General features: G+C 36.2%; 6 protein-coding genes and 1 non-coding gene across 12 annotated transcripts; 5 read left to right on the forward strand and 2 right to left on the reverse strand.

Moving 5' to 3' along the window:
• The first annotated feature begins 3,719 nt into the window (after positions 1–3,719).
• LOC145800238 (uncharacterized) lies at positions 3,720–6,370 on the forward strand. The gene is made up of 3 exons (XM_082889896.1): positions 3,720–3,933; positions 4,780–5,715; positions 5,814–6,370. Exons 1-3 carry the CDS (start codon positions 3,720–3,722, stop codon positions 6,368–6,370), a joined length of 1,707 nt encoding a protein of 568 aa, XP_082746022.1.
• A 17,859-nt stretch (positions 6,371–24,229) lies between these two features.
• LOC114294855 (mannan endo-1,4-beta-mannosidase 6) lies at positions 24,230–30,609 on the forward strand. Of its 5 annotated transcripts, none has more exons than XM_028239019.2 (7): positions 24,269–24,420; positions 24,773–24,853; positions 26,041–26,320; positions 27,321–27,515; positions 28,319–28,441; positions 29,145–29,356; positions 30,073–30,609. In XM_028239019.2, exons 1-7 carry the CDS (start codon positions 24,395–24,397, stop codon positions 30,509–30,511), a joined length of 1,356 nt encoding a protein of 451 aa, XP_028094820.2. In that variant the 5' UTR covers positions 24,269–24,394; the 3' UTR covers positions 30,512–30,609. The 5 variants fall into 5 exon arrangements, with proteins under 5 accessions (XP_028094821.2, XP_028094820.2, XP_082747278.1 ...); XM_082891152.1 differs by lacking the exon at positions 24,269–24,420 and adding an exon at positions 24,472–24,612; XM_028239020.2 differs by lacking the exon at positions 24,773–24,853 and having other exon boundaries at positions 24,230–24,420.
• A 1,273-nt stretch (positions 30,610–31,882) lies between these two features.
• Positions 31,883–31,956, reverse strand: TRNAI-AAU (transfer RNA isoleucine (anticodon AAU)). The gene has a single exon. It is a non-coding gene; the product is annotated as a tRNA-Ile (tRNA).
• Positions 31,957–36,620: 4,664 nt separating this feature from the next.
• Positions 36,621–38,577, forward strand: LOC114294873 (myelin transcription factor). Its single transcript, XM_028239051.2, has 3 exons — positions 36,621–37,124; positions 37,330–37,398; positions 38,268–38,577. The coding sequence occupies exons 1-3, from the start codon at positions 36,687–36,689 to the stop codon at positions 38,355–38,357; spliced, it is 597 nt and encodes a 198-aa protein (XP_028094852.2). The 5' UTR covers positions 36,621–36,686; the 3' UTR covers positions 38,358–38,577.
• A 2,040-nt stretch (positions 38,578–40,617) lies between these two features.
• TFIIS (transcript elongation factor IIS) lies at positions 40,618–47,247 on the reverse strand. Of its 2 annotated transcripts, none has more exons than XM_028239068.2 (3): positions 47,021–47,247; positions 46,695–46,875; positions 40,618–42,007 (listed from the first exon to the last, which is right to left on the reverse strand). In XM_028239068.2, exons 1-3 carry the CDS (start codon positions 47,230–47,232, stop codon positions 41,003–41,005), a joined length of 1,398 nt encoding a protein of 465 aa, XP_028094869.1. In that variant the 5' UTR covers positions 47,233–47,247; the 3' UTR covers positions 40,618–41,002. The 2 variants fall into 2 exon arrangements, with proteins under 2 accessions (XP_028094869.1, XP_028094870.1); XM_028239069.2 differs by having other exon boundaries at positions 46,955–47,233.
• A 1,850-nt stretch (positions 47,248–49,097) lies between these two features.
• On the forward strand, positions 49,098–49,487 carry LOC114294872 (uncharacterized protein At4g02000). Its single transcript, XM_028239050.2, has one exon. It carries the CDS (start codon positions 49,098–49,100, stop codon positions 49,485–49,487), a length of 390 nt encoding a protein of 129 aa, XP_028094851.2.
• A 5,790-nt stretch (positions 49,488–55,277) lies between these two features.
• Positions 55,278–55,715, forward strand: LOC114294871 (uncharacterized). The gene has a single exon (XM_028239049.1). It carries the CDS (start codon positions 55,278–55,280, stop codon positions 55,713–55,715), a length of 438 nt encoding a protein of 145 aa, XP_028094850.1.
• The last annotated feature ends 15,874 nt before the right edge of the window (positions 55,716–71,589 follow it).

Below are 71,589 nucleotides of genomic sequence, written 5' to 3' on the forward strand. Positions count from 1 at the left end.
CTTGCACCATAAAATCAATGAAACTATAGAAATATTATGATATACAGGAATTACTCAATTCCATAGATATATGCTTCAATTCAATCAAAAGAATGAAGGCAACAAAAGAAATCATAAGACTTATTGCAAACTCACATAAAAAAGAAATATAAAAACATTAACTATGAAACAAACCATTAGTCAAGCTGCAATGACTATGTGTAGTTTTCTTCACATTTTTATTTAACCCTCGATAGTGGCCCAAGGCATTGCCCCCAATCAAATTAAAACATGATTGATGCTAAAGTAGTATAATTATCTTTTCTCCATCTTATTTATGTTATATTCTGTCCTTTGATTAAAGGATTTATGTCTAGGTACTTATTGAAGCAGTTGAAAACCATATGCCATAAGTTATTGTAATTGATGAAATTGGCACAAAACTTGAAGTAGTGGCTGCAAGCACAATTGCACAACGTGGCATTCAGCTAGTCGCCCCTGCTCATGGGGTAACAATCAAGAATTTAATAATGAATCCTTCATTGGAGATGCTTGTTGGAGGAATACAAGTGAGAGAACATGTGCTTTTTGATGTGTAATCAAGTGTCACTTTAATATGTAGAATCTAATAGAAACTGAGACTTCAACGTGTTTAGTGTTTACTGTGAGTATATTAATGTAGTTTATTCCAGTACTATTTCATTGTTTTCTATTCTTTTCTAGTGCTAATGTTACCATTGTTCACATTGCTTATTATGAAGTATGGAAGTTGCTATATATATTTCATTTGTGTCATACTCTCACATAATATGAATATCATACAGAGATTATGTTCAAACACTCATTCTGACTGTATTTTTATGACTATTTTATTTCAATTACGAAAATTTTCTAGGAAGGAGTGGCTTATTGGTATGCAGACTAGTCACATTAATATATCCATTTCTCAGAGTGTGACACTAGGGAATGAAGAAGCAAGTCGGAGGCGTGTTCAGAAAACAGTGCTAGAAAGGAAAGGACCTTCAATATTTAGTTGTGGTGTAGAGATAATTTCCAAGAATGAGATGGGAGTTCATTCTAATTTAGAAGCAATAGTGGATGCTATTCTTTCAGGTGGATTGTAAAGTGGGTGTGCGAAATTTGAAGTGGGTGAGTTGGATAATCAAGATTTGTGGAATGGGTATTCAAAATATGTTAACTTGGGTGTTCAAATTTTAAGGTGTAAACATAAGGCAAAACAAAGTCAGGGTATTGAACTATATTCAACTGAATACCCTGAAAAACATGTGGCATTGCCTCTGGGTAGAAATAGGCCCAAGTAAAATGTTGGGTGCTAAGATAGTTTTCCATTTTGTAAATAGTCTCTCCCTCCCTAATACAGAACGGCTAAATTAATGAAGTGATTGAATTGAATCCAAGCCCAGCAACACATAATTAGCGTACTGCACCAAACTGAAAATCTCCTTCAGTTTGTTACATGCAAATCCTTCAGTTAGCAAGTGTCAATAGCATGTAGCCATGCGGTGAGAAAGATGAAATAGAGAAGAAGGCAAAAAGAAAACTCATTTTCACTTCCAAGGCTTCAATCTTCTGAGGCGCATTTATCTTGTCATCCGATTCAAAATCCTTAAAATCATCTTCATGATCAGCTATTAATGCCCGTATGGCTTTCGTCAACTGCATCAATGAGCTTGTCAACAAAAAACATATTATGTAATGTAAATTGAAGAAGAGGAGGATGGAAAAGAAAATTTTCAATAAGAACTCATTAACAAGGGATATGTAAGTCTAAGTAAAATTTATGGGAAGTTACCTTCATAACATAAATTGGTATGCCATGGGATCTAGCGGCAGCTTGAATTCGAGGATTCTTATTGAGCTTGGACTGCAAGGCAAGTAGTGCATGTGCTTCGCTAATGTTATCAGTAAGTTAATCTTATCATTAATCTCTAATTGTTGAATCCCTTGTATCACACTTGTCTCCAGGATCTATAATACCTGCTCACCATATCAGTTCCACATGCAATAATTTCTAACTTTTAATACATTAGTTACTGCAAGTTCTGGAAAATAGAATTACTCATCTTGATAAGCTAAGAAATGGGATCAAGGTTCAGAATAAAAACAATATTTCGGGGAAAAATGAAAGGAAGTTGAACACTGTTAATCTCAACTCCTAGTGGTCTTCCTTCAAACCATGTCGAAACAAGATCGGTTAATAATTAATAAAAAGTTAAAAACATGGAATACAATGAGAATCAAGGTGAAAGGGACCCAATAAATTTAATTTCTTGTTAAAATTAGCAGTTCACATGAACTAGTGACAACCTAATATGCTAAGCCCAATAATACAGTATTAAATTGTGCAAGTCATTGCAAGAAACTTCATCCATTCATCTCTAAGGAAGGAGAAATTTTTTTTGTTTAAAATTGCAATTGCTTAGGAAATCATAGAAAAATACAAAATTAGAAATTCTGAGACAAGCATTTCATCCTAGCTTCAGAAATAGAAAACAAAGTACATAGTATATATGGTTAAAATATTGAAAAATGACGATACCTTACCCCATAAACAAACAAGAAAATAGGTGCTTCGTCATCAAGAGAACTTTCTCCCATGCTTTGAGGTATTTCACAAATGATTTCATTATGGCTAGGACTCTCATCATTCATCTGTAGAATATCTTAAACTACACAAATCTGTAGGTACCCAATACTTCAAAAGTATAAATGATCTCAGCCATGTATCGTTTTAACCACTAAAAGTTGATTGGGTCTTGAAAGCCTCTGTATTGAAAGGAGAGGAGGAAAAAAAAAAACCCTAAATGTAGATCAAAACTCATAACCCATTTACTCGGTTCCCATTTATCAAACCCATACAACATCAAAACACAAAAACAAACAAATCCTACAGCTAGAGTCAAATAGGGAAATAGAGGAAGCAAGAGAGACAAAGAGAGATAGAGAGAGAAACAGAAAAACCCGATTCAAAATCAATGGGTCTGGGACGGTGTACCGATTGTGGCGATGAGACGGTGAGCGACGGTGGCCGATGGTTAGTCGATGAGAGGAGACCGATGGGCAGTCGACGATAGTGAGAGCAAGAGACTGGTGTTGATTGGTATTTCCTTGGGTGTAATTATCATTCGATACATACAGAGAAATAATAATAAAAAACAAATTAATAACATTAAACGTAAAATAAAATTAGGCAGTAAATATTCCCTCAAAAAACTTTTGATCACACTTATTTAGAAATTATGATTAAAAAAATTATATATAATCACACTTATTTAGAAGGTGAGATTAAAAATATATATATATATATATATATAATCACACTTAATAGAAACGTGACATAAAAAATAAATATTATCACACTTAATCAAATTTAGTGTGATTAAAATATTAATCTAATTTTTTTTATCACACTTCTAATAAAAGTGAGATATTTTCATTTGTCAAAGTGTGATTTTTAACTGTTTTTTGTAGTAGTGAGGCTTAAGCACGTGTCATTTACTACACTTTAATTTAAAACATTTGATAACCTAAGACCATACTGAGAGTGTAACAATGTTGTATTCTCCCTTTAGGACGTCAAGCCCATCTCATAATGAGGACTGGCTCTCGGATCTCGAACTTGAAGAAGAACCCTTATTAACCGACCCAGAGGTAGAGGCGAAAACTTCAGAGTCAGTCCATGAGGAAGAGGACCCGGATGAGGATCCGAAGAGGAGACGATGGATGAAGAGGATGAAGAGGAGCCCGAGCCTGAAGAGGAAGATCCGGAGGAATATCCAGAAGGAGAACCGCTAGACGAAGAAGACGCAGAGGTAGACGCGGAAGTGGAAGTCGTGGAACCCTTGGCCGCCATTCTGCCAAAAGAGTTTGGTTGGGCAGGAAGTGACATTGAGTCCGACCCCATCTCCTCAATTGAATATGCCTTCGAAGAAGGTAAAGCGGACTCGGGGTGCGTAGTGCAGATGGGGGCATTCCCGATAGGGCTAGAGGCATATGTTAAACTAGAACCACTAATACCTTACGAGTGAAAACACCGAAGGGGGGACGACAAATATCTGGGGCCTGTGCGAGTTATCCGGGAGTTGGCAAGGGCCATGTATGAAGTGGGACCGCTGCCACCAACCCTGGAAAACAACTACACCAATTTCTTCCACCAAAGAGACATCTTCTTGGCAGCCCCATGAACGGGACAGTCGATTTCTCCAACCCACTCACCTACGAAGAAGTCCCTGTAAGGATCTTGGGCCAACATGCGGGAATGGGAGGGCTCAAGCTGTTAGTCCGTTAGAAATGCTATGGGCTGTATGATGAGAGGTGGGAGCATGCCTGGCAAATGCATCAGCACTACCCATGGCTTTTTGTTTGAGGGAAGGAGAGACTAAAGAGGGTAGACTAGGCGGATAAACAATTTTGTTGGAATTTCATTGTAAAAGCCTAGTCTAATAGTGGTTATGAAATGGGGTGAAATAATCCCCTCGGTCTGGTAATAAATGTAATTTTTGGTCATGTAACCGATCCTTTGTTGCAATGAAAAGTTTCAGTTCTAGTTAAACTTAGTGAATTCTTGTTCGCATAAAATAAATAATTAAATAAGTACTTACATCGTGCCGATAGTAAACAATTAATATCCTTCGTGCAACGACAATAACACCCACAGTGACATCATGAATTTCGTTCGGGCAATTACTAATGAACTAAGAAACCAACCCAGGCGTGAAAACAACAAGGCAAAATTAATAGCGAAATTTCAAAAACTTAAGCCCTAGAAATTTTTCGGAGAACCCAATCCTTACTCGGCGGAGGCATGGATAAGGCAAGTGAAGAAAATATTGGAGACGCTAGAAATTCAGAATGAGCAAGACCAAGTGTCCCTCGCCTCATTTCTCTTCGAATGGGAGGCCGATTTTTGGTGGACAATGATCAAGGAAAGTCGTCAAGTGGCAGAACTATCTTGGAGACAGTTCGAGGAATTGTTTATGGAAAAGTACTTCCCAAACTCAGTGAGGCAAGAGATGATCCAAGAATTTCTCCAATTGAAACAAAGGGGTATGACTGTGACACAGTATGCTAATCAGTTTGAGGCCCTTTCTCGCCATGCCACAGCTATAGTGGCAAATGAAACAAATAAGGTAAGGCGCTTTGAATGGGGACTCAACTCGGGACTCCGAGACAAGCTGGTTGCAGTGCAGTTACCTACTTATGCACAGGTAGTAGATAGGGCTCTTGTTCTAGAAAGAGAAAAGATGGACACTGCAAGGACTCAAGAGCAGCAGTCTAGAGCCAACCAGCAAAGAAGCGGAGGACCCTCAAGGAACAATAGGACCCCTGCTACTTCGATACCTTATGCTAGGAGACCACAACAACAACAAGGGTATAATTCTGAACAGCGTAGTAGGGAAGGGGCTAGGAGGTGTTATGAATGTGGCCAAGAAAGGCACCTTAGGAACAACTGTCCTCAAAGGTCAGGCTACTACATTAATCAAGGAGGAGCCACTCAACGGAACAAATGCACGCTAACTCAAGGAGCGCGAGCTGTGCAAAATTCCCAATCCAATAGAGGTCAGCCGCCAGCTAATCGAAATATGGGACAACCGAGGGCTCAACAACCAGGAGATGCCAATACAAGGAAACCTTGGGGGCCAAATCAAGGTGCCACTGGAAGAGTCTTTGCACTCCAAGAAGGAGAAGATACTGGAAATCCTTCAATGATTCAAGGTATATTATCCTTATGAACTCTTATGTACAAGTTTTGTTTGATTCTGGAGCATCACACTCTTTTATATCTGCTTCATGTGTTACAACTTTGGGATTAGAGCCTGAACGATTAGAAATACCTATGAGTGTAGCCTCACCACTAGGAGGTCAAACTCGAGTAGATCTCGCATGCAAATCATGTGAACTAGGAGTCTCCAGTTTGCGTTTAACTTGCGACCTACGAGTCATGAAAATGTCAGACTTTGACGTTATCCTAGGAATGGACTGGTTATCAGCCCATAGAGCCACCATTGATTGCTATCGAAAGATGGTGACTGCTTATTCTCAGGACGGAATGCGATTCCAATTTAAGGGGGATAGACAAGATTCCCTATCACCGACGCTTCGAAAATCAAAGTGGCACGATCACCTAGCTGGATGGTTAGCCAGCTTAGTTCTGGAAGAAAGAGACAGTATGGAACTAGGGCTACCTCGTGTGGTGCACGAGTATACTGATGTATTTCCAGAGGAATTACCAGGACTACCCCCAAAGCGAGAAGTAGACTTTACCATCGAACTACAACCTGGCACATCACCGATCTCAATGGCACCACATCGTTTGGCACCAGCCGAACTGAGAGAGCTAAAGACAGTTGCAAGAATTGTTGGACAATGAATTTATAAGGCCAAGCACGTCCCCATGGGGAGCACCAGCCTTATTTGCTAAGAAGAAAGATGGGACACTTAGGTTGTGCATTGATTACCGCTAACTCAATAGAGTCACCATTAAGAATCGGTATCCACTACCTAGGATTGATGACCTCTTCGATTAGCTTAGAGGGGCAAAGTGTTTCTCAAAGATAGACCTCAGATCTGGATATCACCAGTTGCGTATTCGGGAAAAAGATATTCCTAAGACTGCATTTCGAACCCGTTACGACCACTATGAATTCGTAGTGATGCCATTCGGCCTAACCAATGCACCATGTGTGTTCATGAGTTTAATGAACAAAATATTCACGCCTTACTTAGATCAATTTGTGGTAGTTTTCATTGATGATATTTTGGTGTATTCCAAGTCTGAAGAAGACCATGAACAACATTTGAGAATAGTACTTCAAACCTTGAGGGAGAACTAACTGTATGCTAAAGCTAATAAATGTGAATTCTGGATGAATGAAGTAAAATTTTTGGGTCACGTGGTGTCTGAAAAGGGAGTATCGGTGAACCCAATTAAAGTAGAGGCAGTGATAGAATGAAAGCCAGAATGGAAGTAACCTAAGAACACATTCGAGATTCGTAGGTTGCGTTTGGTAGAGTTTTGTAAATATGATTTGAGAGTATGAGTTGTATTTTGAGTTTGTGAGATGTGGAATTATGATTTGAGTGTAGAAAATTTGTTTGGTTATGGTTTTTGAATAGAGTATTGAATTGAGTGTGGAATTGGGTTTTGAAAGTTTGATTTGACATGTGAAGTAAGAAAATTTGTTTGGTTATGAGTTTTGAAAAGAGTTTTCAAAACTTAATTCAAATTGTTATAACTCATAACAAAACACACTACTTTCACACTATTGAAAATTCTGATCAACACTCATAGCCAAACTCTTTTTAAAATTCAATTAAAAAAATTTATTATTAACAGAAAATAACATTAATCAATTTTTTAATTGAAAATACTAGAAAGGAAATAATTTTTTTTTTCAAAATAAATATTCAAAAAATTTAAATCATAAATATTTAAATAATTTAAATAATCTAAAAAATTCAACAAGTAAAAAATTAAAATAAATATTCAAAAAATTTAAATCGTAAAAATTTAAATAATTTAAAATGTTAATATTTTAAATTTAAAAACAACTCTACACTAAAATCGTAACCAAACATATAAAACAAAACTCAATTAACAAATTATTTTTAAAACTCATAACCAAACACATAACTCGAAATCACATACTACTTTTACAACTCTACACTCAAATTGTAACCAAATATATATAATAAAAAAATTAAAATATTTGAAAATATTTTTATAAAATGGAGTTTGAATTTATTTTTATAAAATATTTTAAAATTTAAAAAATTAAAATCGTAAAATTTTGAAATTAAAATATTTAAAAATATTCAAAAAATTAAAAAATTAAAAAAATCGTAACATATTTAAATATTAAAATATTTAAAATCTTAACAAAATTAAAATATTGATTTGAATTGAATTTTGAAAAGAGTTTTAAATTATGTGTTTGGTTATGAGTTTTGAAAAGTAATGATTATGTTTTGAATTGAGTTTTGAGAAATGGGTGTAGAATTATGATTTGAAAGCTCAGAACAAACAATACACTCAAATCAATTGGTGGAACTATAATTTGAAACCCTAACCAAACGGAGTAGTTTCTTAGAGTTGGCCGGTTACTATCAAAGATTCATTCAGGATTTCTCAAGGTTGGCCAAACCAATGACACGCTTGACTCAAAAAGGAGTTAAGTTTGAATGGAACAAGTCTTGTGAAAATTCATTCCAAGAACTTAAGAAAAGATTGACGAGTGCCCCTATTCTCATAGTACCAGAGTGTGACGTTGGGTACAATGTGTATTGTGATGCTTCCAAAGAAGGTCTGGGTGCGTGTTGATACAAAATGGCAAGTTGGTGGCATATGGATCAAGGCAATTAAAGAACCATGAGAAGAATTATCCCACTCATGACTTGGAGTTAGCAGCCATAGTTCATGCACTCAAAATTTGGAGACACTACCTATATGGTGAAAAATTTGAGATATTCACTGACCACAAAAGCTTGAAGTATCTGTTCACCCAAAAGGATCTGAACATGCGTCAGAGACGTTAGATGGAGTACCTCGAGGATTACCAATTTACCCTTTCTTATCATCCCAGCAAGGCTAACGTTGTAGCAGATGCATTAAGCTGCAAAAATAGAGGGATTGTTGCTAGCTTAGCCCTTAGAGAATGGAATATGATTGGAACGCTCAATGAATTTGGGGTATAGATGGAGGTTCAAGATGAAAAGGCTTACCTTGGTGGCCAAATTGCTACGTCTAAAATTTTGAGCGAGATATTAGATTCACAACAGTACGATCAGGAGGTGGCATTCATCAAGGCACGAATGGAATCTAGTGAAACCATGCCTGGTTGGGAAATTCACATAGATGAGAGTTTGAAATATCAAGGTCGAGTGTTCATGCCGAGTGACGACTCACTAAGAGAAAAGGTACTTAAGGAAATTCACCATTCAGTATTCGTAGTACATCCAGGAGGTACTAAGATGTACCAAGACTTAAAACGCCAATATTGGTGGGGCGGAAAGAAAAAGGATGTAGCCAAGTTTGTGTCTCAGTGCCTGACATGTCAACAAGTAAAGGCTGAACACCAAAGACTGGCAGGAACACTTCAACCTTTACCAATCTCGGAGTGGAAATAGGAACACATAACCATGAATTTTATGACGGATTTGCCTCGATCACCACAGAGACATGACGGCGTATGGGTAGTGGTAGATCGACTAACTAAGATAGCCCGATTCTTACCTATTGGGTCATCAGATACGTTAGACTCACTCAGTAGATTATTCATCAAAGAAGCGATCAGATTACACGGAGTACCAGTTAGCATCGTGTCTGATCGTGATCCTCGATTCACTTTCCAATTTTGGCAAAGCTTGCAGAAGGCAATGGGAACGAACTTATGTTTTAGCACGACATTTCACCCACAAACAGATGGACAGTCTGAAAGGACGATACAAACCTTGGAGGATGTGCTTCGAGTTTGCGTTATGGATTTTAATGGAAGTTGGGAGAAACACTTACCTCTCGTTGAGTTCGCTTACAACAATAGTTTCTAGGCCAGTACTAGAATGGCACCGTATGAAGCACTTTATGGATGACCTTGTCGATCACCAGTCTGTTGGATAGAAGTAAGGGAAGCAACCTTGCTAGGACCAAACCTGGTTCAGGAGACCACTAAGAAGATAAAACTGATCAGACAACGACTAATCACAGCCCAAAGTCGACAAAAGAGTTATGCAGATCAAAGGAGACGGCCCTTAACTCTTGAGGTAGGCGATCATGTTTTACTCAAAGTTTGACCTCGTCGAGGTACTACGCGATTCAGAAAGAAAAGAAAACTTGTACCTCGTTATATGGGACTCTTTGAAATTCTGAGCAAGGTAGAAGATGTAGCATATCGTCTAGCACTACCACCACAGCTCGCAGCAGTGCACAATGTCTTTCACATCTCAATGTTACGAAAATATGAGCCACACCCTTCACATGTTATCAATTGGGGGGAGATTGATCTCAATAAAGATGCAAGCTTTGAGGAAAGGCCTATAAAGATTATGGACCGATGAGAAAAGAACTTAAGAGGCAAAGTCATCCACTGGTGCGAGTGTTGTGGCAGTATCGAGGAGTGGAAGAGTCTACTTGGGAAAGAGATGATGCAATACGAGCCAACTACCCTAACTTGTTGAAGATAAAGGCACGCGTCAAAATTTTGAGGACGAAATTATTTAAGGGGGATAGGTTGTAAGAACCTGAATTTTTTGGACAACTAATTAGTTTATTAATAATAATATTAAGTCAATAAATTGTGATTATTAAATTATTATATTAATAGCATCATGATTAACACCAATATTAAATTTCTTTAAATAATTTTTTTTATCCTTTTGTGATTAAATTTTTTGTATCTAAACACAGTTATGGAAAACTAAATGAGTTAAATAAATAATAACCAAGTTAGTTAGAGGATAGTAGGGAGAAAAACATCTAGCGACTAGGACATATATATATATATATATACATTGATTTTCATTTTAAACATACAAAAAAAAAAATCAAAATTTTTGGGCAGAGGAATCCAGCTGTTTTCTTCCCAAGTAGCTGCTGCCAAAGCATGTCAAAGCATGCTTAGAAACATCCTACAAGTCTATCCTTGTAGATCATAATTCCCAAGCCAAGAAGAATAAAATAAACAAATAAATAAATAAATAAAAGGGCCCCAAACGCCTACATAAGGAACCCACATTCAGCCCAGCCATTCTACTATTCACGCAGCTGAGCAAAGAAGGAAAAAGAGGAGAAAAAGAGAGTAGAAAAGAGAAGAGAAAGAGACGAAAAAGAGAGAGTACTTGGTGAATACCAATTTCAAACTTAGTTTCGAAAAGTGTTTGCAAAAGCTCTTGAGGTAAGAATACATTACCTCTATCCTCCCGTAGATACCTCTAACTGAATTTATATAATTTATATATGCAAGACTAAGCATGGTTAAGTCATATATAGCAAAATAGTACTATACGTGTTTAAAATTTTAATAGGATGAGGGTTTCATTATGTTATAATTTCATATTCCTTCTTGCAAACATAGATATATGGCTTAGCTACTGTTTTTATGTGTTCAATATTCTCCATTGTTGAAATAATCTTGCAAGAGAGTAAAATGAGATGAGAATGGCTTCCTTTTACCTGAAACTTAGATTCTTCCTCACTGTTTCAGACTTTATCGGATGAAAAGAGGGCTCTAATAAATTGAAAGTAATTGTTGTTAAAAATATGTGTATACTAGAAGTATATATAGGTGTTATACACTATGTAAAATTTTTATAAAATCATTGGACACCATTTTCTTACCGAAACAAATATTTTCCCTAAGCGTCGCTTACAGCACCGCAAAAGCAGTGGCTTCAAACAGGTCCCATTTTCTCTACAATTGGTATTTTTCTGCACGACCACTTGGAATAGTTAGATATAAGAGCTATCTTTCATTTTCCACCAATTTCACAAAAAATGGATAAGTCTAAAAGGAGAAGTTGAAGTTTTACTAAAATGTGACAGAATCTGTCCAGTTTTCTTAGAAAAATTATTTGACCATCTTCCGTTGATTTTCAGTCTTTGAATCCTTCTGGAAATATGTTCTAAACTCAAGTATCTAACAAGCCGTTCTAACCATACCTCCTTTTGACACCGTTTGAGGTTGCTTTTTATTTTTCGAACACAGAACACCTGTGCTGGAGGTTAAAGTAACTCACTGTCTAGAAAACCAGTTTTCTTCCAAAAATTATTTCTCCATTTTAAAATCGTTTTTAGCCCTAGTATTCTTCTCAAAATATTTTCCTAACTCAATGAACTAGCACCAGTTAAAATATTATAATGGTTGAACTTCATTTGGTATGGGTTTCATAATTTTTTGTCTGATCATACAGTGCTGAAAGAAGAAGTGTGTGAATTCTTAAGAAATCTTGTGATGATTCCTAAGACATTCTATCACATTTATTTTGGTTGCCATATATGATTGTGTTGTGCTATATAAACCTTATGTCACTGTGGTTTTCAAACTAAAACTCACACATGCATAAAAATGTGAATTCAACGAAGTAAAGAAACACGAAATTGAATCGATGATACATATAAAATTTAAAAGTGATGGGGCGAGCCTGGTTTAGAATCTTGCCCAAGTGAGTTGTGAACCCTAACATGGCACGGGAAGGTATTTCGACTCTTATCGATGTAGGCGATATAAGGTTGGTGGTGCGGGTGTCACAACATAGACCGTTCCCTTGGGACAGACCGTGATGCCACGACTCGGGTACGTAACCCTGGTGCGTGGGCATCATTGGTAGTTACAATAAGTAACATTTGAATATTTGACCAAGAGGGAGTCAAAATTACCCGTGGCCATTGCTTAGCGGTTGAGTGGAAATAGTGCTCCACGGGAAATTACTTAAACTTACCTGTCAAACTAAATCTATGTGAATTTAAAAAGAAAGGTTGGCATTTTTCCTTATTATGAAATACTGCTTCTGCTTGCCATTGTTTTTTTTGTCTGTTGTTAATATTTCAACCAATAGCATTCTGGTTATGTTTGTTAAAATGCTGCTTGTTATTCTGTTATTACACAATATTTATTATTTGTGAGTATTATTATCGGGGTGGGTATTTTCGGGTTATAGTATCTTATTGAGCTCGTTGCTCATTGGCATTCCCATTGCCCTGGCGTTTTATGCCAGGTATCGAAGGAAATGTCGAGGCCTTGCAAGACGACATTCAGCCTTGGTTAGCTTGAAGAATGCCCAAAATTCCATGAACCATTTTTTTGAGTTTTCTAATTTTTCTCTAGTCTTTTTATATTTGTGTACTAAGACAAAGTTTTAAGTTTGATTAGAGTTGTAATTTAAGAACTTTTAGTTTTTGTGTTGCTAATTAATGGATGATGGTAAATTTGGTGGCAACATTGATGAGAATTCTTAATTAAGAAAATTGATTTTAAGTTTTAAACCATATCATGATGTCCTCAAATTTTGGGGCGTCACAAATCAGGATCAAAAGCTGGAGAAAAGGGAGATTGCTAGGAATTGTTGGAGAATTGAAGAGCATTTACAAGTTTAAGCCTCTATACTTGTGAATTCAAGGTTTAAGGTAAGAAATCAAGCCTTTGATCTTGCTTTTGAGTTGGTGAGTTTATGAATATAAGAGGTTTAAGTGTTTAACATGAGAATTGAGCTTAAGAGCTAGAAAAGAAAGAATTTGCATTAAATCATGCGTGCATGCATATATCAAAGCATTTTGAGTTTGAATTTCAAACAAATCCTCCATGCATGTGTCTATCTTGCCTTTGTTTTGAGAATTCATCACATTTCCTACCATTTGACTTTAATTGATCATGTTTTGGAAAGTTCAAGTTCATAACAAGTCATATCTGTCATGTTCATATCATATTCGTAAAGTTTAAGTTTGAATTTGTACAATTGGCAAGCTTTTGGGCCTTAATTTTGCGAAATGGTTTTGAATTCTTCATGTTTTTCAAGTTCACATGTGATTCCTTAAGTTTTTGGCCCAAGAAACCATAATTTGCAGCTTTGGGGTTGAATTTGAAGCTTGGAAGCAATTCTGGAAATTCCAGAATTTTGTTCTTACGCTCGAGCGAAGGAATCCACGCTCGAGTGACCACTTTTAGTGCGTGCACTTCCACTCGAGTGACCAGAAGTCCGCACGAGTGTGAAATACATGCTCCCAGAAGTTCTTATGTTTTGCAGACTGCTCGAGCGAGGGCATGTCTCTCACGCTCGAGCGAGCGTCGGGCAAGCATCGAGCGGAAAAATCATGCAACCAGCACTTTTGCAAAAGTTTACAGACCGCTCGAGCGACCATTCACATTTTGTATGTTCGCTCAAGCGTAAGAAGCTACGCTCGAGCGAGGACCCTGTTTTCAGCAAGTTTGGTTAAATGTTTTCAAGTGTATTTTTGCATCCCCATTCCATCCTAGGCATACCTAGGCCAAGTTTAAGACACCATAATGAGGATAGAGAAGTAGGAACACACCAAGACAAGAAAGAACTAAGTTGATGACTCAAGGTGTGTAGTTCAATACGTATTCGTTCTGCATCTGTGTAGGTCGCGCGCCACGAGATATCTAAATTGCCTACTATTTCCGTTTACTTGGAGCCATCTGTTATCTGTAAGTAATAACTTAGTAAAGCTATGTTCAAGTTAAATTATTTTTTGTATATGGAATAAGATATGTTCTATGAAATGCCATGTTTTATACTACAAATGATTATCCAACTCTGACAAATGTTTGTGGTATTTATGCTATGATTCAAGTATGCTATCTGTACCCGGACTGGAGCTTCCTTATGGAACTGACAAGTTATCTGTTCCCAGTTTAAAGGTTCCTTTATGGAATTGACAAGTTATCCGTACCCGGACGGAGGTTTCTCTATAGAACTGATAAGTACGATCTAAGATGCTTTATAAATTATCTTTTAGCGCTAACGGATAAGCCATGTAAAATTAAGCATGAACTCAAGACAAGAATTTGATGTGAATCTGTTTCGATATGAACTCTGATTTCTAAATTAGTTATGGGACATCATTCATTTAACCCTTTACTCTGTTATTATTCACTAAGCTCCCGCTCACTATTTATATTATGTATGTAGATGATCAGGTACATGACCAGGTTCAGAGTTGAGGACCTGGCGTCTTAGTTTTTGTCAGCCAACCTTTGTGTCTCTCAAGGAGGTTCCGGGTTAAGTCAAGTCTAGAGGTTGTGTTGTTATGAATGTATAAGACTTTGTTTATTTTGCTCCTCAAACAAGTTTTGCTATTTATATGTACATGAAGTAATGTGTAAATACTGTATCTTTTGAAGTCATTCGTAAGATTATGAAAGTTTAAGATTATCTGTCTTATGTATGTCTTCACAACTCGATGGACTATGTATATTTTATGTATTTGCTTCCGCAGCCCCTAATTATATATTATTATGTTAAGAGGCCTTTGGTAATCCAAGGATTACTGGCCAATTACGACGTTAAACCTATAGGGGCGGGTTTGAGTCGTGACAATTTCAGTTAGATTCTCAGTCGAGCCAGTTTTATTTATGACATTCTTGTCTAGGTTATTTGTCTGTCGATCGCTTACGGTCTTTAGCTCAGTTAGGATTGTTGGATAAAGTTTCTCCTAGTCAAATTGATGAATGTCGGGAGTGTAAACTTGCCAAAATGTCAGCTTTATCATTTAATAAAAGTACTTCTATTTCTGCTTTTCCTTTTTCTTTTGTGCATACTGATGTTTGAGGACCATCTCTTGTTCTCACTAAAAGGGGTTCTGCATACTATGTGTCTTTTGTTGATGATTGCACTCGCTATATTTGAGTTTATCTTATAACTCATAAATCTGACTCCTACCAAATATACTTTATCTTTCAGTCTATGATCACTGCATAGTTTGGATTTATCATTAAATTGTTACAGTTTGACTTAGGTGGGAGTATTTTAAAACTGAGTTCTGTGAGTATCTGGCCAATTTGGATACCATTCATCAAACTTCCTATACTGATACACCAACCCAAAATGGTCGTACTGAGCATAAACATCATCATCTCCTTAAGATAGTTAGATCTCTTATTTTTTCTGCCTCTGTTCCGGCTTTCTTTTGCGAGGAAGCCGTTCTTACAGCTGCTTTTTTTCTCAACCGTATGTCTACTCCCTACTCTCTGTTCGTTATCCTTATGAGGCTTTGTTTGCCCAACTCCCCAATTACTCTCTCTTTCATGTTTTTGGGTTTGCATGTTTGTGGACGCGCCCGAACATCCGGGAAAAATCTCGTTTCGTTCATTTGGGCTTACCACAATTCGGACTCAAATGTCACGGTTCTGAATCTAATCTCATAATGTGCGATGTAAGATTGATAAATCACCAAAGAGTCCAAATCCGGCAAATCGTTTTGGAAAACTGATTTTTAATAAAGAAGTGCCAAACATGGACTGCTTTGCCAGATACAGAGTCGCCAGCTAAATATTTTGTTTTAGGGAGAATTTAGAAAACCCTGACTCGTGCCTAAGGCCACGTGTCCGTCATCACCAAAGTTGCCTCGGCTCGGGAACTTGGGTACGATTGGGGAAGGTCATTTAATGAGCACCCCTGCTCGCCCGATCAAAAATCGGCCTATACTAAGCATGATATCTTGTTTTTGAAAACACATGTGCTCTTATTCCGATTAATTAGCTAGTCTTACTACGTGATGCGTACAACAAACAAGTATAGACTAGATCGCCTAATTTGGAACGAAGCATCGCATATCCGTTTGCTTGGAAAATGGTTTGAAGTTTGCTACTCACAAGTAGGCTAAAATGCGGATTTCAATGAATTATTCCAATTCAAGTAATCCAACATTCACCCACAGGCATTTAGGCAGTTAATCACATAAGCAGTTAGCCTCATGGAAAACATGCTAACATGGCAACATTAACACACATGCAGTATGCTAACGCCTAAACACTCACAGTGTACTCCGAGCCAAAACAAAGAACTAGTTAGAAATCATGCATGATTCTAGTTCATGTTAAGATGGCTAATGTAACACATGCGAAGATGCAGCTAAGATAGGCTCGGCTATTCTAGTCATGTCATGTGAAATGCAACTTGATACATGTATTCAAATAAATGTATTGAAATACAATGCAGTTAGTATGATGCGCCGAGCCCGGTGCATGCAATACAGATGAATGGATAGACGCATGCGAGCATAAGGTATGCTAAATGAAATATGCCCTAAAACTAACCATCGTAAGCGGTTAAGTAAAAAGGAGAAAGAAATGGAGGTTGGAAGACATATATCGCACACACGCACGCTTATTACAACACTTGGCCCTCTCAAAGGAGAGACCGAATAAGAAGTTAACTAGCTAATCTAAGTTAATTAAACTAATTATTACACAACAAATTAATTAACTAATCCTAGTTAACTAATTATTACAGAACGAATCGAATAGCTAATGCATTAACTATTAAGAATACAAACCAAAGCGTAAACTAGCTATCTAAGCATGACAGCTAAGGAAAACAGTAAAACGGGAGGTTCTCGGAGGGAGAAGACTGGATGCATGCTAGGTCGCCTCGTTCGGAAATCCAATGCGATGCCCCGATTTGCCTCTGTTTTCATTTGTTCTCAGAAACTTGCACCAAGCTCCGGAAAGCTAAAACTTCACCTTGGAAGTCTTGTGGGAGGGTGGCCGACCACTTTTGGTCTCTCCAGACACCTGCCGACCACTTTTGGTTATTGAAAAACCAGAAAAGTGGTCGGCCAGCTAGTTTTTCTGGCTGGCCGGCCGGCCAGTTGTTGCTGTTGAACTGCAATTTGTTGTAACAGAGAGCAAGAAAGGGCATGGCAATGTATTTGCAAGATATGTGTGCACAACCACCATCCTTATCATGTCATGAACTCAAGGGAGTGTAGGTTCTCGACCCTTGGATCACCAATCGCGCATTTCAATGCATGATGGCCGAGAGGCGAAGTTGCACAATTCAATATGAAATGAATGCACAAGTAAACACACAGGAAAAGGATTTATTAAACTAACTGAGAAAATTAATCTCAATGCTGTTCTTCACGTCCCCAACTTAGCCTGTAACCTTTTGTCTGTCAGTAAACTATCTAAGGATTCTAATTGTCGTGTTACATTTTTTGAATCCCATTGTGAATTTCAGGACCAGAACTGGGGGATGATGATTGGGCGTGCTAGGATGCTTGAAGGTCTTTACTACTTTGATGAAGTACCTGTTAGTAATAAAAAAGCTCAGAGCTTTAATAGTACTAGTTCAATCTCTGTTCGAGAAAAAATAATGCTATGGCACTATAGGCTAGGACATCCTAGTTTTCTTTATCTGAAACATTTATTTCCAGAATTATTTAAAGGGATTGATTGTTCTTCTTTTCATTGTGAGAGTTGCATTTTTGCAAAATTTCATCGCTCTACTTATTTGCCAAAACCTTACCAGGCTTCCAAACCTTTTTATTTGATTCATAGTGATGTTTGGGGCCCTTCTAAAATCACTACTCTTTCTGGTAAAAGATGGTTTGTTACATTTATTGATGACCATACCCGCTTATGTTGGATTTATTTGATGAATAAAAAATCTGACGTGAAAAATTTATTCACAAATTTTTACAATATGATTGAAAACCAATTTCAAACCAAAATTGGTATTTTACATTCTGATAATGGAACAGAATATTTCAATGAGCAGTTGGGTGAGTTTTTGGAAAAAAAAGGGGATTTTTCATCAATCTACATGTCGGGATACCCCTCAACAAAATGGCATTGCAGAACGAAAAAATAAACATCTACTTGAAGTAGCACGTGCTATAATGTTTTACATGCATGTTCCTAAATATTTATGGGGTGAAGCAATTTTAACAGCCTCTTATTTGATAAACAGGATGCCTACAAAGGTGTTAACATACAAAACACCTTTCGATTGTCTCAAAACTTTTTTTCCTGACACGAGGTTGTTTTCTGATTTACCCGCTAAAGTTTTTGGATGTACTGCCTATGTTCATGTTCCTAGTCAATTTCGTTCAAAACTTGACCCCCATGCTATAAAATGTGTTTTTTTGGGTTATTCCTCAAACAAAAAGGGGTATAAGTGTTTCGATCCTCAAAACAAGAAATTTCATGTGAGTATGGATGTGTCATTTGTGGAAACAAAATCCTATTTCCCCAACACTTCTCTTCAGGGGGAGACAAGTGGAGTAGAAGACCGTTTTTGGGATATTTCTATCCCGCTCCCCAATGTCATTTATCCTACACAAAAACCACATCTGTCTGATAATGATCACTTAGGAGAACCAAGTTCTATGGTACCTAGTCAAGAAGATTCTTGTTTAGGGGGAGAAGTACTACAAAATGATCTAAATCCTGAGCTTCAGGTTTATACTAGGAAGCGATTTCATCTGAGGAATAATGACCCGAATGTCCATCCTAATGACCTGAATGTCCACCCGAGTTCTGGCATCGAAATTTTAGGTAATCCTATTCCTTCTATTTCCGACCTTGATGTTCCTATAGCAATAAGGAAAGATGTCCAAAATTGTATTAAACATCCTATTGCAAATTACCTCTCCTATCAAAGACTGTCTAAAAATCATAGAGCTTTCACATCTAGGATTTCACACTTGTTTGTTCCAAGGAATATACAGGAAGCATTGGATGATCCGAATTGGAAATTAGCAGTCATGGAGGAGATGAATGCTTTAAGGAGAAGTGGTACTTGGGAGATAGTTGATCTACCCAAAGACAAGAAAACAGTTGGGTGTAAATGGGTGTTTACGATAAAATGTAACGCAGATGGAAGCGTTGAGAGATACAAGGCGAGACTAGTGGCTAAAGGCTTCACTCAAACTTATGGGATCAACTATCAGGAGACGTTTGCTCCTGTTGCTAAAATAAATTCCATCAGAGTATTGTTATCTCTTGCAGTAAATTCAGATTGGCCTCTACATCAACTTGACATTAAAAATGCATTTCTCAATGGTGATCTTGAAGAGGAGGTGTTCATGAGCCTACCGCCGGGATTTGAGCAGAGACTTGGAAGCGACAGAGTATGCAGATTGAACAAGTCATTATACGGACTCAAACAATCACCAAGAGCATGGTTTGAACGCTTTGGGAAGGCAGTTATCAGTTGTGGCTTCTCGCAGAGTCAAGCAGATCACACAATATTTTATAAACATTCAAAAAATAGTAAAATTGTAATTTTGATTGTTTATGTTGATGACATCATTTTAACTGGTAATGATGAAGCAGAGTTAGCAGCCCTCAAAGAGAAACTCACAAAAGAATTTCACATTAAGGATCTGGGAACCCTCAAGTATTTCCTCGGAATGGAATTTGCAAGATCCAAGGAAGGTATATTCGTTAATCAGAGAAAATATGTTCTTGATCTCCTTGGAGAAACAGGTATGCTTGGTTGTAAGATGGTGGAGACTCCGATCGAGCCTAACTTGAAGTTACAAGCTGCTAAGGCTGAAGAAGTCAAAGAGAGGGAACAATATCAGCGACTTGTCGGGAAATTGATTTACTTGTCTCATACGCGGCCTGATATTGCCTTTGCAGTCAGCATGGTAAGTCAGTTCATGCACTCACCAGGGGCAGAGCACTTTGAGGTCGTTTATAAGATCTTAAGATATTTGAAAGGAACTCCAGGGAGAGGCTTACTGTTCAAGAAACATGGACATCTTCAAGTTGAAGTATACACAGATGCAGACTGGGCAGGAAGTGTTACAGACAGGAGATCAACGTCCGGATACTGCTCCTTTGTAGGTGGGAACCTAGTTACATAGCGGAGTAAAAAACAGAATGTGGTAGCTAGAAGTAGTGCAGAAGCAGAGTTCAGAGCTGTTGCCCATGGAATCTGTGAAGTAATGTGGATTAAAAGAATTCTTGAAGAATTAAAGCTTTCTCACCCGACACCTATGAAGGTCTATTGTGACAACAAAGCAGCTATATCTATAGCTCATAATCCAGTTCTACATGATCGCACAAAACATATAGAAGTGGATAAACATTTCATCAAGGAGAAAATCAATGCTGGCATAATCTGTATGACCTACCTTCCAACAGGTGAACAATTAGCTGATGTGCTTACGAAGGGACTACACAAGAAGCAATTTGATAAGCTGACTAGCAAGCTGGCTATGGAAGATATCTTCAAACTAGCTTGAGGGGGAGTGCTAGAAATTTGTGTTAATGCATATAATAAGATAGTGGTATATGATAGTGGTGTTGGTGGTAGATAGTGGCATGTATAGAATATGATAGTGGTGTTGGTGGTAGATAGTGGCATGTATATAATATGATAGTGGTAGATAGTGGTAATATATAATATGTAAGTGGCATATAATGGGTTATAATGATGTTTGTAATATCTCCTATATAAGGAGTGTCATTTGGTCTTGTAAAATAAGAAGTTTTGAATATAACAGAAATATATTCCTTCTTCCTCATATTTTCGAAGTTCTTCTTCCTCATATTTTCTAAGTGTTTATTTTAACATATTATTAACATTCTCTTGCAGTGTGGCTCTGGGCGGTCTGTAGCTCCAATCAAGGCTGGTTTTGTTGCTCGTGTTGGGCGTCGGAAGGCAGGAACATGACTGGAGTCATCTTCTGTTCTTCATTATTCATGAGGCTCGTCTTCTGTTCTTCATTATGGGATTGCTACTTATATATATATATAGAGAGAGAGAGAGAGTGTGTGTGTGTGTGTTTTGAAATGGTTCTCACTGTGACATGAGAAGTATGTTTAGCTGTTGTATACCCTGTTAACTGAATAGTTATTGGTAAACAATGTTACATGAATACATTGTAACTCCGAGAAATATGTGTAGGTTACTTCTTCCAGCTGTTATGCGCCATGGATGAGCATGTTTGGGTAGGACGGTAAACAAGTTAGGTCAAGTCAAGGTTTTAAAAAGTGGTCGCAATTATTACGCAATGTCGTTATGTAACAGTTGTGATGATTATAGCCACCGGTTACGACTACTTTTGTAGTGTGATTGAGATTTACAGGTGTGTCGGTCGTAGCGGTTGCCGTGACGATCGTAACGGTGCTGAAACAGTTGTAATGACCTGTTACATACCATTACGTAACGATTTCGAACTGTTTCTTTCAAAAAAACACACAAAAAAAAAAACTGAAAATGGGAGAAGAGGGATAAAGAGAAGATGGAAGATGAAGAGAGAAGATAGAGGAGCAAGAGATAGAGAGAGAGAAAAGAAAAAGATGAAAAATATGTTATTGATTTGTTGAAATTGTAACACCTATGCTATTCTATTTAGTCCTATCACTCAACCATTTTGTTTATGTGTGTCTATCTATATATCGTTTGAAAATAATAATAATAATAATTGTGGTCATTATCTATTTAGTTTGGTTAAAATATGTATATATATATATATATTTAGGTTCTTATTTATTCTCTTACTTTTATCATTGTTTATCTTATATATAATAGTTAGTGATCGATTTTTTTATATAATATAAAGTCATTAATTATTAAAATAAAATGTAAAAAATTCAATTTATAGTGATTTAAAAATATAAAATATATTAGATTATATTTAAGAATTTACAAAAATTGATCAATATTTATTTTAAAACCAATAAATATGGTCATGGGAAAAAAAATATGCGTATCGGTAAGTTTTTTTTAAATTGTGCGAAAAATAAAAAAATTCACGGTTCCGGTTATCGCAATTGTTACGTTATGACCTTTACACCCTGCAACTGCGTCACCGTCACTGTTATGGTGACCGCAACCACTTTTCAGACTCTTCAAGTAGTAAGTTGTGTTGTTAAAATTTAGGGTAAATTACAAATACACCTCTTGAGGTTTGTTTAAAGTACAAATTATTTCATGTGGTTTGAAAAATTACAAATACTTCATTGTTAGTATTTTTTATTTAACAGAATTAATTAAAAAAAATAAAATTCATAAAAAAATACAATAATAAAATTACCTAAATTATTAATTGAAACATATTTTTAACATCATTAAAATTGTCAATTGATTTGATAATTTATTAATAAAAGGAGCGATTTGTTATGAAATTAGAAACCTTAGAAAATAGAATGTAAAGGAGCGATTCGTATTTTAATCAAATTTTAGGAAATGTATTTGTAATTTATTCTAAAATTTAATTTAAAAATTAAACGATGTGTTGAAGTTTAATATAACATTTTATCATTATTTATTATTAAAATATAATAATAGTTACCCATTTCAATTGAGAGGTATCAAAACTTAATGTGACAATGTAAGTTCATCATCCATATCAGGTGGATCGATAATTAGCTGTGCTTTGTTGCGTTGTCTCGGGTCATGCAAATCATCACACTCACAAACTGTGATTTTTGAAAACCAAAACAAGAAAAACCTCGGGTCATGCAAATCATCACACTCACAAACTGCGATTTTTGAAAACTAAAACAAGAAAAACCAAAGTAGAAAACAATAAAAATAAGAATTTTTGAAAACCAAAACGAGAAAACCAAAGTAGAAAACAATAATAATAAGAATAGAGGATGGAGATAAAAATTCTATGGGAATTGGGCTTGAAAAGAACCCTAGCTAGTTGGTAGCTAGGGTTTGTGCAATTTGGTGGACAAGAGAACTATAAATAGAGTTTGATCTTTGCAAAAAGAAGTATGCCTATTTGTTTTTCAGTGAAATTGCAAATACATGTAGGAAAAAAATTACATTATAAATGAATTTTTTTTTGGGTGCAACTCTTACGTACAAGAAGAATTGCACCGAGCACAAGAATGAATTTGCACTATACATACGAACAGGAGAGGTGCATTGTTATGAAATTGTAATTATTTTTTCACTACTCTATTGAAATACAATTTCACTTTTTTATTTTTTATTTTTAATACAATCTCTCTTCTACAGTGGAGGATCTCTAACAAAATACTTACCTTATCTTCTTGGCCAGTAAAGGGCTGTGGACCTTTGTGATTTTGAAAATTATTTTAAATTTAATTTTATAATTTAAACTGTTTATCTGATAAAACGTATTAGTAGTTTATTCATATAAAAATTAAATTGACCGAATATAAGGGAAACATTATGGTACACTTCTTAAAAAGTGTGTATTATAGGCACATTATAATTAAAGAAGAAAATTGTATAATTTTATATTTTCTGAGTTATAACTAAAAAAATTAAAAAAAATGTCATAACCAAACAAAATATGAACCATAATTAAAGATATCATTAATCATAATTAAAACAATATTATAACTAAAAAAAATGGTCACAATTAAGAAGGAAATGGTATAATATGATGCACCCCTTTCACAAAGTGTGTTTATTAGAATTTCTCCGAATATAAAGAATTATATGGGCACAGTATTTCGTTTGGTTCAGGTTACGTTTATTATAAATTTTTTGGTTTAAAAAGGTCATCAAAATATAAAATAGATTAAAATTAATAAAATAAAATGTCATATTTAAATCATAATTATTTTATTTTTTCTCTTGTAAAAGTAAAAAAAAATTAAAAAATTTATCCAAAATAAAATTTTTTAGTCTCATACTAAAATAGTAAAAAAAAAATTAAAAAAATTAAAAAGTTAAAAAGTTAATCAACATACCAAAAACAATCTAAAACTCGATTTTTTGAAGGATTTTTTTTTTTTTTCCGCTTCTTTTTATCATTTTCAATTAACATATTTACGGTAATTTTCTTCTGAAAAATCAAAAGCTAAAAAATTGGAAAAAGCTGATTCCGACTTAAAAAAAAGCAGTTTCTGTCTAACAAGAAAAGCATAGGTGTGCCGGGGAGTAGAGTCTACAGACTCCCATATCAATTGGAATTGGAATTCGTTCCAGTTTGCTTTGAGTTATGACTGCTTCAGTTGAGGAGGAAAGGTACACCTTCTACTTCTACTACTACTTTCACTTTCTTTCTCTGTCCTTCTTGCATTTGTTAGAGAGAGAGAGAGAGAGAGAGAGCAACACAAAGATAGGGAAACCATTTATGACAAAGCAATCGAAATGGATAACAATGTTGAGAGAGAAAAGATGGGTTTTTCATCATTCATGACAAAATAACCGAAATGGGTAACAAAATGTTGAAAGACAAAGATGGGTTTTTCACAACCCCTCTCTCTCTCTCTCTATCCATCTATCTCTCTCTCTCTCTCTCTCTCTCTCTCTCTAGAGTGTAATTTTCGTTTGAAAAGTTTATTTTTTGTTTATTATTATTTTATTTTTTTTGCAGGATGGAGTATTTGCAATGCACTTTTATTTTGTGGGTTTTATGCTTTGAAGCCAAGTACCTATATATGCTTGCAATAGACGGGTAGATAATATGTAGTAGTAATTAAAGTCTTCCTTTGATTTTTGTCCATTTAAATGGAGTGAATATGACATCTGAACTAGAGTTTGATAATGAAAACATCCTTAAATTTAAGAATTATTAGAATATTGGGTCAATTAATTACAACAAAGACCTTTTTGATTATTGGTGAATATTAGTTTAATCTTTTTAATTCTTTCAAATATAAAAATCATATAAATAATTCATTTCTCGAGGGTAGTGATGCATTTTTATGGTTGAAGTGGTCAAAATGTACGGATTCAAACATAAATGTGATAAACTCATATTTACTAGTAGTTTTGTTTTGGGGGGCGGGGCATTGGTGTAATTAACTCTAAAATATTTAAGCTATGTTTGGATGGAATATTTGAGAAAGGGATTTGCGGAGCGAAAATAAAAGAAAGGGAAGAAAGGGAAATGCGACAAATTTATGTTATATTTTATTCACTTTTTCCTTCTTATTTCCTTCACATCCTCAATTCACTCCTCAAATTCTTAACCCAAACACAGCCTTAGTGCATTGCTTTATTGGGACCTTTCTTTTTTCTGTGGCTTTCAACAATTGAGTCCCTTATTAATATCCTTACACCTTTCTCAGTTACTGAAAAAAAAAAAAAAAAAAAAAAAAAAAAAAAAAAAGAGAGAGAAGAAGAAGAAAAGAGAAAACTTCATTTCAACTACTATTTTTTTTCTTTTTTTCCCATTTGTGTAATCTTTGTTTGAGACAGCTAACAATACTGCTGAGAAAAGAAATAAAAATTTTCTTTGCTTCCAAGGTAGAGACATTATTCCCTCATTAACACTTCTCTTGAGTGTATCTTAACATTAATTGCTGCCAAGCATAACTGAAAACTTAGATATCTCCATGTATATATATATATATGCTAGTGTTGAAGGGAAATTTTGAATTGTGGCTGTTGCTCAAAAAGAATGGATACCCATGATCAAAACTTGGGATTTAAAATATTTTTTTGGGCTGCTGTCCTTGTGATTTTTACCTCAAATTTGAGCTATAATGATTTTGGGGTCAATGGAGATGAAAGCATGAATCATGGGTACTCATGAGAAATTTCACTGTTTTAGGATTAATGTATTTTCTTGGTATTTATGTATACATGGAACATAAATGTTCTTGTTTGTATTGATCTGATGTTTTTGTTCGCGTGTAGGATTTGTGAATTGGGCACAATGGAAGATGATCAGTGGACCATGGTGCAGAAAAAGGGGAGCCAATTCGTGGTTAATGATCAACCTTTTTATGTCAATGGATTCAACACTTACTGGTTGATGGTATTTGCTGCGGATCAATCTACTAGAGGAAAGGTCACTGAGGTGTTTCAGCAAGCTTCTTCTGTGGGTCTAACTGTTTGTCGTACTTGGGCTTTCAACGATGGCCAATGGCGAGCTCTTCAAAAATCGCCATCTGTTTATGATGAAGAGGTTTTCAAGGTGATTCCTTTGTCTAAATTTCATATTAGTTTCTCAATTTGTGCTGTTTCAACAATGTTTCTGTAGCGTTGAGTCTCATCTTTGGTGTCTGTGGAAGATTGATTTATCATGGGTTTTGATAGAGTGCTCACTAGTAAAGCGGCCCACTGTAGGAAAATGACTTGTATTTTAGATGCCTTTTTCAAGTATTCAGAGTCTGTTTTCTGAAACTAGTTTGTTGAAAAATTAAAATTAAAAAAAACTCATTATGTTCTTCTTCTTTTTTCTGTTTTTGGGGTGGACATAATTTTTGAAAATTCAAAAAATATTTTTTGTTGTTTATTTTTGTCAAACTATTTCTAATTTTTCAACAAAAAAAATTGGAAAACAAGTTCTAAAAACTCAACCAAACAATTGGGCTTGGGATTTTTTGGATTTCTCGTTCAACCTCCAAAATATGGTGTTTTCTAATTTCCCACGGAAAGCTGGTTTTCCGATTTGCTTAAATAGTAAACTGCTAGGAGTTATCTACGTTCAACACAAGGAAAGCCCGCCACTCAATGAGGCCTAAGACGAAATTTGAATGGAAGACCTTTTTATGTTAAAATGATATTTTCAATTTCTTTATATTATAACTTTTTAATGTAAAATTAATTTTTATAATTGAAATTCAGTATCATTCATAGCCTATATACTTGGGGGCCTTTGGACAAAGAAAGTTTTTTTATTTGGGCATGCAGAAAATGAAATTTTATTTTTTACTAGGCCTTTAGACAAAGAAGGCTGTTTTAAGCTTAAATTATTGAGAACCTTTGGATAAGGAGGATTTTTATTTGACTTTACTATTGGCAGCCTTTGTAAAAGGGAAGTGTTAAGAAGGGATTTATTTTTGGTATGCATTTTGATATGATTTTCTTGTTAGGCTTTGGGCAATGAGTTTAAATATATATAAATATGTTCAAGGCTTCATGAACAATAACTGTAAATGTAGGCATTTGATTGCTTTTTCGATGAATTACAGGCCTTGGATTTTGTTGTAAGTGAAGCAAAGAAGTACAAGGTAAGGCTGATATTGTCATTAACTAACAACTGGGATGCATATGGTGGAAAAGCACAATATGTGAAATGGGGTAAAGCTGCTGGCTTGAATTTGACTTCGGATGATGACTTCTTCTCTCATCCTACTCTCAGAGGCTACTACAAGGCCCATGTTAAGGCATGCCCTTTGCTGCTTTTAGCTATTTAATAATTATATTTCAGTTTTTTTAAGTAATAAAGTTAATATGGCCTCAAAATTTAAGTTTGTCACAGACATGTTAAGAGTAGCAACTTTGCAATAGTCAGGTCTTGCTGTATTGGTATGTGGAAATAACTAGATTATCAAAATCTGTGTTTTTCAAATGAAGTGTTCTCCATCTCTCCCAGTATTTTGTTGACTGTGTAGACGGTGCTTAACGTATGTGAAAAAAGCTAGCTCATCAAAATCTGTGTATTTTCAGTAGAAATATGGTTTTGGTTCTCCGTCTCTCCCAATATTTTGTTGACCATGTAGACAGTGCTTAATGTACATGGAAAAAGTTAGATCATCAAAGTGTGTTTTCAGTATGAAATCTAATTTTGGTTGATATTTTGTTGACTGTGTAAACGGTGTTTAATGTATGTGGAAATAACTATAGATCATCAAAATCTTTGTATTTTTGGTACGAAGTCTAATTTTGATATGGACATTGGACAATGTTTTATCTACTATATCATTTTCACTTTGTAGACGGTACTTAATGTAAGCGGAAAAAGCTAGATCATCAAAATCTTTATGTTTTCAGTGTGAAACCTAATTTTGGTTCTCCCTCTCTCCGCCAATATTTTGTTGACTGTTTAGATGGTGTTTAATGTATGTAGTTTTTTTTTTTTTTTTTTTTGAACAGCATGTGGAAAACGTTGAATCATCAAAATCTTTCTGCTTTCGGTATCAAGTCTAATTTTGTTACTCCCTTTCCCAATATTTTTTTGTTTGTGTAGACAGTGCTTAATAGAATGAATACCATCACCAACATTACTTACAAGGATGATCCTACAATTTTTGCGTGGGAACTAATGAATGAACCACGGTGTACCTCAGATTCTTCTGGGGCTAAACTGCAGGTTTGTTTCCTTTACCAGCCCAGATTTTACATTAGCACTCCGTTTGTTTCTACCGAACATGTTTTCTACAGAATTTTTTTTATAGAAAATGTTTTCTTATATTTGGTTGCAACTTGAAACTAATGTGTTAGTGATCGTATTAGTGGTGTTGTGGTGGCGGTGGCGGTGGTGGTGAACACAAGCCTTTTTTTTATAGCGTTTGGTCCGGAAAATGTTTTCCATTTTTTAAAAGTGAAACTTTTTTCGCCCAAAAAGGCTTGTGTTCCGTTGATCAATGTTTTCTATGTACTTTTGTTTTCTATCATACCAAACGCTAAAAAAATATGAAAAAAAGGCACTAAACCACACTCGTACGCAAGAAAGTCAGATTTTACATAATGTGAAAAACTATAGATCTTTTGCTCGTACTGGTTAGGAAATGTATTACCTTAAGAGCAATTATTGTCCGAGTAAATTAGGTAAATGTTTGGTATCACGTTTGAAAACCACTTTACAAACAACATATATGGTGGAACTGTTTTCAAGAAAATTTCCTGAGCATTTTTAGTATTTATCTTAGATAGTTCTCAGAGTTTTCAGAATTTTGGATTCATAAGAAACAGAATTTGATTTGAAAATGATTGTGTTCTCAAACTTTTCATTGTTTTCATTTCCGCAGAGTTGAAAAATGAAACATGAACCAACAGCGCTAATTGTTTTGTAGGCATGGATAGAAGAAATGGCGGTCTTTGTGAAAAGCATCGATCCAAAGCACTTGTTGGAGATTGGGTCGGAAGGATTTTATGGTCCCTCGACGCCTGACAGGGTTCAGTTCAACCCAAACACATATGCTCAACAAGTTGGAACTGACTTTGTCAGGCACCACCAGGTTCTTGGTGTTGATTTTGCTTCGGTTCACATTTATGCAGACTCTTGGTAATTATTTTTCATTGAAAATTCTTCGTACCAGAATGAAACCTTAAATTTCTAATTCTGAATTCTGATTCATTTTTTTAGAATGTTACATGATTTTAGTCGATTTTGCATGAAGAGTAAATTATACTAGAACCCCTAAACTTTGCACCTTTTTTTCGATTAAGCCCTTGAACTAATTTTTTTTGCAAATAGAGCCTAAAATTTTTCAAATTTGTTCAATTTAGTCCTGTTATATTCCGTCCACTTTCGACAATTAATTATGTTGAATAGGCCCAACTTAAAGCATAAATTGATAGAATTAACACTAAAATCTGTTTTCCTGGTATAAAAAATCCATTAACAACCTCAAAAATCTGTGCTGATGAAAGAAAGAGAAAAAAATGCATTAACAGCATCAGAAATCTATGCTGATGAAGGGAAGGGTGTTGGTTCTCCTTTTCTTTTTCCTTTGTTTTTTGATGGTAGGAAAAAAAAAAATTGATTAATTTTAATGGCCAAAAGTAGATTGAATGTAGCAAAAGAGCTACATTGAACCAATTTAGGAAGTTAGAGGGTTTAATGAAGCAAAAATTTAGTTTAAGGGCTTGATTACTATTGCATGAATGTGGCTTTGTGCATCAGCAAGTGCATATTTGTATTTAAATGTCCTTTTTTTTTCTTTTCAAAATGGGTATGGAAGCCTATGATTAATTAAGAATATGAAATCTTTGATGAAGGGTTTCACAATCAATCACTGACGCCCACATCCCTTTCATCAAGTCATGGATGCAAGCCCACATCGACGACGCTGACAACGTCCTCAACATGCCAGTCATATTTGGCGAGTTTGGCGTCTCATCAAAAGACCCCGGCTACAATTCATCATTTAGGGACACCCTCATAAGCACAGTGTACAACAGCCTCTTGAACTCGACCAAGAAAGGAGGGAGTGGCGGTGGAAGCCTTCTGTGGCAGTTGTTTCCTGAAGGGACTGATAACATGGATGATGGGTACGCCATTGTTCTTTCAAAATCTCCGGCAACTTCAAATATCATATCTCTGCAGTCTAGGAGGCTTACGAGCTTCAATTCGTTGTGTTCTTGGAGATGCCATTGGGGTTGTAAGAAGAAGATTCATTCGGATTTGGAGACGGCTCTCAATCATGATGATCTTTGAATTATTATATGCGAAAATACAGAAAGTAAATATTTATACAGTGACTATGTATGAACAAAGCTGTTGAGCAATGAAAGAATGGAAACTTACAGCTTAAATGATGGTATTGTTTTAGTGTCTAGAGCCATTCTGTGCTTGGTTTCTCAGTGATCACACAATTAAAATTGTTTTTAAAAGAAATTCTGAAAATAATTTTTGAAAATAGTTCCTCAAATAAGTATGAAACTGTAAATAATAGCATATATAGGTGACCCTGCTACAAAAGAAAATTAGTTATTTACACAAAGACTTCCTTAATTATGTGACCTTACAACAAAAGAATACGAGTTATTTACACAAGAGTTCCTTAACTACTAATCAATATTATCTTACTTTTCTCATCTATGAATTTATATGTATTAATTCCCTTAATTATGAATATTGTACAAATATGTTCCTTTTGGAGTTTGAAAGTGATCGTCTACCATGGTGGGATCGTCTACCGTGGTGGAAAAGGAGTGTATTTGTATGATTTTCATAATTAAGGGTCAATATGTATGAATTTTAAGACAAAAAATAAAATGATATTCACAAATAATTGAAAGGATCTTGATACAATTAAACCAAAGAAAATACAGCTGGGTCCAAACAAGTACTATTGAATCTAGACATGCTCTATTTTGATAATTGATACTTCTTTTTCTTTCATTATTTATTATTGTCGGTATCAACAATTATCATTAAATTGTAGACAGCATTGCTCTTTGATTCAGCTATTTGATAATCACTTTTTTTAACTTATATGTTTTTAATTTATTATAAATAAAAGGATTTATGTGTAGATCCTAATAGGTGAATTTATTGTCCAATAGAATTTATGATAATTAATGGTATTTTTCATCAAGTATTATTAAAAAACATCACTAATTGTTAATTTTCAATAATAGTTTGAAAATTGTCAAAAAAATCACTAATTATATGTTTTAGCGACAGTTTAAACAAAATTGTCATTAAAAAATTACTAATTTTCAACTTTTGCCATAGTTTGAAAAATTCTTCAGAAAAAAAATCATTAACGATAAGTTTTAAAGGCAATTTATAAAAATTGTGATAAAAAAAAGTTACTAATTGTTAATTTTTAGCAATATACAAAAAACATCATAAAAAATTATTTTTAGTTATGACTTTATTAGAATTAACTTTATTAAATCTAATTATTAAGACATATTGATAATTTATGGTCATGTTTGATAAATTGATTTTTGAACTAAAATAGCCCAAAAAAAAATTAGGGCAACTTGAGCAAATTTAAAGCCTGTTTGGCCAAGCTACACTCTGAATTATAGAAGTTAGGGCAACTTCGAACAATTTAAGTTGCAAAAATATTTGAAATGGCCCATGCAGGTCTCGAACCTGCGACCTTCGCGTTATTAGCACGACGCTCTAACCAGCTGAGCTAATAGGCCCATTTACTTTGATTTTGAAAGAATTAAATTCAACTACTTATTATCTAACAACTTGCAATATTTATCATCCTCCACTCGCACATGACTAAGGCTAAAAACCAACCGACTAGCAAATTATTTAAATTTGATTTGATAATTTAACGACCTTGAATTTATGTTTAAGGTTAGTTTGTTTGTTTACATGACGAGTTAAATTCGAGTAATTTAATTTTTTATAATTTATATATAAGCTTATTAAGTCAAGTAATAGATTATTCAAGTTTGAATTAAAAACAAAACGAGTTTAAAATTGCGTTCACACTTGCCTTATATATTTACATGGTGAGTCAATCTGAAATAAGTTTTTAACAAGTAAAATATATGACGAGTTAAATTCGAGTAATTTAATTTTTTATAATTTATATATAAGCTTATTAAGTCAAGTAATAGATTATTCAAGTTTGAATTAAAAACAAAACGGGTTTAAAATTGCGTTCACACTTGCCTTATATATTTACATGGTGAGTCAATCTGAAATAAGTTTTTAACAAGTAAAATATGAGTTGAACTCATGTAACTTGATTCATTTAACACCCTTATATGAACAATGATTGAGACCCTCACAAAAACCTAACCCCACAACCCCTATATCATCCTATGTGAGAGAGAGAGAGAAAAAAAAAACAAAAACAAAAACACACCTAAACTAATCACACACATTTGAGGCTCATGAGGGTCCTAAGCTTTTTCTCCCTTATATATATATATATATGACAAATTATTGAACTTTGCACACAATTAGATAGTCACTATAACTAATAATCTGATAATTTTCACGTGTATAGTAAAGTTAACTATGTTTGTATAGTAATATGTTTTTGGAGATGATATCACCATTGTATTGAGGGGGAAAAAAAAAAAAAATCCCTGTATTTTTAAGAAAAATTGTTATAGAAAATTTTCAATTCCATCTCCTTGGACATCATTTTTCTTCATTGAAATGGACATGTCATTTAAAAAGAAGTTGCAGTTCAAACAAAAGCAAAGAAAACCAAAAACCTTTACTTTATTCTTCAAGCTACTTTAAGAATTTTTAGATTATTACACAGCTTTAGCTATCTATGGAGGAGCAAGAACATTCAGATAAAGCTCTTCTTGACTATGAAATGTACCTAAAGTGATACAAAAATGTTTAGGGGCCCGAAATACTGTTGGCTCAAATTGGCTTGAAACTCAAAACGACGTCGTTTTGGATTTATTTTTTATTTTTTTCTTTTTCTTGCATTCGAACGCAGAGAGAGAGAGAGAGAAGGAGAAAAGAGGGAAGAGAGAAGAAGAAAAGAAGAGGAAGAGAGAAGACAGTGATGAAGGAGGAGGAGGAAGACATGGAAGCAGACCGCCTCTACTCTCTCTACTTTTTTTTTTTTCTTTCTTTCTTTTCTAGTGGATCTGGATTGATGATTTGTTGATGAACAGATTTGTAGATCTGGATTTGTGGATCTGGATTCGACAATTTTAATTTTAATTTTTTTTTTTTTTTTTTGCTGTTGATGAATGTATGATGTTGATGTTCAGATTTTTTTTTTTCTGCAAATTTTTTTCATCAACATTCGTTTTGATGTTTTTTTTTTTTCTGCGTTTTTCTGCAGATTTTTCTGAACTCGTTGGGTCTACAGATCTTGTTCATCATCAAAATGGATGTTGATGAAGATGTTCATGTTGTTGATCAACGTCAAGAACAAAAAAAAAAATCTACAGATTCTTTCACATCAAGAACAAAAAAAATCTGCAGATTCTTTCCCCTCTGTGTGTTCATCTTCAAAGAGAGAAAAAAAGAAGAAAAGGGTAATCGTCTGAAATCAATGGATTGATCATCTGGATTTGGGTTTGATTTTGGATTTTGGATTTTGGTTTGATCTCTCTCTCTCTGGTTTTGCTGGGTTTGTTTTTGTTTTGGGTTTTGATTTTGCTGGGTTTTGCTGGGTTTGTTCCTCTTCTCTTTTCTTCTTCTTCTTTTCTTCTTCTGGTTCTGCTATTCTTCTTCTTCTTCTCTTGTTCTTCTCCTTTCTTCTTCTTACTGCGAAAAAAAATTAATAATAATAATAATAATTTAAAACCCAAAACGACGTCGTTTTGAATTTTGACCCACACATGAATTATTCGGGCTCTGTAACGGGACTGTAAAGTGATATCATACTTTTGAAAGATGGCTCCCCACCCAGCTATCATAGATTGACAGAAAAATATTCAGCACAACATATTTACAATAATACAATCTGTTTTTAAAATAGCTTTTAACTTTAAAAATTAGGTTGTATTACTATAAATGATAAGACAGAGGAACATATAATTTGAAATTATGAAGTGTTTTGGGAAGTTAGTAAAAAGTTGACTTTTGGCTTTTTACCAATTTTTTTAGCTTTTTAAAAAGTGATTTGGAAAGTTGGTAAAAAGCTGGCTTTTGGCTTTTTAGTTTAATATTTGTTTATGGTGTCAAATCAAATTAAAATGATCAAAATATCCTTACCCAACATAAAAAATTTATTTTTTTATTTTTTTGTCATAGGTCCCAATTTGTAATTTCATACTTGCGTTTTTGGCACTTCCCAAACCAATTTTGTTGCGTTTTTGCCACTTGTGTTTTTGGACATTTTGACAAAAATGTGACTTTTTATTTTAGTTCCCAAAACGGCACTATATTTTTTGATCCAAGAAGATGAACGATTCAGACCATCTCCAAATGAGTTTACAATCTCCTCAACTAAACCTTCTTGTTTAATGGAAGGAAGCCTCTTCCAAATAAGATATCCCTCTTTGTTCATTTATTTGAAAAAATATATAATAAAATTACATAATTTAAAATATATATATATATATAATCAATCCATAGACAGCTAAAAATTAAGAGAACAAATTATTAGGGCGAGCATGTGATAGATCGACAACCCTAAATAAACAAGTTAAATTGAGTGGTGTTTTGAAAAGTTAGTAAAAAATTAATTTTTTGACTTTTTTGATTTTTTGGTGACTTTTTTGACTAAAAAGGCTGGCTTTTTTATGACTTTTTGTGTAAAAAAACTAAAAAATCAAAAAGTTAACTTTTTATCGACTTCTCAAATTCAATTTAAGTCTCGTAAATTGAGTTTTAAGAAAGAAATGAAGACACTTAATTGAATTGTACTCAAATTTTTAAGAAATGCTTTCTGTACAGAAACTAAACTCAGAATAATTTCCAAAACAGAGCTGCTACAGGGTTCAAAATTTTCAAGCTCGAATTTGCCCCGAATCCAAAACGACGTCATTTTGGATTTTTTTTTTTCTTCTTTTTTTCCTTCTCGTTTGTCTGAAGAAGAAGAAGAGGAGAGAAGAAGCTGGTCGCTGGTAAACATCATCATCATCAACAACATCTTCATCAACATCATCTTCACCACATCATCATCAGCCAATATTTTTTTTTTTCTCCTTCACCTTCAGATCTGGATTTACTAGGAGGGAAAAAAAATCAAAATCAACAACAAAATCTTCATCAACACATCATCATCAACAACAACATCTTCATCAACATCACCATTATCAACACATCATCTTCATCTTCAGAGCCAAAAAAAAAAAAAAAAAAAGGAGGAAAAACAGAGTCTTAAATCGCAAGGTCACCGTTGCGGTCACCGTTGCCTCTCTCTGTGTGTTTCCGTCTCTCTTCTCTCCTCCTCTCTCTCTCTCTCTCTCTCGCCTTTTCCCTCTGTGTTCAGATATAAACGAGAAAAAAAATTTTTTGCCAAAACGATGTCGTTTTGGCATTCGGGGCATTCGAGCCGTTGAAAATTCGAGCTCTCATGCATTTTTCTTTCCAAAATCTAATGTGAATTGTGTAGATTGAAAATTGAAATTTAGTGGATCATAACTAAAATGAATTTGATCCCAACATTTCAAATTTTGAGTATCCCGTTTGAGTTTGATTTATGAGTACCTAGCATTGCTCTAGAACACCAAGTCTCTCACGTAATTATAAATAAAAAAATTAAAAATTTTAACAAAAATAATATATTCAAATTCAACTCCAATATATAAACTTCATATCTTAAGTGAATGTGGACTACGAGAGAGGCAACTAAAAAGTTTACAAATAGATCGTAGAGTAGAATCTCACGAAGACTATATCCCAAATCATATTGTCATTGAAATTAGTCGAGGTATGTGTAAAGTGATCAGATACTTGATTATCAAAAGAAAAAACTATGAATTCTGTTAAATCTCATTTTTTAATAGGACAAATACAATTCAATGTAAGCTAATAAAAATAATTTTAAATCAATGATAAATTAATATTAAAATTTTTAATTATTTTGTCAAAACTCTTAGCCTTTGTTTGGAATGTGGGTTGGCTTTTTGAATTTTTAGATTAGGCTAAAAAATCTCGTTTTGAATGAATTTTTTAACTTTTTTTAATTTTTATGAGAGAAAAATGAAATGATTATAGTTTAAATATAACATTTTATCTTGTTGATATTTTAACCTATTTTTATGAGAGAAAAATGAAATTATTATAGTTTAAATGTGACATTTTATCTTGTTGATATTTTAACCTATTTTATCTTTTTGTGAGTAAAATAGTCTCAAAACAACCTGCCAAACATGGCGTAAATTGTAATTTTCCTATTTTAATGTATATATATATAGTAGCCGTTAGCCGCCTATCTCCTTTCAAATTCAAAACCCCATCAATCATCTCTCTCTCTCTCTCTGTGGGTAGAATGTTGACAGCTCCATCTCCACTCGCCGGTGATCAGATCCAACGGCCAAAAAGCGGCCGCAAACCACTTCAGCCGAGGAATTCTTCATCCAATCTTCCGATCAACAACGACCAATCAAACCCTAAGAAGTCGAACCAGAATTGGATCCCGATCTCACCGATAAACGATTCGAACAAGGAGAATCCTCATCTGGTCAACGCCGCTCCGGCGAAGATTGAGTCAATCGATGTGTCCCTGGCGGAGGAGCTGAGCGCGATCCGCCAGAAGATCGAACGGCTGAGATTGGACAGAGAGAAGACGGAGAAGATGCTGAGACAGAGGGATTTGGTGATGGAGACGAATTTGAAGGAGATGGTGAACAGAGGTGAGGTCCAGAAGCTTCTTGAGATCGAGGTCGATAGGTTGTTTCGGCTGAAGGAACTCAAATCTTCGTGTATGGTAAGAAAATGTCTGTTTGGTTACTCGGAAAATGCAAATTCTGCTGAACTGAGCTTCTTGTTTTTTGCTACTTGATTTTCCTGCGATTTTCTCAGCTACCAAACGGGAATTAATGATTGATTTATTTGATATACTGTTTCATTTGAGTTTTTGTTGACTTGTTTTAACATTTTTTTGATTTTCTTTGGTGAAATATTTGAATCAGAGAATATCTCCGCTTCGATCTCTGAGACAGAAGCAACAGAACTGGGCGATCAAGGAAGACCAATCACAGGCAAGTACAAACGCTATTCAAAATCAAAGTCCACTGTTTGGTTGAATTTTTATCATTTTTTTTCTTCAAAAAATAAAATTTTGATTCACAAAAATAAATACCAAAATAATATTTTAAAAATCTTTCCGAAAAACGGTTTATTACATAAATTCTCTCCAAAGTATACGTTCCATTACACCTTAATTGTCAATATTTAATTATTCTACCTTGGTTCTCAAAATATGCACGATATCAATCTGTTCAAAATCAATAAAAGGTGGAAAAGAATTCTCAGAATTTTATGGGAAAAATATGTAACACAAAAATACGTTTCAAAAATGTATTTTTTTTCTATATACACCATTGTTACGCATTTTTATACTAAATATTATGTGATTTTTTGGTAAAGTTATATTAATTTGTGATTCCGAAATGATGTTAAGCATTTTGTATTACATGTCATTTTATCCAAATATATTTTAAGGTAATGTTACACATTTTTTTTTTAATTTTACCAAAAAATATGTAATATTTACCATAAAAATAATAATAAAAAAAAAGCGTAATATGCACCACAAAAATATGTAACATGTATCATGGAATTTCCATTTTGAACAACATGTACTAAAGTGTAACTTATAGCATACTTTGGAAAACAAAAATGAAAAATTAAAGATTGAAAACGAAAATGTAACATTTTTTTTTTTTTTTTTGAACGGCGAAAACGAAAATGTAACATAATGTTGTATATTTTGAGGACTATTAGTATAATTAATCCAAAGACAAAACTATACGACAATAATGAATGTCTTTTAATTTTAAATTTTTTTCTAAATTAATTTTAAATTTTGGAAATGATTGAAATGTTATTTAAAATCATCTTCATTCAGGACATGAACGAGGAGGAGGAGGGAAGTGAATCTAAAGATGATAATAGCCCAGTGAGAAGTCCCAGTTCAGAAATTCATACAGAGAAATGAAATTTTACTTTCTTGTTAAATTAAAATTTTCCATTTTCAAATTGTTAGTATAACATCCTGTTGTATTTCTAGTATAATAATGACAACTGTTTGTTTTGCCCTGCTCTTGAAAAAATTCCCAAGCTGTTCAACCTTATTGGTGTCTCTTGTTCTTGAAAAGCAGTTTTAAATTTATAAGGAAATGTGGAAACATTTATCAGAAAATGTTTATTTATTTATATTTTCTAGCATTTGGTACAGCAGAAAACATTTCCCCAATTAAAATCTTATCAACGCCATTGCATAACCACCACTATAAAGTCACAACAAAACATAAAAAATGCTTTTCACTGAAACAAACAAAACGTTGATAAAAAATTAAATTTTATAACATTCGTAGTGGATGTTTGAAAAGTTGCTATTTTAGTAAATTATTTTAATTTTTAACTATTTTAGGAAGTTAAAATTTTTGTATTTGGAAAGCTAGTTGAATTTTTTTATAGTTAGATGTAATTTTTGTTAGAGAAAAAGTGAAATGATTATGGATTTGATGTGACCTTTTGTCTTATTGACTATTTTAGCCTATTTTGTCTTTTAGTGTTATTTAAGCAAAAAAAGCTTCTTCCCAAACACCCCTGATGCTCCTGCCGCGAGTGAAGTGTTTCAGAAAGCTATTGGCATAATTCCACATAGAGACCCCCAAAAAAAACACAAAAAAATATGTTGAAAATACTAAGCAAGTTTTGGGATGGCAATTTGAACCCGGCCTGACGGGAACCCATCCCGTCTCATCCCAATAAGCTGGGTTTTCCTCGAAAATTACTCCCCATAGGACCGGGACTGGTATTAAAAAACAGATTCCCGATGATTTTCGGGCCAGACACAGTGATATGTGCCCCTGCCCCCGGCCTCGCCCCAATGATATATATATGTTTAGGCTTTGGTTTATTATATCTATCTCAATCTTCTGAGCTGAGACCTCTCTCATACATACACACACACACCTATCTATCTCTCTCTCTCTCTCTCTCTCTCTCTCTCAATCTTCTAAACCCTCAACTGACCCACCCTCAAAGCTTAATCCCATTGTCCTCCTCTCCCTCTTCCCATCACCACCGATCTCAGATTGATGGGACGCCGTGAAGAAGACTCCACCGACACCAAACTCGCCTTTGCCGATCTCTTCATTGCCGCTGTCTGGTTCATCTCTGGTTATTTCTCCAATCAGATTTGCCGTTGTTGTTGTTGTTGTAGACCTCTGTTGTTGTAGTAGATCTCCAGTCATCTCTGTTGTTGTTGTTATAGTAGATCTTTGTTCTTCCCTCTGCCTCAAAAAAAATAAATAAAAAGGTCGGGAATTTTTCGGGTTTGAGGAAACCCAACCACTGTTAGGGGTCGGGAGCCAGGTGGTGATGGGTTTCTCGGGTTTCCCACCGGGGATCAGGGGTAGAGACGGGGAGTTTTTTACATTTGGGGATTGGGATGGAGAGTGTAATCTCCAGCCCAGCCCCATCCCGTTGCCATTTCTAATAGGGTGTTTATTTGGACGGGCTGGATAGAGACACAGAAAATAATATGAATTTGATTATTAGTTTGATCTTTACTTCTATAACCAAACAATGGACTAATAAATCTATTAAACATGGTGTCAATCCCATGAAACAAACTCTCCCCATAAGAGAATTATCTTGCACTGTCACAACTGTAAACAATTTTAAACAAGTAAAGTTGCTCCATTACAGCCACCTAAACATTACAATTTCAAATCATGAACTGTGTAAACAACTTCAGACAGCTCGCCCCAGAAACAACTCCACACAGTATATGATTGTCCCGATTCAAATCATGTAAACAACTTATGCACAATGCCTACATTTAACCCTCTCCCGATCCAGCAATGACGTAAACAACTTGTGCACAATGCCTACATTTAACCCTCTCCAGCAATGACGAGCGCCTATGCATTTGGACTACCCCTTCTTCGCCCGGATGTTAAAAAATTCCAAGCCATAAAAATGATGACCATTGACACCTTAATGCTTATTCCTGTAAACCAATTTTTTCCTAGATATGTTCATCCCAACAAGGCAATTGACATGCACCCATACAAAGCAACTTAGACAAGGTTCAAGGTTTAAAAGTGATGTATCATCAACATCAACAATCTAAATAAAGCAATTATCGCAAATAATTAGAACATAAAAGGTTGGAATGCAAGGCCAAAAAAATGTGAATAAATTTCATATCCACAACTCGCTCATGTAAGTGAAAACAAAAGAAGTTTTAAAACAAGCATGTGCATATAGACAGACTGAAAAAGTTAAAATTTGTCTTCCAATTTTAAAAACATTTTATGGACTTGGCATAATGTTAGTTCTTCACAACCGGTACAAGCAAACATAAAAATAGAAAAACTAAGTGAACGAAAATCTAATGTCTATTAATTGAAAAATGTGCCTTACCTAGGATTCGGCATAATCTCCAAATCTAAACGCTTCACCACCATAGGTGAGGTATCCCCTACAATAAATGACCCCTGGAAGAAATACATATCCATGGATGGGTTGTCTCTGGAATAGGAAAAGATCAGAACAACTGCAGAACCTTGCTCGAGAATATTCACCATTCCACGTGAATAGTGAATAGCCATTCGACTGGAAATCATTCTAACAAAACTTCCAATGGTTGTTACAGTTTACACAAGTTACGAATGTTGTCATTGGTTCATCTGCACTCCGAGTCTGTAGTTGATAGTAAGTGCACATACGTTTACCACAACGACCACACTTGAATTGATCAGTTGTGGCTTTTGGTGCACCGCCACGCTCACAATCAAATAAAGCTTTCTCTTTAATATGCTTATTCTCGCGTTGCCTCTCATCACTGGCCATTTCTTCTGGGGTCATATTGATTAGCCTCTCTGGCTCGACCTGTCCAAGAAGCACTCTTCTCCTCAAATCAGGGTTTTTCGGATCCTTGAGGTTAAACATTATAGACCTATATTTGACCTTCTGGGCCCCATTAGACCGACCCATTTTCTCAAACATGACAGATTCTACAGATACAGCAACTCGCATTGGGTCAGATGCATCTACGTCATCCTTCATGTCCTCATTGACCTCCTCAGGAACTTTGGCAAAGGCCTCTAACAGAAGTTCCCGAAGTTTGTCACGCACAGCATCGTTACATTTGAGCAATGATTTCAGCTTTGGGGGAGCATTACATGCTTGTGATGGTTTCTTTGCGCTAGAAGCCGGTTTCTCTTCCTTTGGTATCTTTTCAACCTTAACAGTATTGCTCCAATCAGTCTTCTCAGCCTTATCCACAGTCCCAACTTTCTTCTCAACCTTGATAGTTTCTGTTTTTGAAACTACGTGTTTCTCTTCCTTCGGTATCTTCCCCGCCTTGACAGTATCCACAGCCCCCACTTTCTTCTCAACTTTGATAGACTCTGATCTTGAAAAGCTTCCAGGTTTACGAACCTCTTGAACTTTGACAGACTTTGTCTCTGTAACCTCAGTCTTTTTTGAACTTTTAATATCGGAGCCATCATTTTTCTTTCTAGATGCTTCATTAATGATTATCTTTTTCCAAATGTCGAGCACATCAGAAACTTTTGTCTGAATCTGCTCTGCAGGATGTTTTGTTAGATGTCGAAGCCGTTTTGCAACCTGAAATTTGACATCACATGAAAAATCCAACAAAAAAATAAAGATCTAAATATAGATGATATAAACATGTTAAAATTCTTAATTAATTCACCAAGTCAACAGCCAATCCTTGAGCAGACCAACCAACCAGCCTAGACAATCTCCCACTTTTTCATTATAATGGGTTTAGATCTTATAGTCATATAATAATAACTAGAAAGAGAAACGTAAGCAAGTGCTTTCATCAGCAATCACCATGCATTACCATGTTGTGTAAGAAATAGAGAATTATTTATACAGTTCTTGAACATATAATTAAGCAAAAGTTTCAGTTGGTTCCATGCATAACAAGCCAGAAAATTTCCCATCATTATGTTTCCTCAATTTCTTTCTTTCTCTCTTGATTTATATTTTGTCAGGCAAGCATGATTAGGTAAGCACAGCAACATGCCTGCCACCGAATCACTGACTGAACCTATAATCAAAATCACATTTCCAAAATCCGTACAGCCCCAGTTACTTGAATGACCAAACCTGGTTTCTACCTCTCTTCATGAAAACAACTGCAGCCTCAAGTACCACCGCCACCAAACCCAGTGGCCTACACTTCTCATACATACCTCCTCTCTATATATACAGATACTATGTCACATGGACTCGAGTACCGGTGTTGGGTGCGGGTATGTATCTAGAGATCGGACTCGGCAAAAAAATATCATATTTTTAATCTAGTATGTGAGATGAAATGATACTATATGTAACTTACAGTGTTAAAATGACACTTACAACAATTATACAACAATATGTTCATATAATAATAGTGTTATATACAATTATATAAGAAGTATCTATTGAAAAGTATCCGACACATATCCCATACCCTTGTCCGAGTGTCGGGTGTCCGATACGGGTATTTGATTTATTTTGAAGAGTCCGTGTAACATAGTATAGATATACACACATACATGCCCAAACTCCCCATCCCTATTCATCTTACTGTACATGCAAAGCAATATTGCCTCTGAATAAAGACAAAATAAGCCCCCAAAGTTGATAACAAAGTAAGCAAAATTTAACAATTAGCACGTGTACAATGTAACAGAAATCATATAGCAAATGCTCGCCGACTTTTATAATCTAATGGGACCACAAGGGCAGGCACATTTTCAATAGCAATAGAGAAACTAAATATTAGAGTTTTCTTTTATTTTTTTACCAAAAGCATGTCTTTGTTAATCTTATAATCTTATTTACTTAAAACGAGCTATTTCAAAGATAATTACAAAGGCAGGTCCTTTTTTATTTTTAAAGTGACTTCACCACTAAAGTTGTGTTTTTAAACACGACTACAATGACGTTGTGCATTCAAAACACGACTTCAAATAATTTATTGTAATGTTTTTTTAACGTCCTGTTAACTGACTTCACAAAGCAACATAATTTTGGGAAATAAGTTTAAAACAGCATGAGTTTGGTAAACATGACATGGAATTGGTTTTAAAAAATTTTAAAAATAAATAAATAAATAAATAAAACTTTAAATATTTCCATGCAAACGAGAGAGAATTCATATTTGCCCCGGAAAAAAAAAAAAGAAAAAAAAAAGAGAGAATACTAAAAGCATAATACAAGGGAACTCCATCTGTACCATTTTCATCACATGCATTCAGTCAGTTCCCATGTCACCTTAAAACATTCATTATCCAAACAACATTTCACCCACAAGTATAATGACATGCATTCAAAACACGACTTCAAATAATTTATTATAAATTTTTTTTTGAAGTCCTGTTAAATGACTTAAAATGACATGAGTTGGGAAATGAGTTTAAATAAGTTTAAAACAACATGAGTCCGGTAAACATGACATGGATTTGGTTTTTTTAAAAAAAAAACTACAAATATTTCCCTGCAAACGGGGCAGAATTCATATTTGCTGACAAAAAATTAAAGAGAATACTAAAAGCAGAATCTAAGGAAGCTCCATTTGTATCATTTTCATCACATGTATTAGTTTCCATGTCACCTTAAAACATTCGTTATCCAAACAATAGGTTTTTTTTTTTTTTTTTTGATCAACAACAAAGAATTTTATTGATAATCAAAAAGAGAAGAGGATGAGGGATCCTCTACAAAAAAGAAAAACAAAGGAAGCAAATTGCGTAACCCAAACAAAAATCGTAACAATATTTCACCCATAAGTATAATGACATTGTGCATTCAAAACACGACTTCAAATAATTTATTGTAAATTTACGTTAAAGTTTTGTTAAATGACTTCACAAAACGACATAAGTTTGGGAAATAAGATTAAAACAACAATTTGGAAAATATGAAATAGATTTGGATTTTTTTTTTAAAAAAAAAACTCCAAATATTTCCTTGCAAACGGAAGAGAATTCATATTTGCCAACAAAAAATTTAAGACAATACTAAAAGCAGAATCAAAGGAAACACCATCTATATCATTTTCATCACAGGTATTCAGTCAGTTTCCATGTCACCTTAAAACATTAGTTATCCAAACAATATTTCACTCACAAGTATAATGACATTGTGCATTCAAAACACGGCATTAAATAATTTATTGTAGTTTTTTTTAACGTCCTCTTAAATGGCTTCACTAAACGACATAAGTTTGGGAAATCAGTTTAAAACAACATAAGTTTGGTAAATATAACATGGAATTGGTTAAAAAAAAACTCTAAATATTTCCCTGCAAAAGGGAGAGGATTTGTATTTGCTGACAAAATATTAAAGAAAATACTAAAAAGCAGAATCAAAGGAAACTCCATCGGTATCATTTTCATCACATATACTCAGCCTTTGTGTCACCTTAAAACATTTGTTATCCAAACAATATTTCAGCATTAAGTACAATGACGACGTGCTTCAAGACACGACTTTAAATAATTTATTGTAAATTTTTTTTAAAGTCTTGTTAAATGACTTCACAAAACGACATAAGTTTGGGAATTAAGTTTAAAACAACCTATGAAGCATGGACACCTCTCCAGAGGTCACGTGCGAGTGTTCGACACGTGTCAGATATAGACACATGCCAAACACACTGTGGACACGTGTTGGAGACACTACAAAGAGTCGGACATGTAGAGACACGCTGGGGACACGCTAAGGACACACTGAAAATTTTAATTTTTTTAAGTAAAATAGCATACCTAAGGTTGAAAAATTTGATAAAATTAAATATTTGACATAAAATACATATTAAATATTTAAAAATATAACATATAATAAATTTATAAAATTATATGGTTGCACGTGTTTCCAACTTATCGTGTCCTGTATTTTTTAAAAATTTACATGTCCGTGTCATGTTCGTGTCGTGTCCGTACTTCTTAGAAAACCACATAAGTTTGATAAGGGGTTGTTTTGAATATTCTAAATAAGTGCACTTTTTGACTTTTTATGAAATATGTGTTGGGTATGAGTTGGGCTTGAAGTGATGTGCTAAAGAGGCGATGTGACTTAAATAAGACGATGTGACTTAAACAGGATAGTAATTTTTTGACTTGTTGACTTTTTAGGTTATGACAAACAAGGCTTAAATATGATATGGAATTGGTTAAAAAAAACTCTAAATATTTCCCTACAAACAGGAGAGAATTCATATTTGTCGACAAAAAGTTAAAAAGAATACTAAAAGCAGAATCTAAGGAAACTCCATCTATATCATTTTCATCACATTTCCATGCTGCCTTAAAACATTCATTATCCAAACAGCATTTCACATTGTGCATTCAAAACACGGCTTCAAATAATTTAGTATAACATTTTTTTAACGCCCAGTTAAATGACTTCACAAAACGACATAAGTTTGGGAAATAAGTTTAAAACAACATAAGTTTGGTAAATATGACATGTATTTGGTTTTAAAAACAATAAATAAATATTTCCCTAGAAACGGGAGAGAATTCATATTTGCTGACAAAAAATTAAAGAGAGTAATAAAAGCATAATCTAAAAAACCTTAATCTGTATCATTTTCATCACATTGCATGTCACCTTAAAACATTCATTATCCAAACAGCATTTCACGTTGTGCATTCAAAACATGACTTCAAATAATTTAGTATAATATTTTTTTAATGTCCAGTTAAATGACTTCACAAAACGACATAAGTTTGGGAAATAAGTTTAAAACAACATAAGTTTGGTAAATATGACATGTATTTGGTTTTAAAAACAATAAATAAGTATTTCCATAGAAATGGGAGAGAATTCGTGTTTGCTGACAAAAAATTAAAGACATTTGTTATCCAAACAACATTGCACTCACAAGTATATCATTGCATATCTCTTTATGTATATGTTATCTCATTTACATAAAATACAATATACACACACATATACGCACAAAAGTAATTATTCCTTTCTTCCAACAAAAAACAGGCACTTTTCCACTATTTCACTTGTGAAGAGATAAATTGGGAAACAATGCTATCACTTAATCCAAACATGGAAAAATTATACCTTCCTTCCAACAAAAACAGACACTTTTTCCACTGTTTCACATGTGAAGGTCAATAATAACCAAACATGATAAAATTTCCTAAAAAAATCAGATTCTCCAGCAGCACAATTTCTAAAAAAAATCAAGAAATCACAAATTGAGCCCTAATTCTGAACGATATAAAGATCGAAAAGGAGAGAACTTTGACAGGACAATAAATGAATGATTTGATACCTGCGTTGACACAAGAACATCATACGTCACCGGGTAGTTTTTGAGCTGGCTCAGCACATCGATGCATCGATCCACCTTCGGACCTCCCGACGCAGCTCCGTCGATCGCCGCAGCGTCCGCCGCCTTCTTCGCCGCTTCGAACAACTCCACCAGCTCCCTCTCCATCTCCATTTTCAGATCCCTAAATCACAACAAACACCAAATCAAACACATACAAACCAAATCAAACAAATAGATATACATATATAGCTAAAACAAACCTCAATCGGAGAGATCTAATTGGAGAGTTTTCGAAAAAATGTGAATGAATTTTCGATTAGGATTACCAGATCGAGTTTCCGAGATGTGTGTAGAGACTCCAGAGTGAGATGAGCTTCGATTTTTGTGTATGGTGGTTGGGATTTTGGATCGGTGGTTGGTGTTGAACCAGGTGGAGATGAAATGTGGGAGAACTTGCGGCGGCGATGATGTTAAAAGTACAAGAAGTAGAGTTTCGGCTTCTATCCACGGCTTGTGAAGGGACCGTTTGGTTGGGCATCTGTGTTTGGGCTGTTTGAAAAAAGTCTTATTGACGCCTGGGCGCATGGCCCAAACTAGGCCCACCAATTACCAACATGTTAATTTTTTGGGGTATTTTTGTAAAAAATAAAAAAATACAATTAAATTATCAGCTTGTTAGGTTCTTGTTTTGAGAAAATAGTTTTCAGAAAATTTTACTTTTTTATTTTTTGTATTTTAATGTTTTCAATAAATTCTTTTAATATTTTTAGCAATTTTTTTAAAAAAAAATTTTAGACACACATAATGTAAATACACTTAAAAAATATAATATTTATAAAAAAAATCTTTAAAAATTACATTCAATACCAAAAGATACGAAAAAAATATAAAAATTCAGTACATTTTTTTTATATTGTTGCGTATTTATTAATTTTTTAAAATATTTTTTCATAAATATTTTACTATTTAAATATATCTAAGTAAAGTGTATCTAAAAAAGTAAAAAAAATATTTAAAATTTAAAAAATATTCACTAAATCAAAAAAACGTGAAAATAAAAAACTTAATTTTTTGAAAATTAAATTCAAAAACTGAAATCAAACATACTGATTGTTCTTTTAAGGGTACTCTACACTGAACATGCACAAATAAAAAATAAATAAACAAGTAAAGTTTGAATAAAATTTAAAACTAAGTTTCAAGTTAAGTCATGCTAATATTAAAACTAAAGTTTCAATTTAAGTCATGCTAATAATACCTTTATGAACTGTTGTTAAGGTATAATAAAATACTTAAATAATTAATTTATTCCTTCTCTCGTTACTGAAATTCCGTCCCTCTTCCTTGTCATCCCTTTTTTTTTTTTTTTAATACAACCTTCCCTTACAAAATAATAAGAAAAAGAATAAGCAAGCACAATTGAGGATAAAAGGGAGAGAATGGACGATGCGAATGGAAAAAGGGTAATGGAAGTGGAAATGGGTTGAGGCGGCGGGGGGGCAATAGCTAATATTGTATAATGATGTGTAATAAGATATATATTTTTGAGTTTTGTACAAGTAATTTGATTGAGGGATATAATTGTAATTAAAAAAAATAACGAATGACGTAAATTAAGGTGAATGGTTGTGTACAACTAGATCTACCATAAGTTCACACGTATATTTTGATTTTTGGCTAAATTCACACCATTTAATCATTATAATAGCTTTAACTTTCAAATCTTAATCATAATCCTAACTTTATCACATCGGACATTTGCATCATACAAGATTTAAGTTGGGTAGCTTTCACTCTCTCTATAATGAGTGACCCAAAGAATTGCAACGCAGACCCAGTTACGAAATCCCAAGAGGAAGAAGATCATCTGGTAAGAAGCATTAAAAAGATCAAAAGTCAAGAAGATTCAGGTGACGCAAGCATGGATATTGCTGAAATCCATAGCTTGTCCTCTCACCAAGCAATCGAGCATGAATCGCAAGCCACTGCAACCCATCCTCTGATAACGGAGGGACAAAAGTTAAAACCGTTTAACGAAGCTCTAGCCGCCCCCAAAAATAATGATTTCTATTTTGATGAGACCATGGATCTAATTTCGATCGATGAGGAAGATGATGAGGGTAACACCCATATCCATGAAGGAAATATTCCCCAGACCCAACTGGGTATTCCACAGATACAACTCCCTAAGAAATTGCTGGAGCAGATTCGCAAACCTTGGTCTAATACTCTTATAGTTCGACTTCTAGGTAAAAGCATTGGACTGCTCTGCACAAGAGTAAAAATATTATGGGGCCTACAAGATGAATTCACTGCCATAGATCTAGGCAACAATTACTTCGTATTCAAATTCTCCTCCTTGGATGATTGTGCTAAAGTTTTTCAGGAGGATTGTGGATAATTATGGATCACTACCTAACAGTGCGCAAATGGGAGCCTGACTTTAAGGCGTCGGAAGCCTTTGAAACCTCTACCGCTGTGTGGGTCAGGTTTCTGGAGCTTCTGATAGAATATTTTCAAGAGAAGGTGCTCTATGCAATAGCCAGACAGATTGGAAAACCCCTTAAAATTGATATGACCACCGCCATGGCTACCAGAGGTCGCTTTGCTCGGGTGTGCATTAAAGTGGATCTAAGCAAACCATTATGCCCTAGATTCATATTAGGCAATAAAAGTTATAATATAGAGTATGAATCCATCCACTCATTCTGCTTTCACTGTGGCAGGGTTGATCGTCGCAAAGAACTGTGCAAATATCAAGCGGCGAACCACAAATCACAAGAGGATCACTAGAACAGGCCGCCGGAGGAGGAACGACCACTAGCCGTTACAGGAAATACGGATCAAACTACAACAACTACAACGTCTACCTCTGGCACTAACGGTAACCTGCAACAAATAAACAAAGAAGATGATACATATGGACCTTGGATGATGGTCACCAAAAGATCTCGGAAGGTCACAATTCATAGAAAGGCCCAACCATCTGGGTCAAGCCCAAACACAAATAGGTTCACAGAATTGGGTAAAGGCATCCAATAACATAAGGCCCACGGTAGAGGGAAGAAAACCACAAGATTGGGCTTAGATAAAGAAGCATCAAACCAACATGTTCAAACCCAAGCTGGGTCGAGCAAGACCAAATCAGCCAATCAACAAGCCCTCAACCCACCATAATCTACATGAATAAAAAACAAATACATAGCCAAACAGAGCAGTTACCGCCTAAAGCTATTGAAACTGAAGACAAAGACCCTCTGCCCCAGGTAACTTGTAGTCAACAGCTTAGTATTCAGCTGATTGCAAACCTAAGTCCTTTAGGAAAAAAAATTGAAACCCCAGAAATATCTATGGCTGAATGTAGACACCCCATTTTTGATCGTCCTCAAGACTTTGACGTCATCGTTTGAACACTCGATGATCATCCATGTTCGTGTTCGTTTTGAGTTCTCGGGGGTCTCAGCTCCTTGCCTCAAGATCTCCTAACTTATCTGTTTTGTGCTTGGTTGTGGACCAAGCACTTGGGTTTTTGCCTCTGAGGGCTGAGAATGGCTTGTTGGCCATCCCCACACCTCACCGGCCATGGCTTGAGGCCATCGGCCCTGTTTTCTTGCTACCGACCAAAGGTGTTGGCCGGTCGGTAATGTTTTTGGTCGGCCGGCCATTGTTTTGATCAATCAGCCACTTTTTCTGGCTGAGACCTTTTCTTGAGGAGGTTTGAACCTTTTGAACCATTGTTTTAGCTTCTTGAGAAAGTTTGAACCTTTTGAACCCTTGGTTTTAGCTTCTTAAGGAAGCTTGAACATTTTGAACCTTTGTTTTAGCTTCTCCAAGAAGCTTAAACCTTTTTAGTTTCTCCAAGAAGCATTGACCCTTTTGTTCTAGCCTCTCCAATAAGTTGACCTTTTTGTTTTGGCTTCTTAGAGAAGCTTGAACCCTTTGCTTAGCTTCTTGAGGAAGCTTGGCCCTTTTGCTCTAGCTTCCTCAAGAAGCTTGGCCCTTTTGCTACAAACTTCTAAGAGAAGCGTGGCCTCTTTACTCCAAGCTTCTCCAAGAAGCTTGGACCTTTGTTCCTCTATAAAAGAAGAGCTCCTCTTCCATTGCAAGGGTTCCAAAAATTTTGCTAAGGCAAACAATATACATCTCTCTATATCTCTCTATTTTGAGCTCCAAATTGCTTGGTTCTTGGCCCCTTTGCACACCAACTCTTAGCCTAACACCTCCATCATCAACCTAAGTATCTTGGAGGCCATTTTCAGAGGCTAAGGGACTGGTTTTTTGTCCAAGAACCTGCTGGTTTTGTAGCTGTGCATCAAGGGTGAGAAACACCCTCTTTATTCTCTATTTTTGCATAGACTTTTAGCCTATCTTGCATGCTGTTTTGAGCTTAACTTATAACTGATAAAAGTTTTGTTTTTGCATGATTTTGAAGTTTTTTTAAGATCACTTTTGTATTTGGGGTTGTTTACCCCCTCTTAGGCCTTGTTTGGCCTCATTTTTGTGCCTTTTTTGTGAGCTTCGGGACCACCTTGTATTGGACCTCTCACCACTGAAATCCTTGGATTTCAGTGGTGGGGATGGTGTTTTGAGGTCCTAAGAAGGAGAGGGGTGATCCTCTCCTTTGTTGTCTTGTTTACTAGCATATTTGGCCTTCCAAAGGGGCCTATATTTGCACACTTCGTGAGCATGTTTCAGGCCTTTTTCAGTGAGTTTTAGGGCCTGCATAACCCCTTTCCAGAGTTGGTTTTTCCGTGTTAGATGTCCTTCTTGCATGTGTAGAACAACCCCTTGCATAGCCTTCCAAAGGAGCACCTCATTCTAGCATGTATTGGACACATTTCAGTGGATATTTGGTCATATTTTGGCATGCCATGAATTTAATTTTGGCTGGTTTAGTGGCCCCTTGAATGCTTCATATACATGTAGTGTAATCCATGCTGACTAGCCTATGTTGCATGTTGTTTTGGCTCTCCATTCTAGCATGTTTTGGCCATACTCCAAACATGTTTTGTTCATATTTTGGGCTGCCTTAGCTCTATTTTTAGGCCTCTTGGTCGATTGGGGCTTGCCATGCATGCTTGTAGTGTAATAGCTATGCTTAGCTTTGAGTTTTGAAGCTTATTGCATGCTTATATCGAGGTGTTTGCATGTTTTAGTATCATTGTGTATGATATTTCAGAGCTTATACTTGTGTCATACTCCCCTATTTTCCATGCTTTAAATATGTTTGAGAGTTATGCTTGTATGCCCCATTTATGAGCCTTTGCATGAGTTTTATTTAAAGGCATTTCGAGCCACCATCTCATATCATTTTGCCACTGTTTTAGGGCTGCATAAGGTCTGTTTGGGGTTGGTTTCATCATTTGAACATAGCTTTGCATGACTATAGTGTAATGCACTTCACTAGTCTTTGGTGTTTGAGCCTTCTAGCATGCATAGCATGAGTGTTTGCATGCTTCGGAGTCATTTTGGAATCATTTAGTATGTCATTTCAGAGCTGGAATGTATGCCATTGTATGCCATGTTTCATCCTTGCATTGATCTTGGAAAGTTGCATTTTGTGCCTTAGGCTTGGAGCCCTTGCATTGTGCATGTTTGCATGAATCTTGGGCCTTGTTCTCATCTCATATGGCCACTGATTTAGACATGGCTGAGGCTTGTCCATATTAGTTTAAGTCCATCTTTTTCATGTTGCTAAAATGTTGTTACATTGCTTCATGTTTGCGTGCTTTGGTTGCATTATGTCTTGCATGCTCATTGTTTGAATATTTGTCACATGCTTACATGTTTGCATGTTTGTCCACATGTTCATGTTGCATACTTAGCTCTCATGCTTAGGTTGCATAGCATATCATGCATCTCTTGCCTCTTGATCAAACCATGATAGAGGTTGGAGGCGTCTTGTTTGTTTTGTGTGCATTTCATTTGACATTGAAATTGCACACTTTGGCTTCTCGGGCCATAATGCATTGAAATGCGTGATTGGTGGCCTGAGGACTGAGGGCCATACTCCCTTTAGTCCATAACATGATGGGGAGGGTGGTTATGCAAACATTTGCTTTAGAAATGCATTGTTATGCCTTGTCTGTCCTCTGCTGCTGACAAACAGGGTTCTGCAGGAAGAAATGGCCGACCGACCACATTCAGTGCCGACCGGCCATGCATTGTTGGCTGAGAGCCTCACAACTGGTCGATAACCACTTTTCCATAGCCGGTGACCATCTCTCTTGGCCGGTGACATCCCACAGTGTTCAGGGAGTGTTCCAGAACCAACCTTGGGACTTGTGCAGGCTTCAGAGGTGCAGGGCAGTGTAAACAGAGGCAACTGTGGCATGGCAACGGGTTTCCGGGCGAGACAAATCAAGCATGCATCATCCCATCATTCCGAGGCGGGGCTGCGGCCACCTTCCTCCTGTAATTAATTAGAAGTTTTGTAATATTTAATTAGCTAGAGTAGTTAATTATTTATTCAGTTTGTATTATTTATTCGGACCATCCGAGCGAGGGCAATTGTGTAATAAGTGTGCGTGAGTGTGTGTATGTCTTCCAACCCCATTTCTTTCTCCCTTTTATTTAACCGCTTACGATGGTTAGATTTAGGGCATATTTCAATTAGCATCCTTATGTTGTGCATGCGCGCATCATTCATCTGTTTTGCACACACTGGGCTCGGTGCATCATGCTAACTGCATTGTATTTCAATTCCTATTTGAATACATGTATCAAGTTTCATTTCACATGACATCTTAGAATAGCCGAGCCTATTTCTAGTTGCATTTTGCATGTGTTATATTAGCCATCTTATCATGCACTAGGATCATGCATTTGATTACTAACTAGTTTCTGTTTTGGCTCGGAGTACTAGGTAAGCTTTTACGCTTTAGTATCTTGCATGAGTGTGAGTGATAGCATGATAACATGCTTGCCATGAGGCTAACTGCTTATGTGATATAACTGCCTGAATGCCTATGGGTGAAGGTTAGGTTGCTTGAGTTAGAATAATTCGTCGAAACCCGTGTTTTAGCCTCCTTGCGAGTAGCAAAATTGAATCCATTTTCAAAACAAATGGATGTGTGATGCTTTGTTCTAACTTAGGCAATCCAATCTATACTTGTATGATGTGTGCATCACATAGTAATTCTAGGCTAATAATCGGAATAAGAGCACATAATATTTTCAAAACTCGATATCATGGTTAGTAGAGGCCGATCTTTGATCGGGCGAGCGGGGGTGCTCATAGCTAACCTTCTCCAATCGTACCCAAGTTCCTGAGCCGAGGCAACTTTAGTGATGACGGACACATGGCCTTAGGCAATGAGTCAGGATTTCCTAAATTCCCTCAAAATAAATATTTAGGTGGCTACTTTGTATCTGGCAAAGTAGTCCATGTTTGGCACTTCTTTCTAAAAATCAATTTTTCAAAACGATTTGCCAGATTTGGACTCTTTGGTGATTTATCGGTCTTACATTGCACTTTGCGAGACTAGATTCAGAACCGTGGCAATTTGAGTCCGAACAGTAGTGAGCCCAACGAACAAAACGGGGGATTCATTCCTCCCGGGACGTTCGGGGACGTCTACACTGAATCATCTAAGGAAGCACCTTCACACCGAACATCTCACCCACTTTTATTAGATCTCTTACCTAGAAGCAGAGATGAACTCTCAACCCCCAAACACAGAAAACCGCCTAACCCAGGAATCCTTCATGGAGATCGAAGAGATCCCACGGCCGGAGGTCTTAACACACAGGATAGAGAATCACCCTCTGAGCCTATTTTTAGATCAAGGGAGAGAAGCAATTCACCTCATCACTACGGTATGGTGGATCGAACAGCTACGGCTGAGAATAGAACCAAACTGGTCATCCAGAGTGGAGCCATCAACCCACCTAGTTCAAATGGCATCAATGAGAGCAAGGGACCAAGATCATAGAAGGATCAGAAGCATCCTCACAAGTTTGGCTACTGACCCCCTCCCTGATTACCCTGTTATGAATTCTCTAAATATGATGTTTTGGAACTGCCAAGGGGCAGGCAACAATGCCTTTAAACGCAATATGAGGGAGCTTCTCAACACTCACAAGCCAGCAATACTCATACTCATGGAAACTAAAATCCCTTACAGTGCTATGGGCAATTTTTTCAATAATTTGGGGTTCACTGCTGCAACCATAGTGGACCCTATAGGAGGAGCAGAAGGACTATGGCTACTATGGAACACTGCCCAAGTCAATATCAAAACATCTCATGCTACCAATCAAGTTATCCAAGCTACCATACATAAGGAGGACTATGAGGAATGGATCTTATCAGCTGTATATGCTAGCCCTAACTCATCTCAAAGGGATGGGCTATGGGATAACCTTGAAGAGACTACTAAAACCATGGAGAAACCTTGGCTAGTTGCAGGGGACTTTAATGACTTCACTAACCAGAATGAAAGAAGAAGCTATGCTCTAAACTACAACCATAGCAAAGCTCAAAAGTTCGTAGAGAGAATCAACAATTGCAATCTTATTGACCTCGGGAGTGTTGGCCCCAGACTCTCCTAGACTAACAATAGGAAAGGCTTGGCTAACACAATGGAGCGACTGGACAGAACCATGAGCAATGACAAATGGAGAGCCCTTTTTCCAGAAGGCACTGTGAGGACTCTACCCCGCACCTACTCAGACCACTCTCCTTTGGTGGTTCTTACCCAAGGTATGCACTCCTCTAATCCTAAAAACAGGCCTTTTAGATTTGAAGCTGCATGGCTTTGTCATCCGAATTTTTCTGATGTTGTCTTAAATTCTTGGGCTAATATGAACTTTAGTCTTATGGAAGCTATTAAAGAGTTTACCAGTAATGTGCAAACTTGGAATAAGGAAGTCTTTGGGAATGTCTATAGACGTAAAAGATTTCTCCTAGCTCGTATAGAAGGCATCCAAAAATTCCAAACCCATAACTATTCCCATAATCTTTTCCTGCTTGAACAAGATCTCATCAAACAATATAATTCCACTCTTTTTCAGGAATAACTTATTTGGTTCCAAAAATCTAGAGTCAAGTGGATCACCTTGGGTGACCAAAATACCAAATTTTTCCACATCTCCACCTTTAACAAGCATAGGAAATTGAAAATCAATTTGCTTAAGAATGATAATGGCCATTGGCTTGTTAATTCTGATGAAATCAAAAATCATATACTCCATCATTTTAGAGAGTTATTTAACCTAGGGGAGAGCATTATTCTGGATAATTAGAGGAATATTAATAACACTTGGTTTGCTAGAGAGAACAATATGAGCCTACAAGCTCCCATATCTGATCATGAGATTTGGCTAGCCATGAAAAACATAAAAGCCTTCAAAGCACCTAGGTTTGATGGCCTACAAGCTATTTTTTATCAACAAAATTGGAGTATAGTGGGCCCTCAGTGTGTAATTTTGTCAAACATTGTTTTTCTACCAATACCATTCCCAAAGAGATCAATGAAACTCTAATTGTTCTGATTCCAAAACTGGACAACCCTGAAAACATTAAGCAATTTAGGCCCATAAGCTTGTGTAATGTGACTTACAAGACCATCACTAAGCTTATCACCAACAGGATTCGACCTTTGCTTTCTGATCTCATTAGCCCCAACCAGAGTAGTTTCATCCCTAGTAGAACTACCACGGACAATATTATCATAACTCAGGAAATTATTCACACCCTCAGAAATAAGAAAGGCAAATCTGGTGGTATGGTGCTTAAAATTTACCTTGAGAAAGCCTATGATCGTATATCTTGGGATTTTATCCACCACACACTTAAGGAATTTAACTTGAACCTTGATTGGATTAATTTCATCATGAATTGTGTTACTTCTGTTAATTCTTCTATCCTTTGGAATGGTGAGCGTCTTCCTAGCATTAATATTGGAAAGGGGTCTCAGACAAGGGGACCCCTTATACCCATACTTGTTTGTGCTTTGCATGGAGAACCTTTCTAACATGATTAGACTAAAAACCCATAAATGGAGTTTGAAAAGGTCTTAAGGCTGCCAACCATAGCACCCCTATCTCTCATCTTTTTTTGGCGGATGACCTTATATTATTTGCTAAAGCCAACAGAATAAACTGTGATTCTATCATGAAAGTTTTGACTGAATTCTGTGATATCTCTAGACAGAGAATTAATCTTCATAAGTCAAAACTGTTTGTTTCCCTTAACCTACCCAGGAGTGAGGTTCTTCCCATTAGCTACCAATGTGGCATACCTCTTACTAATGATCTTGGTAAGTATTTAGGTACCCCTCTTCTTCATAGCAGACTAAACAGAAACCATGTTAAAGACATCATTACTAAACTTACCAACGGGTTGGCTGGTTGGAAAGCTAGAACTTTGTCTCTGGCTGGAAGAATTACTCTTGTGAAATTAGTTACTTCAGCTATCTCTAACCATCTTATGCAAACTGTGGAACTTCCTAGAAATATTTGTGACAAAATTGACAATTTAAACAGAAACTTCATTTGGGGCAGTACTGACACTGCCAGAAAAGTCCATCTTGTGAATTGGAATCAAGTTGCAAAAGCAAGAAACAGGGTGGCTTGGGCATCAGGAAAATCAGAGAGCAGAACTCTGCTTTACTTTCTAAACTAGGCTGGAAAATTGCTAGCAATGCTGAGAACCTTTGGTGTGATGTTCTTAAATCCAAATATCTCCAGCACCATTCTATTTCCAACTAGCCCATAAAGAGAAAAACTTCTCATACTTGGAAGAGTATAATTAAAAACAGGGAGGTCTTAGAGGCTAATATCAAATGGAATGTAGGGAATGGGGAGAACATAGCACTTTGGACTAATTGGTGGTGTGGTTCCCAACCTCTGTGTAACACTAACCCAAGCTCTAATATTGACTATAACATAACAGTTAGTTCCATTCTTGATAAAGAAGGGAATTGGGATCTGACCTCAATCCAGCACCTTATCTCACAACAGGACAAGGCTAATATTCTTAGTATATACAGACCAAGGTTTGTGACTTACATGGACACTCCAACTTGGCAAGGAACCATAAATGGTAACTTCTCTACATCTGCAGCCTACAATGCTCTTACAAAACAAAATGAAGTAGAAGTTGATTGGCACTGGATCTGGCAAATGAAAGTTCCTCCAAAACTTAAAACCTTTCTTTGGTTAGCCATGCAAGGTAAACTTCTTACTAACTAGATGAGATTTACAAGAAACCTTACTCATTCTAATCTCTGCAACAGATGCCAAACTCATAGAGAGGACATGATTCATTTGCTTAGAGGATGCCCCAAAGTTAAAGCCATATGGCTCCAGCTGAAAGGTCACCATTGGTGGATCACAGAAGACAGCAAGTCACTAGCTGAATGGCTAAAATCTAACCTGAAAAACAAAGGGAAAGTGGCTGATATCCCATGGCCAACAACATTCTTAAGAGCCATATGGACCATATGGAAAGATAGGAATAAAGAGGTGTTTGATAAGCATATTCGACCTGCCCAAATCAGTACAACAAGAATACTTCAACAGGCCAAAGAAATACATGAAGCATTTCAAAACCCCCTTCATCCTAATTACTTAGAACCAAGACTAATTAATTGGTCTGCTCCTTTTGCAGGGAAACTAAAACTGAACACAGATGGAAGCTCTAAAGGGGATCCAGGTTAGTCTGGGTATGGAGGTTTGTTGAGGGATGAAGCAGGCACTTGGCTGTGGGGCTACCATGGATATTTAGGAAATTGCACAAGCTTGGAAGCAAAACTTTGGGGACTCTACAGAGGTGTCACGACCCAAACCTGCTCCTATAGGTTTAACATCGTAACCGACCAGTAATCCTGGGATTACCGAAGGCCTCTGAGACAGATTAACATAATATTAGGGGCTAGCGGAAGCAAATAACAAATATACAACGTCCATTGAGTTGTGCAGACTTATATGAGATAGAAAAATTTAAAACTTTTTATATACATATATACATATCGTCCTTACGTCATAATATATTTGCAGATCAGACAAAAAGGACTTAGCCTCTTTTATAAAATACACAAGACTTGTTTAACCAAACAAGAAAACAAAGCTAAAACTTTAATTCACATAGTAACAATCACTTGACATAACTGGAACCTCCACGGGAGGCACAATGGGTGGCTGACAAAAATAGAAATGAAGGCCGTCAACTCTGGCCCTGATCACGTGTCGGCTCACCTACATACATAATATAAACTGTGAGCGAAAGCTCAGTGAACAATAACAGAGTAAAGGGGTTTCAATGAATGAGTCCGTACAAATTTAGAAATCATAATTCAGTTTCATATCAAATTCATAATTTGTCAAAATCATATACAGACAGAAATCATAAGTCATGCGCAAGCATACGTGATACATCCATTAGCATTAACAGAACAGAACAAAACGGAATAAACAAAACGTATACACGTGAGGTTACGAATAGCCAGTTCCATAAAGAAACCTCCGGATCCGGGTAACAGAACAGAAGCTGAGCCCCCATGACGGGGCCTCCGGTACGGGTAACAGAGTGCTGATAGATTAAGTTCCATAAAGGAACCTCCGATACTGGGTAACAGCTAACAGATATCACATGATACTAAGGATGTCACGAATAGATATCAGAAATTGGACAATCATTCATTGTACAGAACATATCATTTCAGAAAACAGATCTCATTTTATCACACAGAAAATAAATACAATTGAACATAACTTTACTAAGTTATTACTCACAGATAGCTGCAGAAGCAAATCAGACAGACTTGACATATCAGATAAACCAGGCAGACAATGGCGCGTGACCTACACAAGCACATAACATAAACACATTGAAATACCTTCCTTGATCAAACTTGACTTTTCTAGTCTTTTTCCGTCTAAATAGTCCGAAGTTCTACTACGCTGATTCTTTCTCATTCAAATAAGCCAAGTTCTTATTTCACATATTCTTTCATTACTAAGCCCTTCTCTTCCAAATAGATTGTTCTTTTACTTGGCTTCTTAAACAATTACCAGTAGACCAATGATTTATTCTTCAACTAACTAATCTATGTTGATTGGTAGCTTATTAATCTTTATTGAGTCATAAATCATGTCTAGAATGCCTTGGAAAGAGATGAGAATAAAAATGTGAACTAAATGCAATTTTTCAAAATATGCTGAAAATGGGTCTCCGCTCGAGCGCCACTTTGGTCGCTCGAGCAGACTGTAAAATTTGAAAAACTTCTGGGAGCTCGATTTTTACGCTCGAGCGAGACTTTCCTCACTCGAGTGGACTACGTAAATTCTGAAATTCCAAAATTGCAATTGGAGTTCAAATTTAATATTCAAAGCCTCAAAACATGTACTTTTGGTTTGACCATTAAAACCGGAATGGCAGTTGGAACAATAGAAAACATCACAAGTGCAAGCACACATCAAAACCGGAATAAGAGCCAAACAAAATTTTCATTCATTAAAAAAGCAAGTACAGAGGGGCATAGCCCAGTTACAAAGAAAAGGTAACAACAAAGAGAAAAAATCAAGAAAAAAGATCTTCAATTTCGGCGTCAAAGGCAGCGTCGGCATCAACTTGAAGACCGGTTTCTAGCGGAAGCTCGTTTTCAGTCGCAAGAGTGGTTTCGGTCGGAACCACGGTTTCACCTGGTTGTTCAATAGATAGATCTTCCACCATGGGCTCCGACCGAACTGCCTGATCTACATTAACAACCGGAGTATCCTCAGAGGCTGAGTCTTCATCGGTGTCTGAGCCTTCAAGAAACTCCTGTTGCATGGCATTAGCATACTCCATAAGGGAGTTCGGTATAAAGTAGGCTAGAGGGTTGAAAACCTCAGTCTGTGGATCATGACCGAGCTTCTCAACGGCTCCCCTCCAGCCGCACTTGAAGAATAGCTCCTTGGCAGCTTCGCACTGCTTGACATAGACATCCTTTGCCTTCTTGTAGCCTCGTTTTTCGGCTCCTTCGGCGCTCTCTTTCAGCTGGTTTATCTCGGTGTCTTTCCTCTTTTCAAGCTTTACCAGCTCGCGCAAGTATTTGTTCTTCAGAGCAATGGCAGCCTTCTGCTTTTCGGCTTCGGCCGAACTAACCAGCCCGGTCAGTCTGCCGATCTCACCTCATAGCTCGGCCATTTCCTTTCTGGCCTCCTCCAGCTCGGCCGCTTTTGCCTCAGCTTCTGCCGCTGCTTGCCTGGTTACTTTCCTAAGCTCCAGCACTTTCCTATGAGTGATTTGGTTTTTCTGAATGGCCTGACAAAGCAAAGATTTCCCTTTAGCCGAAGTAGAAGTTGAAAAAAGAAAGTAGACAGAAAAACGACCGAAGTTGCTTACCAGAATCATGGATTTAGTCGTAGACCGGATGGCCTTCAGTTCGGTGTTTAACTGTTTGTGGTGGTGCTCCATGTCTTTGGGCAGACACACACTCTTGGCCAGATTGATGGCCAACAGGTGGTCTTTCTCAGCAACAACCGAGTCTGTATCTCGGATGTCTCGGTCGTTGAAAATAAGTTTTGGGGCCCAGCTGCCGGTAGTTCGGTCAGAAGGTTCCGGTTGGGGGCTCGTTGGCAAGCTCGGTGGAAGTGCAGATTCTGCTTCATCAACCAAAATTTGTTCGGTTTCAGCAGTCCGGGCGCGCTCGGTTCGGCAGGAAGAGGACGGCTGTTGAGAAGGGAGGGCCACAACAGCAGGTTGCGATTGACTGGGTGGCGTTACTTCGGGCCTGGTTGTCTCGGTTAAAAGAGCCCTGACTCTGTTCTTTTTCGCCATCTCTTCTTCGGCTGTTAGTGGGATCAGTCTGATCTCAGGCAAGGAGGGGTCTGGTTCTGGGGCATCTTCAAGAAGAAAGTCAGTTACTCTGGCTTTTCAGCGACCGTTGTATCGGTAGGTCGGCTCGAATTGCAGCAATTCGGCCCAGCTACATCCTGGATATCGTAGTGCGGCTCACAAAGTTGCAAGGTTTGGATAACCGTATAAGGAATAAAGGTGGGCAGAATATGCGAAAGAAGAACTGTTAGTTCGGTTGATACACTAACAAACTGAAATAAAAAAAATGCAAGGAAGAAGACCGAAGTTAAATTACCAGGCTTTCCTTTTTTCCAATTTATAGGTCGGCCAGGAATTTGGGCTTGAAAATCCTCAAAGTTCCCAGAGACCCAGAAAAAATCATCGTCATTTACGTCTTTGTCCGGTGTATATTTAATTATCTTCTCTCGGCGGCGACGTATTCTAAGGTAATAAACCCACCCATCCTCTTTTGAGCCAATGGAATATTGATGGAAAATTTCGGCCAGGCCAAGGTTTAGTCCGGCTTGGCGGTTCAGTTTGGCAATCCCCATAATGATGCGGTAGGAGTTAGTAGATAGTTGGGTTGGGCATAGCCTGGTTTGCCTAAGGAATTCGCAAATCAATGGCTGGACTGGAAACCGTAGTCCGGTTTCTATGATGGATAAAAGGGTGAAGGGGACGAAGCCTTCATTGTCCCAGGGAATGACGTCTTTTTCAGCCAGGACTAGATGGACGTCGTCAGGTATTTGGTAGTCTTTCCTGAATTCGGCTAGGCCGCCCGGAGTATTTACTAAGTATCTATACTTCCCCATCTATCGTATAATTTAAGAATAAGTTATTTCGGTGCAAATATTGTGCTCAGTAGCTCGGTTGAGCGCACGCAGGAGTGCCTGGGCAACCTAAGTCTGCAAAGTAAAAAACACGGGTTAAACACAGATCATTGGACCATGCTACAAATTAAAAGCGAGGTTAAAAAGTCCTACTTCGGCTTTATGGACGGGTACTATCTCGGTTCAGCAAAATGCTTGGTAGCTCGGTTTGAGCAAGGTTCTTATTAGCCAAATCTTGGCGGCATCTCGGCATACTGGCTTTGGAAACAATTTTGTTAGACCGGTTCATAGTCTAGGGGCAGCTTTCTGAGTTCGGTCTAAAAAACTAAGAAAGCTGGCTCAGCCCCAAAGGCCTAAATCGGTTGAATTTGGAGTTTTGTTATTTCGGTTGAGCCTCTAGGGGCAGCTTTCTGAGTTTGGTTTAGAAACTAGGAAAGCTGGCTTAGCCCCAAAAGCTTAGCTCGGTTGAAGACCGAGGTTCCTTTTTTATTAAAGGCAAACTTCGTTCGGTGGGCTTATCTCGGCTAGAGTTATTCAGAAGTTGATAACCTACTGAAAGTACTGATTTCTGGAGTTCTAGTTCGGTTATTATCTAAAAGTGATCTGCCTATATAGGACAAACAGTATCCTAGTTCGGTTGCTACATGATTTTGGATCCAAGACCAGTTTTCTACAGAATAGTTCATACACACATGAGTTCTACTAATCTTTTCATGAAAGAACAGAAGCGAAGCAGAAATGGAGGAAAATGTTTGGCGAAAATACAGTAAACAAGATGCATAAAGCAAATATGAAAGCAAAAACATGAAGGGCAAGTAGATTTGCTTACCAGATTAAAGAAAAGGGGACTGAAGATGAAAACTGTTGCAGCAAAAGAAGAACACGAACTCAGGATTAGAAGAGCAGAAGCACGAAGAAAGGAAAGGGTAAAATGCGTGGGTGAATGATTCAAGACTGGAGGAGTTATTTTGTGAAAAGAGAGAGAGAAAAAGCGGGAAACTGTTCAAAATTTTCATAGTACGAGGGCGGCGTGACAGCTGCCCACCACCTATCAGAGCCTGCCACGTGTCATTGGAAAGTGAAGCGTTACAGTCAGTGATTGAAGAGACGTTTTGACCGAACGTGTAGAGCCGGAGTAAAATAAGCTCGGCTGGAGAGGCTAAAACGATTTTTTAGTTCGGCTGGAAAGGCTTAAAAATGTTAGCTCGGCTGGTCACTTGGTAATCCCAATCATGCTGTGCAGATGGAATTAAGGGGCAATTGAGAGGGTAATTTTTGGTGAAAATTGGGCCGAGCTATGATATGGACTTTATGGCCCAAATTATGACGGACTGGGTAAAAAGGGCCGAGAAGTTACTCCGGCCCGAGAGAGATAAATTACTTCGGTCAAAAGAGATGAAGTTACTTCGGCTCAGGAATTGTAAAGCTACTTCGGTTTGGACAACTTGGAGTTAGTTCGGTCTTCGAGTTAGTCCGGTCATGGCGTATTCTGGATAGATCGGACAAGACCTTGTTACTCGGTAGCTCGGTCCCAACGTATCATGGTTCATACATGGGGGAACCGAGATAAGGAGTGAAAGGAAGGGCCGAACTAAGGATAGTTCGGCCTACCTTGTGGCTCAGCTTAGCCAGTTTACTTCGGTTAAATGGTAGTTCGGCCGTAGTAAAAACCATCCCACTTGGTTTAAGCAGTGGGGGGGGTGTAAAAGGATAAGCATTATCTTTTAGGAGTATGAATCCTAGGAGGACTCTGCATGGAGAAATAAGAGTCCTACTCGGTTGGGCCACTCGAAACCTATAAAAGCTTACAAGCATCACCTTGGAGGAGGTAACATAACACAATATACCATTTTTGCTTCCTGAATACATTGAGCTTTGTCTATTTGTCAAGTTTTCTGACTTAGGCATCGGAGAGGTTTCCGACACACACCCGCCGGCTAGCTCACATTTGTGTTTTCAGGTGACAAAGCGACGTCGTACGGAGGAGCGTGGACTTAGTCAACAGGATTATACGAGGAGAATTATTTTTTCCCTGTACAAAAACTAATCACAAGTCTCACGTAATTTAATTAGTCTAATTGACTTTAATTAAGGTCCAATTAATTATATTTAATTTTTATCATTCTGAATCAGATTTTTGATCAACTTCCAAAAAGCTTCAAATATTAAATTAGACTTATTTTCATTATCAATTTTGATTTCTCAAACTATTTAGGCCTTCAATTTCTAATCAGACTTCAAATTTTCGTCAATAAATTGCATATCCAAATTGGACACCTCATAAATAAATTTAATTCGTAATAATCACAATTCTCAATCCTCATAATTTAATTAACTTAATTTTCTCCAATTCGGATCTAATTAATCGAATCTCAATTTTACTAAATTGAGTCGAATATTTAATTAAACTCCCAAATGGGTCCGTAATTAAAATTAAATTGACTCAACTTTTTAATTTCACTTCTTTAAACCATTTGGACCCTTAATTTCTAATTTCAAAATAAATCTTTAATAGAATCATATACGAGTCAGATTCCACAATTCTCACAAATCCCAAATTAAATTATAATACTCAGCAATTAAATTTCAAATCCTCTTAAGTAATCAAGTATTAATCATTATACGTGATGGGGTCGTTACAAGAGGGCTCACATTCATCATGCAAAAAGGACTAGCCAACATTGAACTGGAGACAGATGCCCAACTTGCCATGAAGCTAATTCAGGATGGAGCTGAAAGTTCTTCCCCCTACAGAGCACTGATAGAAGATGCCAACTTCATGTTCAAGAGATGCAAGTGTAGCATCAAATATATTCCAAGGGAAGCAATCAATGTGTAGATGCACTTGCCAACATTGGAGTCAATCAATCTGAGCACCTGGTGTTCCTTGAAGACCCTCCTGGAGCTATGTCTTCTCTTTTGATTGCAGACATAGTCTTTGCTAATGTAGATAGGGTCTGATAGCCTTTGGTTGTTTATTTGTGTGTACTTAAACTTTGCTACTTTGTTCTATTGTTCACTTGAATCAAAAAAAAAAAAAAACACACAACAGACATTTGCTATCGTCACTTTCGTAGCCAGTGACATCTCTTTTCGGCATTCTCTCCAACTTTTTTTTTTTCAATAGTAACTATTTCGCCACTAGTGTCATCATTTTGCTCTTTTATCTCTAGTCTTCTCCCATCAATTTCTCATCCCTCTTTCATTTCTTCTTAATCCTTGTAGACTTGAAGAAGGGGGACACAATGGTTTTTATTATATTTCTTCTCTCATTTTCTTCTTATAGATATGATGGAGGTGTTGGACAATCTTCACTGTATTTAAATAGATTAAATTCTGTTGTGTACAAAACAACAACAAGAATATAAAGAAATAAAGAAAAGAAGAGAATTTGTTTGATTATAAAAATCAAACTCGAAATAAAAATAAATAAATAAATAAAAACAGATTTTATTTTGTTACAAAAACAAAATTAAAATCTGATTAAATAAACAAAATTAAAAACAGAATAAAATTAAACAACTTACTTGGTTAATTTATTTGAATAACTTTTCTGATCAAGTTCAGTGTTTAACACTGTGTCCTTAAGACAGATTCGTCCTTTCTACGGTGCTTTCAGAATTAGGACGTCTATTTCCCAAGATAAAATGATCTTATCAACGAATAAAAGCAGCACTACAATTTAATCGTTCGTCGAACACACAAAGTGTATACACTCTTTCTTTCAGAAATAAAATGCAACAAAATGAAGAATAGAATAAGCAGAGGTGAAATACGAAATTTCTGAATGAATAACATCAAATGAGGATGGTCCTATTTATAGATGTAAAGGTGGCTCTTGATTTTAAATTGAACAGGTATGATACCTATTGGTTTTGAATTCAAACAGATTTGAATCTGTTAATAATTCAAACAGATAGCAAAAAAGGGAAGGGTCTTGTTTGGGTGTGCACTAATTCCAAATTAGTTTATTTTTGTTTGAAAACGGGAAGGGCCCTGTTTGGATGCACAGAAAATCCAAATCATTTGAATTCTGGATTTTATTTTACCAAAAATAAAATTAAATTCAAATGTTTTTGGCCCAAAAAGATTAGTATTGGGCCGAACAAGCCCAACCCAACCACACACCACGCACCCGCGCTCAAGCCCAGGCCTAGCCCAGCCCGCCTGCCCTACCGGACGGACGGCGGCGGCGGCGGCGCGTGCGCGCGCGTGTGTGATGATTTTTGGGTCCAATGGGTCTAGCCCATTTTGCTCATAACCTCTCCCTCTAAAACACTTGGGTACCCTTTGGGGCACACCCTAAGTACCAAACCCATGCCTTATAAACCCTTTCAAAACTTTCCATCAAATCAATGTGGGACAAGCCATTTTACAACCTTAAGGAATTTCCACCAAAACTCCATTTCCATGGAGCATACTTTGGCTTCAATTTCCCATTCACTCAGTAATGGTTTTGAGCAACCAAATATACCACGTGAATCACAACGCGGCATAGAACACGTTACTACTTTGACCCGAGTAAATCGACGCTCGGGGCCCACCTAAAAAATAGACCAAACTTGAGAAAAAATTCTGGTTTTACCCAGAATTTTTTCTACCATTTCCAACAATCCCCCACATGAATGGAATTTGATGACAATGGAAATGCAACAATATGCAGACTTTTACGAAAGAGTATAAGTCGAAAATATCTTGCATCAGGATAGGTAGTTTTTGGCCTTGAACCTTCCCTAGTGATAACCTATCGGACTTACTGGCTAACCAATGGACGCGATGCCTTGAATTGTTCAGCCGTTTGTGTAAGCCAAGACAATAGATTTCACACAAAATATCTTCTAACACATCGTGGTTCTCACTGTTGTGTTCATTTTGGCCTTAAACGTACCTGGTTTTCATGAGTATTTCTAGAGAATGTAGCATTTTTTCATTCTCATAGAACCGGCCCCAGTTCAACACTCATATAGGTGATTCTTATTGTGAGTATCTCCTTATACTCGTCTTGATTTTATGCGTTAATCAAGATATAAGTAATCATTAAAAGCAAAGCTTATCCTTATACCCCTGCAGACAACATATGTTGCAGATATCACTCTCACCATAGGAATGGGTAGGAATTTTTAATCCCTTGGTGATTTCTGGTGAGCCATACATAACTTAGTTGTCCCTTTGAACTTAGTTCTTGGGATCTCCAGTCATATAAGTAGGGTTACCATTATGACGACTCTTATGTAATAGGCTTTAATCCCATCCCCTTTGATGAACTATACACTAGCTCTTTTTGTCAAACATTTTGTTAACGGATCCGCAATATTCTCTTTAGATTTTATATAATCTATTGAGATTAATCCGTTTGACAACAATTTCCTTACAGTATTATGCCGACGACGAATATGTCGTGACTTATCGTTATACATGTGATTCTGTGCCCAGCCTATTGCAGATTGACTATCACAATGAATGCAAATAGCTGGCACAGGTTTCGGCCACATTGGAATGTCTTCTAAGAAGTGATGAAGCCATTCTACTTCTTCACCTGCTTTGTCTAAAGCAATGAACTTAGATTCCATCGTGGATCGTGCGATGCAAGTTTGTTTCATGGATTTCCAAGAAACAGCAGCGCCTCCTAGAGTAAAGACATATCCACTTGTGGATTTTGAATCTTTAGTATCCGATATCCAATTGGCATCACAATAACCTTCGAGTACTGCTGGATATCGAGTAAAGTTCAAACCATGATCACCAGTAAATCTTAGATATCTAAGAACCCGAATGATCGCTTTCCAATGGTCTTCTCCAGGGTTACTAGTGTACCTACTCAATTTACTGATAGCATAAGCTATATCAGGACGAGTACAATTCATTATGTACATTAGGCTTCCAATGATTTGGGAGTATTTTAACTGAGACACTACATAACCTTTATTTTTCGATAAATAAAGACTGATGTCTACAGGTGTTCTAGCTAAATTCAAATCATCCTTGATAAATTTATCAAGAATTTTCTCAATATAATGAGATTGAGATAATGCATATCCGTCAGATGTTTTAGTAATTTTCATTCCTAATATAACATCTGCGACCCCCATATCTTTCATATCAAATCTTTTGTTAAGCATCTGCTTAGTTGATTTGATCATGTTTTGACTGCTTCCAATGATAAGCATGTCATCCACATAAAGACAAACTATAGCATATCCTTGGTCAGTGTTTTTAACATAGACGTATTTGTCACATTCGTTTATCTTAAACCCATTAGTAAGCATTGCATGATCAAATTTTTCATGCCATTGCTTAGGTGCTTGTTTTAATCCATAAAGGGATTTTACAAGTCGACAAACTTTCTTTTCTTGCCCTGATACTACAAACCCTTCGGGTTGTTCCATATAGATCTCTTCATTTAGATCACCGTTTAAGAAAGCTGTCTTAACATCCATTTGATGTATTTCTAAATTAAACAACGCTGCTATAGCAATAAGCATGCGAATAGATGTTATTCTTGTCACAGGGGAATATGTGTCAAAATAATCCAGATCTTCCTTTTGTCTGTAACCTTTAACTACAAGTCTTGCTTTATACTTGTCAATTGAACCATCTGCTTTCATTTTTCTCTTGAATATCCATTTATATCCAAGAGGTTTAGAACCTGGTGGAAGATCCACCAATTCCCAAGTATGATTTTGCATAATGGATTCAATTTCATTATTAACAGCCTCTTTCCACAAAGGTGCTTCAGGACCTGTCATTGCTGCCTTAAAGCTTTGAGGTTCATTTTCTAACAAGTATGTCAGAAAAACTGGACCAAAGGATTTTGATGTTCTCGCTCTCTTACTTCGTCTTGGTTCATCATCAGTTAAATCCTGTTGGTCGAGACTATTACTAGTCTCTTGTGTTTGATTGTCATTAGTCTCTTGACTTTGTGTACAATCATAAGTTCTTTTCTGTGAACTTAATTCCTGTCTTTTCTTGTAAGGAAAGACATGTTCAAAAAATACAGCATTCCTTGACTCTATAATAGTGTTCACATTTATATCAGGTATTTCTGATTTATAAGTCAGAAACCGATATGCACTACTATTCTGAGCATAACCAATAAACACACAATCTACTGTTTTTTGTCCAATCTTAGTCTTTTTAGGAACAAGTATTTCAACTTTTGTCAAACACCCCCACACTTTTAAGTATTTATAGGAAGGTGGTCGACCTTTCCACAATTCATAAGGAATGCTTTTAGTTTTCTTGTGGGGTATTCTATTGAGAACATAATTTGCAGACAATATTGCTTCCCCCCACAAGTTCTGTGGTAAGCCTGAACTTAGTAACATGGCATTCATCATTTCTTTTAGGGTTCTATTCTTCCTTTCAGCAATTCCATTTTGCTGTGGAGAATAAGGGGCTGTAGTTTGGTGAATAATGCCATGTTGTGCACAAAATTCATTTAATGGTGCATCATATTCACCACCCCTATCACTTCTAACCATTTTAATGGTTTACCAAGTTGATTTTCAACTTCTGTTTTGTAGAGTTTAAACATTTCTAAGGCTTCATCTTTACTTCTAAGTAAATAAACATAACAATATCTTGTGCAATCATCGATAAAAGTTATGAAATACTTTTTGCTTCCTCTAGTTTGAATAAATTTTAGATCACATACATCAGTATGAATTAATTCTAGAGGTTCGGTTTTCCTTTCAACAGATTTAAATGGAGCCTTAGTTAGTTTCGCTTCTACACAAATTTCACATTTATGATTAGGATTAATTTCAAACTTTGGTATATAATCTAAACTAATTAATTTATGCAAAGCATTAAAATTCACATGTCCTAATCTACCATGCCATAAATTTGACTCAAGAATATAAACAAAAGATGTGTTATTCTTATTCATAGCAACTTTCGGTACAACTGTCATTACATTCAACTTAAAAAGACCATCACTCATGTATCCCTTACCAACATACATACCACTCTTTGTTAATACAAATTTATCACACTCAAATACAAGCCTAAAATCATTTTTACTTAACAAAGACTCAGAAACTAAATTCTTCCGGATGTCAGGTACATGCAGTACGTTGTTGAGGGTCAGTTCTTTCCCTGATGTCATCTTCACGATCACTTTCCCTTGCCCAGCCACAGTAGAAGTAGAAGAATTTCCCATGAAAAGTTGTTCACCATTTGCAGCTTTACTGTAGGTAGTGAGCATCTTCTTGTCCGCACATATGTGATAAGTTACTCTAGTGTCAACCTACCACTCTTTGGGATTTCCAACCAAGTTAGCCTCAGACACCACAGCAGAAAGGTTGATGTCATTCACTCCGTTAGAGATGTAATCCAATTATGTTACATTGGCCTGATTGGTGGTCTTCTTACTTGTACTTCCATGATTCTTCTTAGGGCGGCGGCAGTCAGAAGCTCAATGTCTAGTTTTGCCACAGTTATAGCATTTTCCTTTGAACTTCTTGCTACTATCGCCTTGTTTAGGACCATCTCCAGTAAACTTTCTCTTTTTGTTATGTGGTTTATGAACTTGTTCAACCACATTAGCCTTGGACTCAATGGGATTTTTTTCATTCCTCTTTTCAGCCTTTCGGTTATCTTCCTCAATTCTTAATCTTACAATCAATTCATTCATAGTCATCTTTTTGCATTTATGTTTTAAATAATTTTTGAAATCTTTCCAAGCCGGTGGTAACTTTTCCACTAAAGCAGCGACTTGGAATGACTCGCTAAGAGACATACCTTTTGAATGAATATCATGCAAAATTATTTGAAAACTTTGAACTTGAGATATTACCGTTTGGGAGTCTACTATAACAAAATTCAGAAATTTACCGACGACAAATTTATTCGTGCCGGCATCTTCTGTCTTGTATTTCTTCTCCAAAGAATCCCACAATTCTTTTGCTGTTTTCAGAGGACTGTATACATTATACAACATATTGTCAAGGCCATTTAGGATGTAGTTTCTGCACAGGAAATCTGAATATTTCCAAGCATCTACAGCGGCAACAACTTACCGGTCACTTTCACCATCTTTAAGTGCTGGAGCCTCTTCATGGAGAAATCGGGCCAAATTAAGAGTCGTAAGATAGAACGGCATCTTCTGCTGCCATCTCTTAAACTTGGTACCGTTAAATTTTTTCGGTTTTTCTCCATGATTGATTGGTACATGAACATGGTTCTGGATAGGGACCGATGTAGGTGTAACAATAGGAGTACCATTGCCAGATGCAGTTTCAGTTGTAGTAGCCATAATCTCTGATTACAAAAATCAGAA

This window comes from Camellia sinensis, chromosome 10 (assembly GCF_055761805.1).
Source record: "Camellia sinensis isolate YWXY chromosome 10, ASM5576180v1, whole genome shotgun sequence".
NCBI lineage: Eukaryota > Viridiplantae > Streptophyta > Magnoliopsida > Ericales > Theaceae > Camellia > Camellia sinensis.

Excerpts from the sequence above, each read along its gene's own strand:
- LOC145800238 (XM_082889896.1), top strand. The coding sequence starts at position 3,720 with ATGGATGAAGAGGATGAAGAGGAGCCCGAGCCTGAAGAGGAAGATCCG. Across the intron at positions 3,934-4,779 it reads TGAATATGCCTTCGAAGAAG|AACCCAATCCTTACTCGGCG; the intron begins GTAAAGCGGACT and ends AATTTTTCGGAG. Across the intron at positions 5,716-5,813 it reads AAATCCTTCAATGATTCAAG|AGCCTGAACGATTAGAAATA; the intron begins GTATATTATCCT and ends CTTTGGGATTAG.
- LOC114294855 (XM_028239018.2), top strand. The coding sequence starts at position 25,802 with ATGGATACCCATGATCAAAACTTGGGATTTAAAATATTTTTTTGGGCT. Across the intron at positions 27,516-28,318 it reads ACTACAAGGCCCATGTTAAG|ACAGTGCTTAATAGAATGAA; the intron begins GCATGCCCTTTG and ends TTGTTTGTGTAG. Across the intron at positions 29,357-30,072 it reads CACATTTATGCAGACTCTTG|GGTTTCACAATCAATCACTG; the intron begins GTAATTATTTTT and ends TCTTTGATGAAG.
- LOC114294873 (XM_028239051.2), top strand. The coding sequence starts at position 36,687 with ATGTTGACAGCTCCATCTCCACTCGCCGGTGATCAGATCCAACGGCCA. Across the intron at positions 37,125-37,329 it reads AACTCAAATCTTCGTGTATG|AGAATATCTCCGCTTCGATC; the intron begins GTAAGAAAATGT and ends TATTTGAATCAG. Across the intron at positions 37,399-38,267 it reads TCAAGGAAGACCAATCACAG|GACATGAACGAGGAGGAGGA; the intron begins GCAAGTACAAAC and ends ATCTTCATTCAG.
- TFIIS (XM_028239068.2), bottom strand. The coding sequence starts at position 47,232 with ATGCCCAACCAAACGGTCCCTTCACAAGCCGTGGATAGAAGCCGAAAC. Across the intron at positions 46,876-47,020 it reads CATCTCGGAAACTCGATCTG|GGATCTGAAAATGGAGATGG; the intron begins GTAATCCTAATC and ends GTTGTGATTTAG. Across the intron at positions 42,008-46,694 it reads ATGTTCTTGTGTCAACGCAG|GTTGCAAAACGGCTTCGACA; the intron begins GTATCAAATCAT and ends GTCAAATTTCAG.
- LOC114294872 (XM_028239050.2), top strand. The coding sequence starts at position 49,098 with ATGGATCACTACCTAACAGTGCGCAAATGGGAGCCTGACTTTAAGGCG.
- LOC114294871 (XM_028239049.1), top strand. The coding sequence starts at position 55,278 with ATGGAGCGACTGGACAGAACCATGAGCAATGACAAATGGAGAGCCCTT.